The following is a 72,089-nucleotide window of genomic DNA, read 5'->3' as shown; positions in this document are numbered from 1 at the left end:
ACCATGAAACATCTCGGAAGATACCTGGCCAGTAGAAGTGTTTCAAAATGCGTGCCACAGTCTTCCTCACTCCACGGTGTCCTGCCAAACTGGAATCATGAGCCACTCTAATGATATCCTGCCTACAAACACGAGGGATGACAACTTGATGTACAACCTCCCATTCACAGTCGGCTGATGCTGTTGGGGGTCTCCACTTTCTCATAAGTAGTCCTGACTTTATATAATAACAAGTAGAAGCACCAGCTGACTCTTCCTCACTGCAAGCAGAGTTAGCTAGACCTTTCAACTCAGGGTCAGCAACCTGCAACTCAACCAACTCTTGACTAGACAAATTATCAACACTACGGGGTACTGCCTCATCTGGTGAGTGGTCCAAATTAGCAAGAAAAGTGTCAGCTAGGATAACATCATCATCATCATTATCCTCTAAGTCACCAGTAACTTTAGACAGCCCTAGTGACAGCACATGCAGAGAACACATCAATGACACCACAATCCTGGGTCGCAGTCACTGGTTCACTAGACAACTGAGGAGCTGGACACACTTGACCTGACATTGAGAGTGTCTCAACCAACCCAACCATAACGGAACCATTAACAAAACCAGACTAAATTCACTCTGCACAGAGGGACAGAGAAGTAATTATTCCCTACACCTTGTAAGATTAGTTTCATCAGAGGAATTAACATTAGAGCGTAGAACACTGGTCAGCATAAGGGACTGGCAAACACCTGTATCACGGTATATTTTAAGTGATTTCCTGTCATTATTGTCCAGAGGACTGACAAAACCATCAGAGAGGAAATTAGCACATAAACTCTTGAGAGTGTCACCCACGTTACTGCTGAAAAGAGGAGCTTCGTCACGAGAATTTAATTCAACCCTCAAAGCAGGTTCAGTTAACTCCGTTCAACAATTCTGGGAACTGTCAAGGGTGGACACTAGACCAATTGACTGAATATTGAAAGACTCCTTTTTGTTCACATCACGCTGTCTCCTGAAACATTTCTCCATAGTATGACCAAGCTTACTACAAAAAGTACATTTACTTTTCTGAATTCTAGAGGTGGAGCTGGTATTTACTTCCTGAGAAACATCATCTTTATTCTCTTTCCTGTTACCTGTACTCTGAGTAGAGGCAATGTACTTACTCTCAGCTTTTCTTTTTTCTTTAGGATATCTCTTGTGAGTGAAAATATATTCATCAGCTAAAGCTGCAGCATGAGACAAATTATCTATTCTTTTCTCATCAAGATATAGGCTTACATCTTTATTAATATACCTTTTGAAGTCCTCCATCAAAATCATCTGCTTAAATTTATCAAAATCAGAAGTTACATTCTTAGAATTTAACCACTGCTCTAACAGATCTTTGATTATTGCATACTCAACATGGGATTGTTTATCTTGCTTATAAGTTGTCCCAATTTTACTCTATGGGCTTCAGGAACAAGCTCATATTCCTTAAGAATCAAGCTCTTAACTACAGTACATCATAAATACCAGATTGATCCTGAGGCAAAGATGCATAAGTTACTTGAGCATTACCGGTGAGAACACTCTGAAGAAGTACTGGCCAATACTTTTTGGGCCAATTAAAACCTGTAGCTACCCTCTAAAACAACTGAAAATACTTTGTAAAATCAGATTCATTGAAAGGAGGGACAAGTTTAACATTTTTAGCCACATCAAAATCATCAGAGCTAGATGATCCAGTTCCACCTTGTTTCATGCGATACTCATGGTCTGCCTGAATCCTAGCAAGTTCAATTTGTGCCTGAGCCTGTGCCTGTGCCTCCTGAATACGAGCCTGAGACTCAGGCTCCTTAAACTTTTGCCTGAAACTCAGCCTCCTTAGCACGAGCCTGAAACTCAGCCTCCTTATCACGAGCTTGAAGCTCATCCTCCTTAGCACGAGCCTCCTGCAGGGCTAGATGTAACTTATCTATTTCAATCTGCGTTTGCTCATCTGGGGGAGTTACATTAAACAAGCTTTTATTAATCATGTCAACAATTTAATCTCTAGAATGATGAGATCGTACAGCAGTTCCCAATTGTTGAGCAACAAGCTTAAGTTGATTGTTTGCTCTGTTTTCTACATCACACACTGTTTGCACATTTGACAAAAAATCTTTGGCTTCATCAAGAGTAGTAATAGTAGACATCATGAATAAAGCAGTCACAAAATATCAAGCAATATCATTATGATAATATCCTAAATATCCTGGCGAGGTCGCCAAATTTGTGTTACGGAACAGAGAGAGATAGTGAACACTTCAAGTGAGAATACTAAAATCACTACTGTCCCGTAAAGTTCCAGGTTCAAAACAAAAGACTTAGGTAAAATTACAAGTTATAGTATAACGCTCAAACTAACAACTAAACATTAAGGACTCAAAAGGATAATGTAATGACAAAACAGGTTACATATATGGTTAACTGAAATAGCTTCTATTAACACGAATTTAGCAAGAGCAAATTTATTTAAGTCAGCCCTGATAAAATGAGAAAACCGGATAATGCTCAGTTAAAGCAAGATATATTATTATTACAGATACAAAATATTACTAATACTGGCTGACAGCATGGAAACAAAGTAAACACAAAAACTTTACCAGGCTTAAGAATTAACGCCTTAGGTTATACAGTACAAGAAAAATGGTAATAACACTTATACTCAAATTATACAGCATCTAGATGGCAGGAGACTTCCTGAGCACCCACAATAATAATATACTGTACAGGGGGAGACAGAGATGTGAAAAGAATGAGAAGTAGATCTAAGTGTCAACTAATGCAGAGACTGAGCTCATTACATAGGAGGCCGGCAGAGCTTGATTCAACTTGTAAGAAGGACGCGCAAATGAAGGCATAGGGATGAAGATTTAACAATCCTGCCCTGAACAACAGAAAGAACGACTTACTCTACTATAAGGGGGAGCAGGGGGGAGTGAGGTAGAACACGCAAGCCTGGTCACTATGTCACTATGGAAGCCACGTGGCGAATCGTGAAGAAACATGCAGCATACTGTACATTAGGATCATGCAAACGATGATGCAATCACGAACAAAACTATCATAAGTTCGAATTAAACATGGGATGATGAAATCATAGGCTATGTTGCACCTCCCCACAAAGAAAAAGAAACTTACAAAGGAAATTTATTACTCTAAAACAATCTGTCTAAAGTCTAGATAAGCAATCTGCAATAACATTTTCTTTCTCCTTGACATGTTGTACGTCTAATGAATACCCCTGAAAAAGTAGACTCCATCTTGTCAATCTCTGATTTTTATCTTTAAATTTACTAATGAATTTCAGCTGGTTATGATCGGTATAAATGACTATGGGGTCAAAACCAGAACACAAATAAAATGAAAAATACAGAACACCCAAAATCAAGGCCAAAAGCTCTTTCTCAATAGTTGAGTAGTTCTTTTGAGGTGGAGTGAACTTCTTATTGTAATAAGATACAGGGTGTTCAATACCCTGATCATCCCCTTGCAGCAAAACAGCCCAAGCTCCTGTATCACTTGCGTCAACAGCCATCTTAAAAGGCTTAGCAAAATTTCGAGTAGCGAGCACTGGCTGACTGAATAGGATAGCTTTAAGTTTACTGAAAAAGGATTCACAGTTATCGGTCCAGACAGATTTAACTTCCCGTTTCAGTAGGTCTGTAAGTGGTGATATAAGAATTGAAATGTTAAGAACAAATCTCCTGTAATAACCTACCATTCCCAAAAATCTTTGTAGCTCTTTCCTACTTTTAGGTCTGGGAAGATCACTTATAACCTGAACCTTAGCTCCTGGTGGTGCAACGTGTCCATCACCAATTACGTACCCAAGGTACTGAACTTTAGCTTGACCAAACTCACACTTTGATAAATTAGCTACAAGATTAGCCTGAACCAAACGCTCAAGAAATTTACTGACATGGCATAGGTGATCTTTCCAGTTGTCACTGAAGATTAATACAACATCAATTTAAACAACACACCCTGCCAAACCCTCTGTTACAACATTCATGAGCTTCTGAAAAGTGGCTGGTGCATTCTTCATACCATATGGCATTACAGAACATGCAAAAGTCTTTCCTATTGTTACAAAACATGAGATCTCCCTAGCACGATCAGTCATAGGTACTTGCCAGTATCCCTTTAACAAATCAAACTTATGTAAATAGCCTTTCCGATCTTGTCTATGCAATGTTCCACGCGAGGGAGAGGGTTAGTGTCTGTTTTGGTTATCTGATTAACACGTCTGTAGTCGATGCAAAGCCGCTGTGACCCACCTGGTTTAGGGACTAGAGTGACAGGAGAACTCCTCTCTCTCTGACAGGGCTCAATCATCTTGTGGTCCAACAGATAGCCAAGCTCCTTCTGGATGAGAGGAACTTTCACTGGGTTCACACGGTAAGGAGGCAGTTTATTTGGCTTTGCGTCTCCAACATCGACATCATGCATCAACACAGTAGTTCTTCCTGGAGTGTCACAGAACACCTGTGGGTACTCCTGCAGTAATGCCGAAAACTCCTGCCTTTCGTCGGGAGCTAGATGAAAAAGCTTAGTCTAGAGATCATTCATGATATCAAGATTCTTCCCCGAACTGTCACTCAGGCTCATACTGCATGGGAGAACTTCACTTGCAGACTCGGGTGGAACAGCTACAGTGCAAACTGGGTTATTTTCGTCCCGCCTGTGATATAACTTTAGCATGTTGATGTGACAAAGTTGCCTGTTCTTTCAACGATCTGGTGTGGCGATGACATAGTTGACATCACTGAGTTTCTTCTCCACGAAATAAGGACCACTAAACTTGGCCTGAAGAGGTTGCCCATGCACTGGTAGCAGAATCAAAACCTGATCTCCTGGCTGAAAGTGGCGTAACCTGGACTTCTTATCATACCAAGTCTTCATCTTCTCCTGAGCAGCTCCTAAATTCTTTCTCGCCAGCTGTAAAGCAGTAAAAAGCCATTCTTTGAACTTCATCACATACTCCGGCAGGTTGACGTCATCTTCCTCAGACAGCCAGCATTCCTTGAGTAGCTTAAGGGATCCTCTTACTTCATGGCCAAACAGTAGTTCAAAGGGTGAGAAGCCCAGTGATTCATTTGGAGATTCTCTTGCGGCAAATACAACGAATGGAAGACCTTTATCCTAATCTTTCTGCTGTTACAAACAGTATTTCCTGAGCATCGATTTGAGTGTTTGATGATATCTCGCCAACGCTTCCTGGGTCTGGGGATGGTAAACTGAAGACGTGATCTGGGTGATGCCCAACTCTTTCAGAGACTGCTTGAAAACATTTGACATGAAATTACTTCCCCGGTCTGACTGTACCTCCTTGGGCAGACCAAACTTGGTGAAGAACCCTAGCATTTCCTTAACCACATTCTTTGCTGAGATATTTCTAAGTGGAATGGCTTCATGATAACGAGTAGCCATATCAATCAGGGCCAAAACATAAGAAAATCCTGAAGAAGTCTTAGGAAGAGGGCCCACAATATCCACCAACACAAGGGTGAATGGCGCCTCAAAAGGAGGAATGGGAACTAGAGGTACAACCTTTTCGGTCTGATTACACTTCCCCACAACTTGACAGGTGTGACAAGACTTACAATACCAGGAAACATCTCTGAAGATACCTGGCCAGTAGAAGTGTTTCAAAATGCGTGCCACAGTCTTCCTCACTCCACGGTGTCCTGCCAAACTGGAATCATGAGCCACTCTAATGATATCCTGCCTACAAACACGAGGGATGACAACTTGATGTACAACCTCCCATTCACAGTCGGCTGATGCTGTTGGGGGGTCTCCACTTTCTCATAAGTAGTCCTGACTTTATATAATAACAAGTAGAAGCACCAGCTGACTCTTCCTCACTGCAAGCAGAGTTAGCTAGACCTTTCAACTCAGGGTCAGCAACCTGCAACTCAACCAACTCTTGACTAGACAAATTATCAACACTACGGGGTACTGCCTCATCTGGTGAGTGGTCCAAATTAGCAAGAAAAGTGTCAGCTAGGATAACATCATCATCATCATTATCCTCTAAGTCACCAGTAACTTTAGACAGCCCTAGTGACAGCACATGCAGAGAACACATCAGGGACATCACAATCCTGGGTCGCAGTCACTGGTTCACTAGACAACTGAGGAGCTGGACACACTTGACCTGACATTGGGAGTGTCTCAACCAACCCAACCATAACGGAACCATTAACAAAACCAGACTAAATTCACTCTGCACAGAGGGACAGAGAAGTAATTATTCCCTTCACCTTGTAAGATTAGTTTCATCAGAGGAATTAACATTAGAGTGTAGAACACTGGTCAGCATAAGGGACTGGCAAACACCTGTATCACGGTATATTTTAACTGATTTCCTGTCATTATTGTCCAGAGGACTGACAAAACCATCAGAGAGGAAATTAACACATGAACTCTTGAGAGTGTCACCCACGTTACTGCTGAAAAGAGGAGCTTCGTCACGAGAATTTAATTCAACCCTCAAAGCAGGTTCAGTTAACTCGGTTGAAAAATTCTGGGAACTGTCAAGGGTGGACACTAGACCAATTGACTGAATATTTAAAGACTCCTTTTTGTTCACATCACGCTTTCTCCTGAGACATTTCTCCATAGTATGACCAAACTTACTACAATAAGTACATTTACTTTTCTGAAATCTAGAGGTGGAGCTGGTATTTACTTCCTGAGAAACATCATCTTTATTCTCTTTCATGTTACCTGTACTCTGAGTAGAGGCAATGTACTTACTCTCAGCTTTTCTTGTTTCTTTAGGATATCTCTTGTGAGTGAGAATATATTCATCAGCTAAAGCTGAAGCATGAGACAAATTATCTATTCTTTTCTCATCAAGATATAGGCTTACATCTTTATTAATATACCTTTTGAAGTCCACCATCAAAATCATCTGCTTAAATTTATCAAAATCAGAATTTATATTCTTAGAATTTAACCACTGCTCTAACAGATCTTTGATTATTGCATACTCAACATGGGATTGTTTATCTTGCTTATAAGTTGTCCCAATTTTACTCTATAGGCTTCAGGAACAAGCTCATATTCCTTAAGAATCAAGCTCTTAACTACAGTACATCATAAATACCAGATTGATCCTGAGGCAAAGATGCATAAGTTACTTGAGCTTTACCGGTGAGAACACTCTGAAGAAGTACTGGCCAATAATTTTTGGGCCAATTAAAATCTGTAGCTACCCTCTAAAACAACTGAAAATACTTTGTTAAATCAGATTCATTAAAAGGAGGGACAAGTTTAACATTTTTAGCCACATCAAAACCATCAGAGCTAGATGATCCAGTTCCACCTTGTTTCATGCGATACTCATGGTCTGCCTGAATCCTAGCATGTTCAATTTGTGCCTGAGCCTGTGCCTGTGCCTCCTGAAAATGAGCCTGAGACTCAGGCTCCTTAGCACGAGCTTGAAACTCAGCCTCCTTAGCACGAGCCTGAAACTCAGCCTCTTTAGCACGAGCTTGAAACTCGGCCTCCTTAGGAGGAGCCTCCTGCAGGGCTAGCTGTAACTTATCTATTTCAATCTTCGTTTGCTCATCTGGGGGAGTTACATTAAACAAGCTTTATTAATCATGTCAACAATTTGATCTTCAGAATGATGATATCGAACAGCAATTCCCAATTGTTGCGCAACAAGATTAAGTTGATTGTTCTGTTTTCTACATCACACACGGTTTGCACATTTGACAAAAAATCTTTGGCTTGATCAAGAGTAGTATAGTACACATCATGAATAAATCAGTCACAAAATATCAAGCAATATCATTATGATAATATCCTAAATATCCTGGCGAGGTCGCCAAATTTATGTTACGGAACAGAGATAGATAATGAACACTTTAAGTGAGAATACTAAAATCACTACTGTCCCGCAAAGTTCCAAGTTCAAAACAAAAGACTTCGTTAAAATTACAAGTTAAAGTTTAATGCACAAATAACAACTAAACATTAAGGACTCACAAGGATAATGTAATGACAAAACAGGTTACATATATGGTTAATAGAAATAGCCTCTATTAACACGAATTTAACAAGAGCAAATTTATCTAAATCAGCCCTGATAAGATGAGAAAACCGGATAATGCTCAGTTAAAGCAAGACATAATATTAGTACAGATACAAAATATTACTAATACTGGCTGACATTAAAAACTTTACATGAATCAGAAAAACCTTACCAGGCCTGCGAATTAACGCCTCAGGTTATACAGTACAAGAAAAATGGTAATAACACTTATACTCAAATTATATAAGCAGCTAGATGGTTGGAGACTTCCTGAGCACTCACAAAGATAATAATATAGTATACAGGGGAGGACAGAGATGTGAACAAAATGAGGAGTAGATCTAAGTGGCAACTAATATAGAGACTGATCTCATTATATACGGGCTGGCAGAACTTGATTCAACTTGCAAGAAGGACGCACAAATTAAGGCACAGAGGACGAAGAGCCGACACTCCCGCTCTGATCAACAGAAAGAACGACTTACTCTACTATAAGTGGGAGAAGAGGGGAGTAAGGCAGAACACGCAAGCCTGGTCACTATGGAAGCCACGTGGCGAATCGTGATCAAACATGCAGCATATTGTGCATTAGAATAATACAAAGGATGATGAAATCATAGGGTATGTAACAATAACAGAGAGAGATAATGAACACTTCAAGTGAGAATACTAAAATCACTACTGTCCCACAAAGTTCCGGGTTCAAAACAAAAGACTTAGGTAAAATTACAAGTTAAAGTTTAATGCTCAAACTATCAACTACACATTCAGAACTCATAAGGATAATGGAATGGCAAAAAGGTTACATATATAGTTAACTGTAATAGCCCCTATTAACACGAAATTAGCAAGAGCAAATTTATCTAAGCCCTGATTAAATGAGAAAACCAGATAATGCTCAGTTAAAATAATATATAATATTATTACAGAGAGAAAATATTACTACTACTGTTTGACAGCATGGAAACAATGTGAATCACAAAAACTTTTTCCAGGCTTAAGAATTAACGCCTTAGGCTATACAGTACTAGAAAAATGGTAACACTTATACTCAAATTATAGAGCAGCTAGATGGCTGGAGACTTCCTGAGCACTCACAATAAGAATATACTGTACAGGGGGAGACAGAGATGTGAACAGAATAAGGAGAAGATCTAAGTGTCAACTAATGCAGAGAATGAGCTCATTATATAGGGGGCCGGCAGAGCTTGATTCCACTTGTAAGAAAGACTCGCAAATGAAGGCATATAGGACGAAGAGTTGACACTAATGCTCTGAACAACAGAAAGAACGACTTACACTACTATTAGGGGGAGAAGGGGTGAGTGAGGTAGAACACACAAGCCTGGTCATTATGGAAGCCACGTGGCGAATCGTGAACAAACATGCAGCATACTGTACATTAGGATCATACAAAGGATGATGCAATCACGAACAAAACTGTGAAATAAGTTAGAATTATACAAGGGATGATGAAATCATAGGCTATGTAACACCTCCCCACAAAGAAAAAGAAATTTACAAAGGAAATTTCTTGTTACTCTAAAACAATCCGTCTAAAGTCTAGATAAGCAATCTGCTATAACATTTTCTTTCCCCTTGACATGTTGTATGTCTAATGAATACTCCTGAAGAAGTAGACTCCATCATTTCAATCTCTGATATTTATCTTTAAACTTACTAAGGAATTTCAGTTGGTTATGATCGGTCAAAACCAGAACACAAATAAAATAATAAATGCTGTAAACACAAAATCAAGGCCAAAAGCTCTTTCTCAATAGTTGAGTAGTTCTTTTGAGGTGGATTGAACTTCTTACTGTAATAAGATACAGGGTGTTCAATACCCTGATCATCCTCTTGCAGCAAAACAGCCCCAGCTCCTGTATCACTTGCGTCAACAGCCATCTTAAAAGGCTTAGCAAAATTTGGAGTAGTGAGCACTGGCTGACTTATTAGGGTAGCTTAAAGTTTACTGAAAGAGGATTCACAGTTATCGGTCCAGAGAAATTTAACTCCCTTTTTCAGTAGGTCTGTAAGTGGTGATACAAGAATTGAAAAGTTAAGAACATTTCTCCTGTAATAACCTACCATTCCCAAAAATCTTTGTAGCTCTTTCCTACTTTTAGGTCTGGGAAGATCACTTATAACCTGAACCTTAGCTCCTGGTGGTGCAACGTGTCCATCACCAATTACGTACCCAAGGTACTGAATTTTAGCTTGACCAAACTCACTCTCTGATAAATTAGCTACAAGATTAGCCTGAACCAAACGCTCAAGAAATTTACTGACATGCCATAGGTGATCTTTCCAGTTGTCACTGAAGATTAATACATCATCAATTTAAACAACACACCCTGCCAACATTCATGAGCTTCTGAGAAGTGGCTGGTGCATTCTTCATACCATATGGCATTACTGAACATACAAAAGTCTTTCCTAGTTTAACAAAACATGAGATCTCCCTAGCACGTTCAGTCATAGGTACTTGCCAGTATCCCTTTAACAAATCAAACTTACTTATGGACCTAGCCTTTCCGATCTTGTCTATGCAATCTTCCACGCGAGGGAGAGGGTAAGTGTCTGTTTTGGTTATCTGATTAACACGTCTGTAGTCGATGCAAAGCCGCTGTGACCCATCTGGTTTAGGGACTAGAGTGACAGGAGAACTCCTCTCGCTCTGACAGGGCTGAATCATCTTGTGGTCCAACAGGTAGCCAAGCTCTTTCTGGATGAGAGGAACTTTCTCTGGGTTCACACGGTAAGGAGGCAGTTTAATTGGCTTTGCGTCTCCAACATCGACATCATTCATCAACACAGTAGTTCTTCCTGGAGTGTCATGGAACACCTGCGGGTACTCCTGCAGTAATGCCGAAAACTCCTGCCTTTCCTTGGGAGCTAGATGAGAAAGCTTAGTCTGGAGATCATTCATGATATCAGGATTCTTCCACAAACTATCACTCAGGCTCATACTGCATGGGAGAACTTCACTTGCAGACTCGGGTGGAGTAGCTACAGCGCAGACTGGGTTATTTTCGTCCCGACTGTGATATAGCTTTAGCATGTTGATGTGACAAAGTTGCCTGTTCTTTCTACGATCTGGTGTGGCGATGACATAGTTGACATCACTGAGTTTCTTCTCCACGAAATAAGGACCACTAAACTTGGCTTGAAGAGATTGCCCATGCACTGGTAGCAGAATCAAAAACTGATTTCCTGGCTGAAAGTGGCGTAACCTGGACTTCTTATCAGAAAAAGTCTTCATCTTCTCCTGAGCAGCTCCTAAATTCTTTCTCGCCAGCTGTAAAGCAGTGGACAGCCATTCTTTGAACTTCATCATATACTCCAGCAGGTTGACGTCATCTTCCTCCGACAGCCAGCATTCCTTGAGTAGCTTAAGGGGTCCTCTTACTTCATGGCCAAACAGTAGTTCAAAGGGTGAGAAGCCCAGTGATTCATTTGGAGATTCTCTTGCGGCAAATACAACGAATGGAAGACCTTTATCCTAATCTTTCTGATGTTCCAAACAGTATTTATTGAGCATCGATTTCAGTGTTTGATGATATGTCGCCAACGCTCCTTGGGTCTGGAGATGGTAAACAGAAGACGTGATCTGGGTGATGCCCAACTCTTTCAGAGACTGCTTGAAAACATTTGACATGAAATTACTTCCCCGGTCTGACTGTACCTCCTTGGGCAGACCAAACTTGGTGAAGTACCCTAGCATTTCTTTAACCACGTTCTTTGCTGAGATATTTCTAAGTGGAATGGCTTCAGGATAACGAGTAGCCATATCAATCAGGGTCAACACATAAGAAAATCCTGAAGAAGTCTTAGGAAGAGGGCCCACAATATCCACCAACACAAGGGTGAATGGCGTCTCAAAAGGAGGAATGGGAACTAGAGGTACAACCTTTTCGGTCTGATTACACTTCCCCACAACTTGACAGGTGTGACAAGACTTACAATACCAGGAAACATCTCTGAAGATACCTGGCCAGTAAAAGTGTTTCAAAATGCGTGCCACAGTCTTCCTCACTCCACGGTGTCCTGCCAAACTGGAATCATGAGCCACTCTAATGATATCCTGCCTACAAACACGAGGGATGACAACTTGATGTACAACCTCCCAGTCACAGTCGGCTGATGCTGTTGGGGGGTCTCCACTTTCTCATAAGTACTCCTGACTTTATATAATAACAAGTAGAAGCACCAGCTGACTCTTCCTCACTGCAAGCAGAGTTAGCTAGACCTTTCAACTCAGGGTCAGCAACCTGCAACTCAACCAACTCTTGACGAGACAAATTATCAACACTACGGGGTACTGCCTCACCTGGTGAGTGGTCCAAATTAGAAAGAAAAGTGTCATCTAGGATAACATCATCATCATCATTATCCTCTAAGTCACCAGTAACTTTAGACAGCCCTAGTGCCAGCACATGCAGAGAACACATCAGGGACATCACAATCCTGGGTCGCAGTCACTGGTTCACTAGAACACTGAGAAGCTGGACACACCTGACTTCCACCAATATCATTTCCAAGTAAGAAAGTTACACCTGACATTAGGAGTGTCTCAACGAACCCAACCATAACGGAACCATTAACAAAAACAGACTAAATTCACTCTGCACAGAGGGACAGAGAAGTAATTATTCCCTGCACGTTGTAAGATTACAGTATCATCAGTGGAATTAACATTAGAGCCTAGAATACTGGTCAGCATAAGGGATTGGCAAGCACCAGTATCACGATATATTTTAACTGTCATTATTGTCCAGAGGACTGACAAATCCATCAGACAGGAAATTAGCACATGAACTCTTGAGAGTGTCACCCACGTTACTGCTAAAAAGAGAAGATTCGTCACGAGAATTTAATTCAACCCTAAAAGCAGGTTCAGTTAACTCGGTTCAAGAATTCTGCGAACTGTCAAGGGTGGACACTAGACCAATTGACTGAATATTTAAAGACTTTTTGTTCACATCACGCTGTCTCCTGAAACATTTCTCCATAGTATGACCAAGCTTACTACAATAAGTACATTTACTTTTCTGAAATCTAGAGGTGGAGCTGGTATTTACTTACTGAGAAACATCATCTTTATTCTCTTTCCTGTTACCTGTACTCTGAGTAGAGGCAACGTACTTACTCTCAGCTTTCCCTTTTTCTTTAGGATATCTCTTGTGAGTGAGAATATATTCATCAGCTAAAGCTGCAGCGTGAGACAAATTATCTATTCGTTCTCATCAAGATATAGGCTTACATCTTTATTATTACACTTTTTTAAGTCCTCCATCAAAATCATCTGCTTAAATTTATCAAAATCAGGTTACATTCTTAGAATTTAACCACTGGTCTAACAGATCTTTGATTTTTGGATACTCAACATGAGATTGTTTATCTTGCTTATAAGTTGTCCTAATTTTACTCTATAGGCTTCAGGAACAAGCTCATAGGCCTTAAGAATCAAGCTCTTAACTACATCATAAATACCAGATTGATCCTGAGGCAAAGATGCATAAGTTACTTGAGCTTTACCGGTGAGAACACTCTGAAGAAGTACTGGCCAATACTTTTTGGGCCAAAAAAAATCTGTAGCTACCCTCTAAAACAACTGAAAATACTTTGTAAAATCAGATTCATTAAAAGGAGGGACAAGTTTAACATTTTCAGCCACATCAAAATCATCAGAGCTAGATGATCCAGTTCCACCTTGTTTCATGCGATACTCATGGTCTGCCTGAATCCTAGCAAGTTCAATTTGTGACTGAGCCTGTGCCTGTGCCTCCTGAATACGAGCCTGAGACTCAGGCTCCTTAGACTTTTGCCTGAAACTCAGCCTCCTTAGCACAAGCCTGAAACTCATCCTCCTTATCACGAGATTGAAGCTCATCCTCCTTAACACGAGCCTCCTGCAGGGCTAGATGTAACTTATCTATTTCAATCTGCGTTTGCTCATCTGGGGGAGTTACATTAAACAAGCTTTTATTAATCATGTCAACAATTTGATCTCTAGAATGATGAGATCGAACAGCAGTTCCCAATTGTTGAGCAACAAGCTTAAGTTGATTGTTTGTTCTGTTTTCTACATCACACACTGTTTGCACATTTGACAAAAAATCTTTGGCTTCATCAAGAGTAGTAATAGTAGACATCATGAATAAATCAGTCACAAAATATCAAGCAATATCATTATGATAATATCCTAAATATCCTGGCGAGGTCGCCAAATTTGTGTTACGGAACACTTCAAGTGAGAATACTAAAATCACTACTGTCCCGCAAAGTTCCAGGTTCAAAACAAAAGACTTAGGTAAAATTACAAGTTAAAGTTTAATGCTCAAACTAACAACTAAACATTAAGGACTCAAAAGGATAATGTAATGACAAAACAGGTTACATATATGGTTAACTGAAATAGCTTCTATTAACACGAATTTAGCAAGAGCAAATTTATCTAAGTCAGCCCTGATAAGATGAGAAAACTGAGCATTACTCAGTTAAAGCAAGATATATTATTATTACAGATACAAAATATTACTAATACTGGCTGACATTAAAAACTTTACATGAATCACAAAAACCTTACCAGGCCTGCGAATTAACGCCTCACGCTATACAGTACAAGAAAAATGGTAATAACACTTATACTCAAATTATACAGCAGCTAGATGGCTGGAGACTTCCTGAGCACTCACAAAGATAATAATATAGTATACAGGGGAGGACAGAGATGTGAACAAAATGAGGAGTAGATCTAAGTGGCAACTAATGTAGAGACTGAGCTCATTATATACGGGCCGGCAGAACTTGATTCAACTTGCAAGAAGGACGCACAAATGAAGCTACAGAGAACGAAGAGCCGACACTCCTGCTCTGATCAACAGAAAGAACGACTTACTCTACTATAAGGGGAAGAAGGGGGGAAAGAGGTAGAACACGCAAGCCTGATTACTATGGAAGCCACGTGGCGAATCGTGATCAAACATGCAGCATACTGTACATTAGAATAATACAAAGGATGATGAAATCATAGGGTATGTAACAATAAAAGAGAGAGATAATGAACACTTCAATAATGAGAATACTAAAATCAGTACTGTCCCACAAAGTTCCAGATTCAAAACAAAAGACTTAGGTAAAATTACAAGTTAAAGTTTAATGCTCAAACTAACAACTAAACATTCAGAACTCATAAGGATAGTGTAATGGCAAAAAGGTTACATATATGGTTAATTGTAATAGCCTCTATTACCACGAAATTAGCAAGAGCAACTTTATCTAAGTTAGCCCTGATAAAATGAGAAAAGCAGATAATGCTCAGTTAAACCAAGATATAATATTATTATAGATACAAAATATTACTAATACTGGCTGACAGCATGGAAACAATGTAAACACAAAAACTTTACCAGCCTGAAGAATTAACGCCTTAGGTTTTACATTACAAGAAAAATGGTAATAACACTTATACTCAAATTATCCAGCATCTAGATGGTAGGAGACTTCCTGAGCACCCACAATAATAATATACTGTACAGGGGGAGACAGAGATGTGAACAGAATGAGGAATAGATCTAAGTGTCAACTAATGCAGAGACTGAGCTCATTATATAGGAGGCCGGCAGAGCTTGATTCAACTTGTAAGAAGGACGCGCAAATGAAGGCATAGGGGATGAAGATTTAACAATCCTGCCCTGAACAACAGAAAGAACGACTTACTCAACTATAAGGGGGAGCAGGGGGGAGTTAGGTAGAAAACGCAAGCCTGGTCACTATGGAAGCAACGTGGCGAATCGTGAACAAACATGCAGCATACTGTACATTAGGATCATAAAAACGATGATGCAATCACGAACAAAACTATCATAAGTTAGAATTATACATGGGATGATGAAATCATAGGCTATGTTACACCTCCCCACGAAGAAAAAGAAACTTACAAAGGAAATTTATTACTCTAAAACAATCTGTCTAAAGTCTAGATAAGCAATCTGCAAAAACATTTTCTTTCTCCTTGACATGTTGTACGTCTAATGAATACCCCTGAAAAAGTAGACTCCATCTTGTCAATCTCTGATTTTTATCTTTAAATTTACTAAGGAATTTCAGCTGGTTATGATCGGTATAAATGACTATGGGGTCAAAACCAGAACACAAATAAAATGAAAAATACAGTAAACCCAAAATCAAGGCCAAAAGCTCTTTCTCAATAGCTGAGTAGTTCTTTTGAGGTGGAGTGAACTTCTTATTGTAATAAGATACAGGGTGTTCAATACCCTGATCATCCCCTTGCAGCAAAACAGCCCAAGCTCCTGTATCACTTGCGTCAACAGCCATCTGAAAAGGCTTAGCAAAATTTGGAGTAGCGAGCACTGGCTGACTGAATAGGATAGTTTTAAGTGTACTGAAAGAGGATTGACAGTTATCGGTCCAGACAGATTTAACTCCCCGTTTCAGTAGGTCTGTAAGTGGTGATACAAGAATTGAAATGTTAAGAACAAATCTCCTGTAATAACCTACCATTCCCAAAAATCTTTGTAGCTCTTTCCTACTTTTAGGTCTGGGAAGATCACTTATAACCTGAACCTTAGCTCCTGGTGGTGCAACGTGTCCATCACCAATTACGTACCCAAGGTACTGAACTTTAGCTTGACCAAACTCACACTTTGATAAATTAGCTACAAGATTAGCCTGAACCAAACGCTCAAGAAATTTAATGACATGGCATAGGTGATCTTTCCAGTTGTCACTGAAGATTAATACAACATCAATTTAAACAACACACCCTGCCAAACCCTCTGTTACAACATTCATGAGCTTCTGAAAAGTTGCTGGTGCATTCTTCATACCATATGGCATTACAGAACATGCAAAAGTCTTTCCTAGTGTTAAAAAACATGAGATCTCCCTAGCACGATCAGTCAGAGGTACTTGAAAGTATCCCTTTAACAAATCAAACTTATGTAAATAGCCTTTCCGATCTTGTCTATGCATCTTCCACGTGAGGGAGAGGGTTAGTGTCTGTTTTGGTTATCTGATTAACACGTCTGTAGTCGATGCAAAGCCGCTGTGACCCACCTGGTTTAGGGACTAGAGTGACAGGAGAACTCCTCTCGCTCTGACAGGGCTCAATCATCTTGTGGTCCAACAGATAGCCAAGCTCCTTCTGGATGAGAGGAACTTTCACTGGGTTCACACGGTAAGGAGGCAGTTTATTTGGCTTTGCGTCTCCAACATCAACATCATGCATCAACACAGTAGTTCTTCCTGGAGTGTCACGGAACACCTGCGGGTACTCCTGCAGTAATGCCGAAAACTCCTGCCTTTCCTCGGGAGCTAGATGAAAAAGCTTAGTTTAGAGATCATTCATGATATCAAGATTCTTCCCCAAACTGTCACTCAGGCTCATACTGCATGGGAGAACTTCACTTGCAGACTCGGGTGGAACAGCTACAGTGCAGACTGGGTTATTTTCGTCCCGCCTGTGGTATAACTTTAGCATGTTGATGTGACAAAGTTGCCTGCTCTTTCAACGATCTGGTGTGGCGATGACATAGTTGACATCACTGAGTTTCTTCTCCACGAAATAAGGACCACTAAACTTGGCCTGAAGAGGTTGCCCATGCACTGGTAGCAGAATCAAAACCTGATCTCCTGGCTGAAAGTGGCGTAACCTGGACTTCTTATCATACCAAGTCTTCATCTTCTCCTGAGCAGCTCCTAAATTCTTTCTCGCCAGCTGTAAAGCAGTAAAGAGCCATTCTTTGAACTTCATCACATACTCCAGCAGGTTGACGTCATCTTCCTCAGACAGCCAGCATTCCTTGAGTAGCTTAAGGGATCCTCTTACTTCATGGCCAAACAGTAGTTCAAAGGGTGAGAAGCCCAGTGATTCATTTGGAGATTCTCTTGCGGCAAATACAATGAATGGAAGACCTTTATCCTAATCTTTCTGCTGTTACAAACAGTATTTCCTGAGCATCGATTTGAGTGTTTGATGATATCTCGCCAACGTTTCCTGGGTCTGGGGATGGTAAACTGAAGACGTGATCTGGGTGATGCCCAACTCTTTCAGAGACTGCTTGAAAACATTTGACATGAAATTACTTCCCCGGTCTGACTGTACCTCCTTGGGCAGACCAAACTTGGTGAAGAACCCTAGCATTTCCTTAACCACATTCTTTGCTGAGATATTTCTAAGTGGAATGGCTTCATGATAACGAGTAGCCATATCAATCAGGGCCAAAACATAAGAAAATCCTGAAGAAGTCTTAGGAAGAGGGCCCACAATATCCACCAACACAAGGGTGAATGGCGCCTCAAAAGGAGGAATGGGAACTAGAGGTACAACCTTTTCAGTCTGATTACACTTCCCCACGACTTGACAGGTGTGACAAGACTTACAATACCAGGAAACATCTCGGAAGATACCTGGCCAGTAGAAGTGTTTCAAAATGCGTGCCACAGTCTTCCTCACTCCACGGTGTCCTGCCAAACTGGAATCATGAGCCACTCTAATGATATCCTGCCTACAAACACGAGGGATGACAACTTGATGTACAACCTCCCAGTCACAGTCGGCTGATGCTGTTGGGGGGTCTCCACTTTCTCATAAGCCCTCCTGACTTTATATAATAACAAGTAGAATCACCAGCTGACTCTTCCTCACTGAAAGCAGAGTTAGCTAGACCTTTCAACTCAGGGTCAGCAACCTGCAACTCAACCAACTCTTGACTAGACAAATTATCAACACTACGGGGTACTGCCTCATCTGGTGAGTGGTCCAAATTAGCAAGAAAAGTGTCAGCTAGGATAACATCATCATCATTATCCTCTAAGTCACCAGTAACTTTAGACCGCCCTAGTGACAGCACATGCAGAGAACACATCAGGGACATCACAATCCTGGGTCGCAGTCACTGGTTCACTAGACAACTGAGGAGCTGGACACACTTGACCTGACATTGGGAGTGTCTCAACCAACCCAACCATAACGGAACCATTAACAAAACCAGACTAAATTCACTCTGCACAGAGGGACAGAGAATTAATTATTCCCTACACCTTGTAAGATTAGTTTCATCAGAGGAATTAACATTAGAGCGTAGAACACTGGTCAGCATAAGGGACTGGCAAACACCTGTATCACGGTATATTTTAACTGATTTCCTGTCATTATTGTCCAGAGGACTGACAAAACCATCAGAGAGGAAATTAGCACATGAACTCTTGAGAGTGTCACCCACGTTACTGCTGAAAAGAGGAGCTTCGTCACGAGAATTTAATTCAACCCTCAAAGCAGGTTCAGTTAACTCGGTTCAAGAATTCTGGGAACTGTCAAGGGTGGACACTAGACCAATTGACTGAATATTTAAAGATTCCTTTTTGTTCACATCACGCTGTCTCCTGAAACATTTCTAAATTGTATGACCAAGCTTACTACAATAAGTACATTTACTTTTCTGAATTCTAGAGGTGGAGCTGGTATTTACTTCCTGAGAAATATCATCTTTATTCTCTTTCCTGTTACCTGTACTCTGAGTAGAGGCAATGTACTTACTCTCAGCTTTTCTTTTTTCTTTAGGATATCTCTTGTGAGTGAGAATATATTCATCAGCTAAAGCTGCAGCATGAGACAAATTATCTATTCTTTTCTCATCAAGATATAGGCTTACATCTTTATTAATATACCTTTTGAAGTCCTCCATCAAAATCATCTGCTTAAATTTATCAAAATCAGAAGTTACATTCTTAGAATTTAACCACTGCTCTAACAGATCTTTGATTATTGCATACTCAACATGGGATTGTTTATCTTACTTATAAGTTGTCCCAATTTTACTCTATAGGCTTCAGGAACAAGCTCATATTCCTTAAGAATCAAGCTCTTAACTACATCATAAATACCAGATTGATCCTGAGGCAAAGATGCATAAGTTACTTGAGCTTTACCGGTGATAACACTGAAGAAGTACTGGCCAATAATTTTTGGGCCAATTAAAACCTGTAGCTACCCTCTAAAACAACTGAAAATACTTTGTTAAATCAGATTCATTAACAGGAGGGACAAGTTTAACATTTTAGCCACATCAAAATCATTAGGTGATCCAGTTCCACCTTGTTTCATGCGATACTCATGGTCTGCCTGAATCCTAGCAAGTTCAATTTCTGCCTGAGCCTGTGCCTGTGCCTCCTGAATATGAGCCTGAGACTCAGGCTCCTTAGCACGAGCTTGAACTCAGCCTCCTTAGGAGGAGCCTCCTGCAGGGCTAGATGTAACTTATCTATTTCAATCTGCGTTTGCTCATCTGGGGGAGTTACATTAAACAAGCTTTATTAATCATGTCAAGAATTTGATCTTCAGAATGATGAGATCGAACAGCAATTCCCAATTGTTGAGCAACAAGCTTAAGTTGATTGTTCTGTTTTCTAAATCACACACTGTTTGCACATTTGACAAAAAAATTTTGGCTTGATCAAGAGTTGTATAGTACACATCATGAATAAATCAGTCACAAAATATGAAGCAATATCCTTATGATAATATCCTAAATATCCTGGCGAGGTCGCCAAATTTATGTTACGGAACAGAGATAGATAATGAACACTTCAAGTGAGAATACTAAAATCACTACTGTCCCGCAAAGTTCCAGGTTCAAAACAAAAGACTTAGGTAAAATTACAAGTTAAAGTTTAATGCACAAAATAACAACTAAACATTAAGGACTCAAAAGGATAATGTAATGACAAAACAGGTTACATATATGGTTAACTGAAATAGCCTCTATTAACACGAATTTAACAAGAGCAAATTTATCTAAATCAGCCCTGATAAGATGAGAAAACCGGATAATGCTCAGTTAAAGCAAGATATATTATTATTACAGATACAAAATATTACTAATACTGGCTGACATTTAAAACTTTACAAGAATCAGAAAAACCTTACCAGGCCTGCGAATTCACGGCTCACGCTATACAGTACAAGAAAAATGGTAATAACACTTATACTCAAATTATACAGCAGCTAGATGGCTGGAGACTTCCTGAGCACTCACAAAGATAATGATATAGTATACAGGGGAGGACAGAGATGTGAACAAAATGAGGAGTAGATCTAAGTGGCAACTAATGTAGAGACTGAGCTCATTATATACGGGCCGGCAGAACTTGATTCAACTTGCAAGAAGGACGCACAAATGAAGCTACAGAGAATGAAGAGCCGACACTCCTGCTCTGATCAACAGAAAGAACGACTTACTGTACTATAAGGGGGAGAAGGGGGGAAAGAGGTAGAACACGCAAGCCTGGTCACTATGGAAGCCACGTGGCGAATCGTGATGAAACATGCAGCATACCGTACATTAGAATAATACAAAGGATGATGAAATCATAGGGTATGTAACAATATAAGAGAGAGATAATGAACACTTCAATAATGAGAATACTAAAATCAGTACTGTCCCACAAAGTTCCAGATTCAAAACAAAAGACTTAGGTAAAATTACAAGTTAAAGTTTAATGCTCAAAGTAACAACTAAACATTCAGAACTCATAAGGATAGTGTAATGGCAAAAAGGTTACATATATGGTTAACTGCAATAGCCTCTATTACCACGAAATTGGCAAGAGCAACTTTATCTAAGTCAGCCCTGATAAAATGAGAAAAGCAGATAATGCTCAGTTAAAGCAAGATATAATATTATTACAGATACAAAATATTACTAATACTGGCTGACAGAATGGAAACAATGTAAACACAAAAACTTTACCAGGCTTAAGAATTAACGCCTTAGGTTATACAGTACAAGAAAAATGGTAATAAAACTTATACTCAAATTATACAGCATCTAGATGGCAGGAGACTTCCTGAGCACCCACAATAATAATATACTGTACAGGGGGTGACAGAGATGTGAACAGAATGAGGAGTAGATCTAAGTGTCAACTAATGCAGAGACTGAGCTCATTATATAGGAGGCCGGCAGAGCTTGATTCAACTTGTAAGAAGGACGCGCAAATGAAGGCATAGGGGATGAAGATTTAACAATCCTGCCCTGAACAACAGAAAGAACGACTTACTCTACTATAAGGGGGAGCAGGGGGGAGTGAGGTAGAACACGCAAGCCTGGTGTCTATGAAGCCACGTGGCGAATCGTGAACAAACATGCAGCATACTGTACATTAGGATCATACAAACGGTGATGCAATCACGAACAAAACTATCATAAGTTCGAATTATACAAGGGATGATGAAATCATAGGCTATGTTACACCTCCCCACAAAGAAAAAGAAACAAAGGAAATTTATTACTCTAAAACAATCTGTCTAAAGTCTAGATAAGCAATCTGCAATAACATTTTCTTTCTCCTTGACATGTTGTATGTCTAATGAATACCCCTGAAAAAGTAGACTCCATCTTGTCAATCTCTGATTTTTATCTTTAAATTTACTAAGGAATTTCAGCTGGTTATGATCGGTATAAATGACTATGGGGTTATAACCAGAACACAAATAAAATGAAAAATACAGTAAACCCAAAATCAAGGCCAAAAGCTCTTTCTCAATAGTTGAGTAGTTCTTTTGAGGTGGAGTGAACTTCTTATTGTAATAAGATAAAGGGTGTTCAAAACCCTGATCATCCCCTTGCAGCAAAACAGCCCAAGCTCCTGTATCACCTGCGTCAACAGCCATCTTAAAAGGCTTAGCAAAATTTGGAGTAGCGAGCACTGGCTGACTGAATAGGATAGCTTTAAGTTTACTGAAAGAGGATTCACAGTTATCGGTCCAGACAGATTTAACTCCCCGTTTCAGTAGGTCTGTAAGTGATGATACAAGAATTGAAATGTTAAGATCAAATCTCCTGTAATAACCTACCATTCCCAAAAATCTTTGTAGCTCTTTCCTACTTTTAGGTCTGGGAAGATCACTTATAACCTGAACCTTAGCTCCTGGTGGTGCAACGTGTCCATCACCAATCACGTACCCAAGATACTGAACTTTAGCTTGACCAAACTCACACTTTGATAAATTAGCTACAAGATTAGCCTGAACCAGACGCTGAAGAAATTTACTGACATGGCATAGGTGATCTTTCCAGTTGTCACTGAATTTAATACATTATTAATATAAACAACACACCCTGCCAAACCCTCTGTTGCAACATTCATGAGCTTCTGAAAAGTGGCTGGTGCATTCTTCATATCATATGGCATTACAGAATATGCAAAAGTTTTTCCTAGTGTTACAAAACATGAGATCTCCCTAACACGTTCAGTGATAGGTACTTGCCAGTATCCCTTTAACAAATCAAACTTACTTATGTACCTAGCCTTTCCGATCTTGTCTATGCAATCTTCCACGCGAGGGAGAGGGTAAGTGTCTGTTTTGGTTATCTGATTAACACATCTGTAGTCGATGCAAAGCTGCTGTGACCCACCTGGCTTAGGGACTAGAGTGACAGGAGAACTCCACTCGCTCTGACAGGGCTCAATCATCTTGTGGTCCAACAGGTAGCCAAGCTCCTTCTGGACTAGAGGAACTTTCACTGAGTTCACACGGTAAGGAGGCAGTTTAATTGACTTTGCGTCTCCAACATCGACATCATGCATCAACCAACACAGTGGTTCTTCCTGGAGTGGCACGGAACACTTGCGGGTACTCCTGCAGTAATGCTGAAAACTCCTGCCTTTCCTCGGGCGCTAGATGAGAAAGCTTAGTCTGGAGATCATTCATGATATCAGGATTCTTCCCCAAACTATCACTCAGGCTCATACTGCATGGGAGAACTTCACTTACAGACTCGGGTGGAACAGCAACAGTGCAGACTGGGTTATTTTCGTCCCGCCTGTGATCTAATTTTAGCATGTTGATGTGACAAAGTTGCTTGTTCTTTCTATGATCTGGTGTGGCGATGACATAGTTTGTCGTGCCCTCCACTCTCTACTTACCCTTGGTATGTTTCGTACTCAGTGTCGCCAAGTATGGTGAATGGCTGCCACTAATGAGTATTGGTAGCGTGTGACAGTAGCAGCGGAGAGTGTGGAGACAAGCCCAGAAGGGACCTGTAACCTCGTAGGTTAGGGCAGCAAGATATTAAATACCCCTTTCTGCCCCAGACTCCCTCCTTGACTTCCCCAAAATTAACAGTTCCACACTAAGGTTACAAAACACAGAAACAATTTTTTCTTTACTTTTTAACAATATGCTACAAAGTGTTACACTACTTCAGAACAAATTACACATAACATTAACTTACTATCCCCAGTTTCATCTCGACACAAGGGAAATATCAATCACTTATTTACGAATTGACAGCAAGTAAGTACTTGACTTGATAGCCATATAAGGCTTCAGTCTACTTATCAAAGACTAGATAACCATCCATGAGTGACAGAGGTTCACTTAAACGTTATAGTTCTTACTCTAAGTTAACTCTACTACTTAATTAATATTCGCCGCGACCTGGAACAACGCGTCAAATAATATTGCGGGTTTTCCCGAGTAGAGACTGCCGGTGCTTTACTTTACTCTAACGGCACTTATATACCTTGCGTTACTTTCCCGCAAGACTATTCTTCATTACTTCTACTCACCAGTACCGCGAAGCCCATGGTCGTGGCTGTTCTGGCCGTCTGTCCCAGCGGAACACAAGACAATCCTGTCTGACTGCCAAACCTTCTCTAGCCCCATCTCTCTCATGAGCGTGCTTATAAACACCTCTCATACACACTGAGTCACTAATACACCATACTTCATCCCCGTATACATCCAGCATACACCCTTGCTCTTACGCACTGGCACACCATTATGAGTGAAGATTCACAGATGGCCACCACCCCCGGGACCCCCCAGGGTACCTTGAGTACTGATACATTAGCCTCTGACCCTTGGATCCTCGAGAGCTATGATTAATGTGCATCTTGGGTGTTTTTCCCACCTAGCCACCCTCCTTACGTAGTCACCCTTCTTTTCTCATCACTCCTTTGTTTACTTCGTTTATTCTTGTACATCATCTTCCCCTTCCTCCACATTTCTCTCCAGCCCTCGCTGTCCCCCAGCTTCCTGTACTCTTTTCCACTCCTGCTGGGCACGTGCCAAAACCTCAGCACCATGCTTACGTCGTAGTGTTCTATATGCTGCTTTCAGGTACTTCTGGCGTTCACGACTCATTCTCCTATCGTCCCTCACTCCATATTCGTCTGCCCCACATCCGTCTTCTTCCCTACTCCTTTCTCCGCCTTCCTCCTCTCCCCCTCTACTCCCACTTGACCCAGGCCTCGGTCTGAAGGGGCAGTGTGAGTAAGAGGTGGAGATGACGTCAGTAGCAGCGGTATCTGGGTGGGCGGCAAGTACCTGATCGTTGCAAGCCCGACACCCCTCCCCCCTTGTTCTCGCCATATACTCCGCAGGGACATCAGGGGAGTTCCCGGGGTATGCATCCCCAGGTGGCGAGAAGAAAGAGAGGTCGATCCAAGATCGGGAACGCTCGAATGACGGTCCAAGTCAGCGACAGCAGTGCCTGTTAATCCAACACTTATATGCTAAATAAGAAGCAAGGAACATGGCAATAACACCCGACAGAGCATAAACATAAATAGCTAGGGCAGCTGGCTGAGTTGGTTTAGGTAGGGGTTTGAGAAGAAGAAGTTTAGATTGGAAGTGTAACAACTCATCTAGGTACACAGGTGTGAAGGAGTCATTCTGGGGGAAAATCTCAGGGATTGCTTGTATGGCATCTAGTTCAACATGAGAGAGAGACATATTAAAATGCAATGTATGGGGACGTAGAGACAGTTTAGTATCCTTGGTGAGGGTGGCATAAGCTGGAAGTGTGAGTGTTTCACTATGAGCACTGCAACCGTCACCCAGGACCAAATGTCCTATACCTTTAACAATCTGTATTGTCTTACTTATCTCATTAACAGCACAATTAAGAGTAAATTGCATAGGCTTATTAGTAGAAAAGCACCACTTATCGTTATTCTTAACAAATACAGGAACAAAGTTTTTAATGACTCTCTTCCAACAAAGCTGAGGTGCAAAGTCCTTGTTGAAGAATGTAGCACTCTCACATGTGCTAGTGCTTGACCTCAACACTGGACTCTGCGGCTCGCACACCAGCAACTGCTGATGAGTGCGGCACTGAGTGAAATCGTCCATAAGCATATAATGTAAGCGATTTTCACTCAGTGCAATGAATTTGGCAGAGGGGACAGTCTGTACATAGACATCTGTGTCAGGGACTTTATAAGGCAAGGAAGTGATCCGGAAGACATCAAAAGTGTCTGCCGGGTCACCCTGAACCGGAATTAGTAAGTAGAAGCATACTGAAGAGGGAGTCTTGCGAGGTACTACCTTAACGAGATCCCTATATAACGTAAGGTATTCGGGTCGAGCAGGGAAAAGCAGTCCTGGTCTCATCAAAGAAATATTATTTAAAAGATCCAGCAATAAGGTATTTGGCACGATGTCCACACTCAGACGAGCTTGCATCATATTCTGTAGGCCTAACTTAATCCTCACATGATCGGCAATGATATCCGACAAAGCTAACTGAAGATTAAGAAAAGCCTCAAATATGCGAGCTTCGCCTTCTAACTCTAGAGTTTTTATGGAGAAGAGCCGAATTACATCATGTGAAATATTAGCTGCCCGCTGCAATTTAGTAATTGCAGCATGCATATGTGACATGTCTCTTATGGTCGTATTTAGTATTTGGGAGTGAACATTTAACACTCGACGCTCATTCTCGGACATCTGTTCAATTTGACCCAATCTAATATGAATTTCGTCCACCTGATTCTGGGTAGCAGTACCAAATAAAGCATTAGCAATATTGCCAACAAGATCAATTGCGCCTCTAGTTCTACGACCTGACAGTGGTTTATCCGACAACAAATAATTAACAGAATTCTTTAAGTCATCAAATCTAATTCTAAACTCATGTTGAAATGATATCAAAGTCTCCCTTAACGACGACACAAGGGTGGATGAGTTGTCCATGTGATCTATATTCCACTGGACAGAGTCAACCAGATCCTGTGCCTCAGTAAGTGGTCGGTATAACTCATCCTGTATTAACAAGACAGGGACAACATAATGATTTCCAGTTGATATAAGTTTGGAGACTGGAGAATAGATGAGGCCTGTTGGAACAGGTTTCTCAACGTGGGGGTCAATGTGCCTAGTCTTTCCTGATACTACGACTGCAAGCAGCATAATCTGGAACAAAAATAAAATAGCATGACTAGTAATTTATTCTTTACTTGTCTTCCTGTCAGTGTGTTCTATTGGCCTATCCATAACTAGAGGTAAATCGTCTACTGTTGTGCGTGATCTTAGGCTGTATCTAGGGGCCGACGCAGGGCTGAGGCTGCTAGCCGGGGAGAAACGATCTGGCGCCGGGCCGACCGCTTTACACGGGGACTCCCCTTCTCCACTCGCCTCGCGACTGCTCGCTCCGTTTTCTATCTCGCCTCCATCATCACTCTCACTTTCTCTTCTGCTTTCATTATCACTTTCATTCCCACTCTACTGAACTGTGTGGGTAGCACCCATAGAGCTTTGATTTACTGGCGTGTTGGATGATTGTGTCGCACCGCGGCTAGATACCGGAATGGCTGTAAAATCATCTGAGCCGTCCTCGCCATCACCATCATCAGCATCATCTGTTTCATGTACTGGGTATGCCCTACGTACATTCTTATTATCCTTAGTGGTGAGGCAAGATTCGGGGATTACTCGCACACGATCAACATGAAGGGTGGAGACAGCTCCATCCTTCACACGTCGTACTTTAATTACAACATCGCTGACATGCTCCGTGACCCTATATGGTCCTGCATAGAGAGGTTGTAACTTCTTAGCAACTCCCCGTTTAGGAATCGTGCGTACGTACACTCTGTCTCCTACCTTGATCGGTTTTACTACAGCCTTTTTAGCCCTGTACTTCTCATTCTCGGTACTAGCCCGGTCCAAGTACAATTAACATCTTTGAAATACTTTAGTGGCCATGGCTGCTAGCATATGTTTCGCATCATCTACATTGTAATGAGGTTGAGTCTCATGTGTTGTTTCATAGGGTACTTGTGGGTCTCTCAGGTACAACAGGAAATAGGGCGAGTCCCTGATCGACCTATTGTACCCTGAATTATAAGCCATGCATGGAGTCAAAGGCTTTTCGTCTCATTAACTCTCCTCCTCTTACTGACTCCCTTCAACCTCTGTCTCTTCGCCGCACTGTTGCATCTTTATCTCTTTTCTATCGCTACTTTAATGGTCACTGCTCCTCTGAACTGTCTGCTTGCATTCCTCCACCTCTACGACGGGCGCGTAGCACCCGTCTGGCAGCAAACTCTCATCCCTTTTCTGTCCAACTCTCTAATGCAAGAGTTAACCGTTACTCCCAGTCTTTCATTTATGCAACAGGTCAGCTCTGGAACTGTCTCCCTCTGTCTGTATTTCCTCCTGCCTATGATCTCCAGTCTTTCAAACGTAGTGTGTCCAGGCATCTCAAAATGATCGGATCTTGAATTTGGCTCTCTATTGTATTTTGTTTTTCTCTTGGAGGGAACTGTTACTGCGGGCTCATGGCCTTTGGTTCCTTCTTCCTCGCATAAAAAAAAAAAAAAAAAAAAAAAAAAAAAAAAAATGTATCATTCGGTGCCAATGGTTTGCATTACTGTCAATCATCGTACATAAGATTTGAATGACAGTTCCTTTCACTCGTTCTACTAATCCATTCGCAGAAGGGTGATACGGAGTCGTAGTGACGTGCTTCAGCTTCAATATTTCCGCAATGCCGCGCAAGGTAGCGTTCACGAACTCTGTTCCTTGGTCCGTAACCAATTGTTGAGGAGTTCCGTGAACGCAAACTACTCGTTCTACAAACACACGAGCTACCTCTTCCGCCGTCTTTGTTTTCAGTGGCTCGGCAATAAGAAATCTGGTTAATGTATCTACTACCGTAAGAACGTATTTATGTCCAGCCTCAGACATGTTCAACGGTCCTATAATATCCATATGGACCCGGTATCAAGGTGCCGGCACATCTGGGTACCTCATAAGTGGAGCCAGGGCGTCCCCCGACCTTTTAGGGGTAATGCACTGTGTGCAGTGCCGACACAAGTTAGTGATATCATTGACCATAGTTGGCCAATATGCAAATCTTTTGGCGCGCGCAATAGTTACCTTAGCCCCACCATGTCCTGACAGTGGCAAATGATGGGCTAAGTGTAGGGCTGCTGGCACACTTTGTTCAGGTACAACCGCCTGTAATACATCATTGTCCTCGTACGCACGAGGCTCGGTCCTATACAACAGACCATCCTGGCGGAGAGAGAACTGTTCAACTGGGGCAGCCAGTTTGGGGACCTGAGGGACTTCTCCGCAAAGATACCGCTTCAATGATCCCCAAACCGGATGCGCATCTTGCTGCTTCCGCAGTTCGTCAAGATTCCAGCTAACAGTGTCTGTATCAGTCACGCCCCTCGTAACAGCTATAAGTTCTATATCTTCGTCTTGCTCTCTGCGAAGACGTGACAAGGCGTCAGCCACTCGGTTCTGGTGTCCTGGCAGGTAGGATACCTCTAAGTCGTATTCGGCAACCTGTATCTGCCATCTAGCTATTCTGCCGGAAGGCTCCTTCACATTAAAGAGCCACGTGAGGTGTCGGTGATCCGTCTGCACAATCACTTTGTATCCCAAGACAAGAGGCCGATTTATCCGCAATCCGTACACAATACTTAAGGCTTCTTGCTCGATAGCGGCATAATTAAGCTCAGCTTTATTTAATGCTCTACTAAAATATGTCAGCGGTCTAAGGTGTCCATCCTCATCTTCCTGTTGTAATACCCCACCTATCGCAGTACCACTTGCGTCAGTTGTCAGATAGAATGGTTTATCAAAGGAGGGAAACTTGAGTACGATGTCGTCAGTAAGCTTACTTTTCAGACTTCTAAAAGCTTGATCAGCCTCATCGTTCCACTCGATTTTTTTACCGTTTTTCACTTCCTTCTTTCCACGAGTTAGTTTTGTGAGAGGCAGAGCAATCTTAGCATAATCGCTTATAAACCTACGGTAATAATTAACTAGCCCTAAGAAAGATTGGAGTTCCTTCAGTGTCTTAGGAACAGCAATTTCCCTTATGGCTCGGACTTTATCCGGTTGGGGCCGCAAGCCTTCTGCAGAAATTATGTGTCCGAGGTAAGACACTTCATCCTTGAAAAAACTGCACTTCTCTAACTTAAGAGTAAGTTGAGCTTCCTTAAGTCTGGCAAGGACCTCATCTAGGTTCTGTACATGTGAATCAAAATCTTCACCATAGACAATTATGTCATCCAGGTAAATATGACTGATACGCCCTGTCAGTCCTATCAGGACTTCGTTAACGATCCTTTGGAACGCAGCAGGGGCATCTTTTAAGCCAAAAGGTAGACTATTATATTCCCAATGACCGTCTGGTGAGGAAAATGCGGTCAGCGGTCGTGACGCCTCATCCAGAGGGATCTGATGGTATCCTTGCCTCAAATCCAAGCTACTGAATACAGTATTTTCTCCTAACTGGGAAAGAATTTGTGCAATGTTTGGCAATGGGAAGGGGTCTGATGTTATCTGCTTATTCAAATGACGAAAATCGAGACAAATTCGTAGTCCACCATCCTTCTTGGCCACCGGGACCAAGGGTAAACAATATGGTGATCTAGAAGGACGTATTATATTTTGCTCCCTTAGTTCATTCAGCTGTTGCCTAAGAGTTTCGTAATACTTAACCGGTACCTTATAAGGACGACGGTTTACAACCGGTCCTGTAGCACAGATGTGATGGAGGAAATAAGGTGTAATATTCAGTGGTTCATCAGGCAAGGCAAACACTTGAGGATGCTTTCGCACTAGACGTTTGAGAGCATCATTCTCCTTAGTCTCTGGTGGACATAACTCATCTACTTTTAGAAAGAGCTTAGTTAATCTCTCTTCTCCCTGTGTCACACCAGTTATTTGCCCTTGCTCATCCTCCTGATCCTCGTCCCACATTATCTCCTCAAACGGTTCTATTGTCCCCACCCTGTACCTGCCAGATATACTGACCCGGTCAGGGGTGGCGTTAGTGTAGGCAACATAAACCCTGGACTTTCCTCCCGCCTCGCCTGGGACCATCTGTACAATCCCTGGCCACAGCATAGCAGCGAAAGTACTACCAGGATTAGGTGAGAATAACCCAAAGGACCACCCTGAAATTTCAGTCTCTATCGGGATCATTCCACTTGTGAACGGATCAATCACGACTGTCTCACTTGTCATACATCGCCCAGAGATATACTCCTGGTCATCTGATAAGCCGGTTTCAACTACATGCAAGGAGGAAGCACCATCTATGCGAAGATCCTCCTCTCCCGACTGTAATTCTACCTTCTCCCCATCGATCTCTATGCACAACGGTTCTGGTGAAATATATATATTCCGAGCGAAAATAAAGTCGGAACCTAGAATCACTGAAATAGTACATGGTAAGTTCCTCACCACTACTAATTCACTCTCGTAGGTGTGACCAGCCAACCCTATAGGCAGGCTAACCACTCCTACCACCTCAAGCTCATTACCACTTGCGGATACTAACCTTCGTCCTTTATACGGTCTGAGCTCAGGCTTGGTCTCACCCAAATTCTCATAGGTTCCTTGATTAATGAGCGATCGACATGCTCCGGTATCCAAGAGCATGGGGCAATCCCTCATTTCACCACACGCTCCCATAATCATCACCAGATCCGCTCGATTCCCCAAGATCATGATTTTTAGTCGGTCTTTTTTTTTTCCCTTAGGACGCGACGAACATTGGTCAGTACAATGAGTTCTATTTTTACAGTGATCACACCATGGTCTTTGACCTGGGTTTTCGACTTTAGCAAAACAGTGTTTCGCCAAGTGCCCTTGTCTGCCACAACGGAAGCAACGGAACTTCTTTCGTTCTTCTGGTGTTAACGTATGGTACTGGCCTCTCGAGAGTGGGTTAGGCGTGCGACAGGTACGTGCTCGATGGCCCACCTCACCGCACCTATTACAGTTTGTTGGGGCATCCCCCGTGGATTTCCCAGTGCCTGTTTTTTCCTTTGGAGCCTTAGCCTCTTTTGACTCTACACTTACATGTGCAACTACATCCCTTCTCTTTTCTTTTGCTACATTTACATCTGCCAACGGCGAGTTACTTCGTTGTGCCCACTCAATAGCTTTACTCACAACTTTATCAAGGGCATCGACAGGGCCTGTAAACTCTTGCTGGTCAAGTGTTGCTCTATATTGGTCAGGGAATACGTCGAGAAAGTTGTCCAAAGCATGGTACAAGGAACAGTCATAGTACCGAGGCTGCAGAGCTCCAATGCGTTTAGCTACACTAGACAATCACAGCCAGTATTCAACCAACCGTTCGCCAGGATTACAATGCGCATGTTTTAACGCATGAAATGTAGGTTGGAGAGTTTGTTCTGGGGACAGCAGCGTTGTGAGAATGTTTTTAAACCGGTCCCACTCATCATTGGCCCTGACAATAAGGTCCTCAATGCTGTCATGTACCCCACCTAGAGTGTACTCCTGGACCACATCAAAGCGACTGGCAACAGTCCACCTCGGTTCCGTAGTCTTACTCTCTATATCCTGCAGCCATTTGCTAAGGTCTGTTTCTAAGATGACTCCAGGATATTCAGGTAATGTGACGGTTCTACTTGCAGCAAAGCTCTTTAACCCTTTAACGCGGTAGACAGCATCCTTAGCATTATCGGCAATAGCCTGCGATAGTTGGTCTGACAGGGTAGCGATCCCTGCTGTAGGATCAGCCATTTCGAACAGTACTTCGTCTGAGTCTGTGTCTGAATCAAAGTAATGAGCAAAGGAAATTTCGTCCGGACCACTGTAAGAACTAGAGTCGCTACTGAATTCCATACACGAGTGTAAGAACCTAGGTGTGGAACCGCTTAACTCAAAAGTTTAATTAAGCCTTAAATATCCCATTAAACTGCCACCATTGTCGTGCCCTCCACTCTCTACTTACCCTTGGTATGTTTCGTACTCAGTCTCGCCAAGTATGGTGAATGGCTGCCACTAATGAGTATTGGTAGCGTGTGACAGTAGCAGCGGAGAGTGTGGAGACAAGCCCAGAAGGGACCTGTAACCTCGTAGGTTAGGGCAGCAAGATATTAAATACCCCTTTCTGCCCCAGACTCCCTCCTTGACTTCCCAAAAATTAACAGTTCCACACTAAGGTTACAAAACACAGAAACAATTTTTACTTTACTTTTTAACAATCTGCTACAAAGTGTTACACTACTTCAGAACAAATTACACAGTTATAACATTAACTTACTATCCCGAGTTGCATCTCGACACAAGGGAAATATCAATCACTTTTATTTTCCCTTGACAGCAAGGGAAGTACTTGACTTGATAGCCATATAAGGCTTCAGTCTACTTATCAAAGACTAGACAACCATCTATGAGTGACAGAGGTTCACTTAAATGTTATAGTTCTTACTCTAAGTTAACTCTACTACTTAATTAATATTCGCCACGACCTGGAACAACACGTCAAATAATATTGCTGGTTTTCCCGAGTAGAGACTGCCGGTACTTTACTCTAACGGCACTTATATACCTTGCGTTACTTTCCCGCAAGACTATTCTTCATTACTTCTACTCACCAGTACCGCGAAGCCCATGGTCGTGGCTGTTCTGGCCGTCTGTCCCAGCTGAACACAAGACAATCCTGTCTGACTGCCAAACCTTCTCTAGCCCCATCTCTCTCATGAGCGTGCTTATAAACACCTCTCATACACACTGAGTCACTAATACACCATACTCCATCCCCGTATACATCCAGCATACACCCTTGCTCTTACGCACTGGCACACCATTGTGAGTGAAGATTCACAGATGGCCACCACCCCCGGGATCCCCCAGGGTACCTCGAGTACTGATACATTAGCCTCTGACCCTTGGATCCTCGAGAGCTATGATTAATGTGCATCTTGGGTGTTTTTCCCACCTAGCCACCCTCCTTACGTAGTCACCCTCCTTTTCTCATCGCTCCTTTGTTTACTTCGTTTATTCTTGTACTTCATCTTCCCCTTCCTCCGCAATTCTCTCCAGCCCTCGCTGTCCCCCAGCTTCCTGTACTCTTTTCCAGTCCTGCTGGGCACGTGCCAAAACCTCAGCACCATGCTTACGTCGTAGCGTTCTATATGCTGCTTTCAGGTACTTCTGGCATTCACGACTCATTCTCCTATCATCCCTTGCTCCATATTCGTCTGCCCCACATCCATCTTCTTCCCTACTCCTTTCTCCGCCTTCCTCCTCTCCCCCTCTACTCCCACTTGACCCAGGCCTCGGTCTGAAGGGGCCGTGTGAGTAAGAGGTGGAGATGACGTCAGGAGCAGCGGTATCTGGGTGGGCGGCAAGTACCTGATCGTTGCAAGCCCGACAAGTTGACATCACTGAGTTTCTTCTCCACCAAATAAGGACCACTAAACTTGGCTTGAAGAGGTTGCCCATGGACAGGTAGCAGAATCAAAACCTGATCTCCTGGCTGAAAGTGGCGTAACCTGGACTTCTTATCATACCAAGTCTTCATCTCCTGAGCAGCTCCTAAATTCTCTCTCGCCAGCTGTAAAGCAGTGGACAGCCGTTCTTTGAACTTCATCACGTACTCCAGCAGGTTGATGTCATCTTCCTCCGACAGCCAGCATTCCTTGAGTAGCTTAACGGGTCCTCTTACCTAATGGCCAAACAGTAGTTCAAAGGGTGAGAAGCCCAGTGATTCATTTGGAGATTCTCTTGCGGCAAATACAACGAATGGAAGACCTTTATCCCAGTCTTTCTGATGTTCCAAACAGTATTTCCTGAGCATCGATTTGAGTGTTTGATGATATCTCTCCAACGCTCCTTGGGTCTTTTTTTTTTTTTTTTTTTTAATGTGTCCGACTCTGGCCAAAGGCTCAGGGCCTATTTCTTGGGGGCAGTTGCCTATCCCAAGGCCCAGTAGTCCTCCTACACCTCCACATGTCACCACTTCGGCACTAACACCCACCGTCCATATTGAATACCTGCTAGGGCTGTCTCATACTGGACTGGTGTATTGGTATTAGCGGGGGTACTTTTACATGTCGGCGGGTCATTTGGTAGATCAGGAAAGTCTGCTTTTAGGAAATTCAAATCCTTAAACTGTTCCCTGCCCCAGCCGAGATTCGATCCTGGGTCCATTAGGACTGCAAGCCGCGTCTCTACCGATTCAGCCACCGCTGAAGACGTGATCTGGGTGATGCCCAACTCTTTCAGAGACTGCTTGAAAACATTTGACATGAAATTACTTCCCTGGTCTGACTGTACCTCCTTGGGCAGACCAAACTTGGTGAAGAACCCTAGCATTTCCTTAACCCCTACACCGCGGGCATGTTTACCAATGTTTTGCGTGTGCCGCAGGGTTATTCGGGCTCCGACAGACTCTCAAAAAATATTTGCCAAAAATCAGCTATTAGTCCTAGAATATTAAAATTAGATATGCTTATGGCTCATACCTTCAGCTTTCTCCTGGAATGATTGTTGAGCCTTCGTCTGTTACCGTAGGACTTGCGGAGACCTCTGAAGTTGGGTAACGAAGTCTCCACTTTACACTTCCCGACAACCCGTAATATGATTACCACAACCAGATATTAACACTATAAACACTATTCTACACTTTTCAAGTAGTTTGGGATCCATACTCCAAAAAAAAACCCACTGTGAAAGCAATGAAAATTACGAGCGCGTCTGACTGTTGCACTTGCACTAGTTCGCTCTTGGTACTCTGTCATTTATTATTCATAAAACCCCTCACACTTTATATTTCTATTACTATATAACACTTATATATATCTACAGTCTTTATCCATAAGTTTCCTTCAGTAGTATTAGTTTACTGTCACTGTAGGGATTCAATTTCTTTCGGTAAAATACGTAGCATTCACTTTCTCGTCCTGTATACTAGCATTGAGAGTGAATGTCACTTTCACCTTCACCCTCATAACTCATAGTATTCAGACATGCTAGAGTGAAACTTTCACTTTCATTACTCCTAGGGTATATACTCGTATTCTTATAATACTACTCATTTACATTTCTATTTACGTTCTCTATTTTATTTACGTTATTTACATTTCTATTTTATTTACACTGTGTTATGCACTGTCACTTGAAGTAACTTATAAAACTATTTTCCACTGTTCACGTATATTTACATTCATTCCTTTCACTTGCTGTTTACACATTATTTACACATTATTTACAATTCCAGTTGCACTGTTTTACTCAATAGAAAGATCGTAGTCACTCTTTTATCAATTGTCAGCCCTTTACCTCTTTCCACACGAGGTTTAGTAGGGGGTAAAGGTCACAGGGCCCTTTGCATGGGGGTGAAAATTCCCTGAAGCTAGCAAGAGTGAACTGACGTACCTCCACGTTGGAAGATAAGAGTGAACTGATAAGGGTGGGCCGGGGTGGTGGCCTACCTAGGGAAATTCATGACTACCAACGTTAGCCTCTTGACACAGCTATATATAGCAGTAAAATGATTGGCAGGAAATCTAGACAATACATTATGAATTAGGTAGTTCCAGGTGAATGTAAATATCACTTAGGCTTCTCCCTTCCCTCCTTATATGTATATTTATTACAGAAATAGATTATTTGGCATATTTCAAGGGGAAATAAACAGCAAAAATTAGCAAACGAGTGCATGTGAGGTATTGTCAGGTGATATTTAGCCAATTCCAGGTGTATGGCACTCTCACTTACCTTATTTCTTTCTTGTATATATTATTTGGTATAAGAATAGGGCATAGGGCTTATGTCAATGGATGAAATCAGTGAAAAATTCAAGGGAAGATTTACTTAGCATAGCACGGCCGGGCAGGTGAGAGGATAGGGTAATGGAGGGGGGGTAGAGAGGGGAGTCAAGAACTGGGAGAAATGGCTAAGTTGTTAACAATGGATGGGAGTACAGATGAGATTAGGAGTGTTGACTAGTGTTGGACATTGGCAGTACTGATAGATGATACAAGCCCCCACATGGAAGCCCGGGTGAATTCAAAATAAAACAGAATCACAAAAGCGACGCCCCGCAGTATGATCCCTTGCTCCCAGGCATCACGAAAGCGACGCCCTGCGGTTAAGGGGTTAACCACGTTCTTTGCTGAGATATTTCTAAGTGGAATGGCTTCAGGATAACGAGTAGCCATATCAATCAGGGTCAACACAAAAGAAAATCCTGAAGAAATCTTAGGAAGAGGGCCCACAATATCCACCAACACACGGGTGAATGGCGCCTCAAAAGGAGGAATGGGAACTAGAGGTGCAACCTTTTCGGTCTGATTACACTTCCCCACAACTTGACAGGTGTGACAAGACTTACAATACCAGGAAACATCTCTGAAGATACCTGGCCAGTAGAAGTGTTTCAAAATGCGTGCCACAGTCTTCCTCACTCCACGGTGTCCTGCCAAACTGGAATCATGAGCCACTCTAATGATATCCTGCCTACAAACACGAGGGATGACAACTTGATGTACAACCTCCCATTCACAGTCGGCTGATGCTGTTGGGGGTCTCCACTTTCTCATAAGTACTCCTGACTTTATATAATAACAAGTAGAAGCACCAGCTGACTCTTCCTCACTGCAAGCAGAGTTAGCTAGACCTTTCAACTCAGGGTCAGCAACCTGCAACTCAACCAACTCTTGACTAGACAAATTATCAACACTACGGGGTACTGCCTCATCTGGTGAGTGGTCCAAATTAGCAAGAAAAGTGTCAGCTAGGATAACATCATCATCATCATTATCCTCTAAGTCACCAGTAACTTTAGACAGCCCTAGTGACAGCACATGCAGAGAACACATCAGGGACATCACAATCCTGGGTCGCAGTCACTGGTTCACTAGACAACTGAGGAGCTGGACACACTTGACCTGACATTGGGAGTGTCTCAACCAACCCAACCATAACGGAACCATTAACAAAACCAGACTAAATTCACTCTGCACAGAGGGACAGAGAAGTAATTATTCCCTACACCTTGTAAGATTGCAGTTTCATCAGAGGAATTAACATTAGAGCGTAGAACACTGGTCAGCATAAGGGACTGGCAAACACCTGTATCACGGTATATTTTAACTGATTTCCTGTCATTATTGTCCAGAGGACTGACAAAACCATCAGAGAGGAAATTAGCACATGAACTCTTGAGAGTGTCACCCACGTTACTGCTGAAAAGAGGAGCTTCGTCACGAGAATTTAATTCAACCCTCAAAGCAGGTTCAGTTAACTCGGTTCAAGAATTCTGGGAACTGTCAAGGGTGGACACTAGACCAATTGACTGAATATTTAAAGACTCCTTTTTGTTCACATCACGCTGTCTCCTGAAACATTTCTCCATAGTATGACCAAGCTTACTACAATAAGTACATTTACTTTTCTGAATTCTAGAGGTGGAGCTGGTATTTACTTCCTGAGAAACATCATCTTTATTCTCTTTCCTGTTACCTGTACTCTGAGTAGAGGCAATGTACTTACTCTCAGCTTTTCTTTTTCTTTAGGATATCTCTTGTGAGTGAGAATATATTCATCAGCTAAAGCTGCAGCATGAGACAAATTATCTATTCTTTTCTCATCAAGATATAGGCTTACATCTTTATTAATATACCTTTTGAAGTCCTCCATCAAAATCATCTGCTTAAATTTATCAAAATCAGAAGTTACATTCTTAGAATTTAACCACTGCTCTAACAGATCTTTGATTATTGCATACTCAACATGGGATTGTTTATCTTGCTTATAAGTTGTCCCAATTTTACTCTATAGGCTTCAGGAACAAGCTCATAGGCCTTAAGAATCAAGCTCTTAACTACATCATAAATACCAGATTGATCCTGAGGCAAAGATGCATAAGTTACTTGAGCTTTACCGGTGAGAACACTCTGAAGAAGTACTGGCCAATACTTTTTGGGCCAATTAAAACCTGTAGCTACCCTCTAAAACAACTGAAAATACTTTGTTAAATCAGATTCATTAAAAGGAGGGACAAGTTTAACATTTTTAGCCACATCAAAATCATCAGAGCTAGATGATCCAGTTCCACCTTGTTTCATGCGATACTCATGGTCTGCCTGAATCCTAGCAAGTTCAATTTGTGCCTGAGCCTGTGCCTGTGCCTCCTGAATACGAGCCTGAGACTCAGGCTCCTTAGACTTTTGCCTGAAACTCAGCCTCCTTAGCACGAGCCTGAAACTCAGCCTCCTTATCACGAGCTTGAAACTCATCCTCCTTAGCACGAGCCTCCTGCAGGGCTAGATGTAACTTATCTATTTCAATCTGCGTTTGCTCATCTGGGGGAGTTACATTAAACAAGCTTTTATTAATCATGTCAACAATTTGATCTCTAGAATGATGAGATCGAACAGCAGTTCCCAATTGTTGAGCAACAAGCTTAAGTTGATTGTTTGTTCTGTTTTCTACATCACACACTGTTTGCACATTTGACAAAAAATCTTTGGCTTCATCAAGAGTAGTAATAGTAGACATCATGAATAAATCAGTCACAAAATATCAAGCAATATCATTATGATAATATCCTAAATATCCTGGCGAGGTCGCCAAATTTGTGTTACGGAACAGAGAGAGATAGTGAACACTTCAAGTGAGAATACTAAAATCACTACTGTCCCGCAAAGTTCCAGGTTCAAAACAAAAGACTTAGGTAAAATTACAAGTTAAAGTTTAATGCTCAAACTAACAACTAAACATTAAGGACTCAAAAGGATAATGTAATGACAAAACAGGTTACATATATGGTTAACTGAAATAGCTTCTATTAACACGAATTTAGCAAGAGCAAATTTATCTAAGTCAGCCCTGATAAGATGAGAAAACCGGATAATGCTCAGTTAAAGCAAGATATATTATTATTACAGATACAAAATATTACTAATACTGGCTGACATTAAAAACTTTACATGAATCACAAAAACCTTACCAGGCCTGCGAATTAACGCCTCACGCTATACAGTACAAGAAAAATGGTAATAACACTTATACTCAAATTATACAGCAGCTAGATGGCTGGAGACTTCCTGAGCACTCACAAAGATAATAATATAGTATACAGGGGAGGACAGAGATGTGAACAAAATGAGGAGTAGATCTAAGTGGCAACTAATGTAGAGACTGAGCTCATTATATACGGGCCGGCAGAACTTGATTCAACTTGCAAGAAGGACGCACAAATGAAGCTACAGAGAACGAAGAGCCGACACTCCTGCTCTGATCAACAGAAAGAACGACTTACTCTACTATAAGGGGGAGAAGGGGGGAAAGAGGTAGAACACGCAAGCCTGGTCACTATGGAAGCCACGTGGCGAATCGTGATCAAACATGCAGCATACTGTACATTAGAATAATACAAGGGATGATGAAATCATAGGGTATGTAACAATAAAAGAGAGAGATAATGAACACTTCAATTGAGAATACTAAAATCAGTACTGTCCCACAAAGTTCCAGATTCAAAACAAAAGACTTAGGTAAAATTACAAGTTAAAGTTTAATGCTCAAACTAACAACTAAACATTCAGAACTCATAAGGATAGTGTAATGGCAAAAAGGTTACATATATGGTTAACTGCAATAGCCTCTATTACCACGAAATTAGCAAGAGCAACTTTATCTAAGTCAGCCCTGATAAAATGAGAAAAGCAGATAATGCTCAGTTAAAGCAAGATATAATATTATTACAGATACAAAATATTACTAATACTGGCTGACAGCATGGAAACAATGTAAACACAAAAACTTTACCAGGCTTAAGAATTAACGCCTTAGGTTATACAGTACAAGAAAAATGGTAATAACACTTATACTCAAATTATACAGCATCTAGATGGCAGGAGACTTCCTGAGCACCCACAATAATAATATACTGTACAGGGGGAGACAGAGATGTGAACAGAATGAGGAGTAGATCTAAGTGTCAACTAATGCAGAGACTGAGCTCATTATATAGGAGGCCGGCAGAGCTTGATTCAACTTGTAAGAAGGACGCGCAAATGAAGGCATAGGGGATGAAGATTTAACAATCCTGCCCTGAACAACAGAAAGAACGACTTACTCTACTATAAGGGGGAGCAGGGGGAGTGAGGTAGAACACGCAAGCCTGGTCACTATGGAAGCCACGTGGCGAATCGTGAACAAACATGCAGCATACTGTACATTAGGATCATACAAACGATGATGCAATCACGAACAAAACTATCATAAGTTCGAATTATACAAGGGATGATGAAATCATAGGCTATGTTACACCTCCCCACAAAGAAAAAGAAACTTACAAAGGAAATTTATTACTCTAAAACAATCTGTCTAAAGTCTAGATAAGCAATCTGCAATAACATTTTCTTTCTCCTTGACATGTTGTATGTCTAATGAATACCCCTGAAAAAGTAGACTCCATCTTGTCAATCTCTGATTTTTATCTTTAAATTTACTAAGGAATTTCAGCTGGTTATGATCGGTATAAATGACTATGGGGTCAAAACCAGAACACAAATAAAATGAAAAATACAGTAAACCCAAAATCAAGGCCAAAAGCTCTTTCTCAATAGTTGAGTAGTTCTTTTGAGGTGGAGTGAACTTCTTATTGTAATAAGATACAGGGTGTTCAATACCCTGATCATCCCCTTGCAGCAAAACAGCCCAAGCTCCTGTATCACTTGCGTCAACAGCCATCTTAAAAGGCTTAGCAAAATTTGGAGTAGCGAGCACTGGCTGACTGAATAGGATAGCTTTAAGTTTACTGAAAGAGGATTCACAGTTATCGGTCCAGACAGATTTAACTCCCCGTTTCAGTAGGTCTGTAAGTGGTGATACAAGAATTGAAATGTTAAGAACAAATCTCCTGTAATAACCTACCATTCCCAAAAATCTTTGTAGCTCTTTCCTACTTTTAGGTCTGGGAAGATCACTTATAACCTGAACCTTAGCTCCTGGTGGTGCAACGTGTCCATCACCAATTACGTACCCAAGGTACTGAACTTTAGCTTGACCAAACTCACACTTTGATAAATTAGCTACAAGATTAGCCTGAACCAAACGCTCAAGAAATTTACTGACATGGCATAGGTGATCTTTCCAGTTGTCACTGAAGATTAATACAACATCAATTTAAACAACACACCCTGCCAAACCCTCTGTTACAACATTCATGAGCTTCTGAAAAGTGGCTGGTGCATTCTTCATACCATATGGCATTACAGAACATGCAAAAGTCTTTCCTAGTGTTACAAAACATGAGATCTCCCTAGCACGATCAGTCATAGGTACTTGCCAGTATCCCTTTAACAAATCAAACTTATGTAAATAGCCTTTCCGATCTTGTCTATGCAATCTTCCACGCGAGGGAGAGGGTTAGTGTCTGTTTTGGTTATCTGATTAACACGTCTGTAGTCGATGCAAAGCCGCTGTGACCCACCTGGTTTAGGGACTAGAGTGACAGGAGAACTCCTCTCGCTCTGACAGGGCTCAATCATCTTGTGGTCCAACAGATAGCCAAGCTCCTTCTGGATGAGAGGAACTTTCACTGGGTTCACACGGTAAGGAGGCAGTTTATTTGGCTTTGCGTCTCCAACATCGACATCATGCATCAACACAGTAGTTCTTCCTGGAGTGTCACGGAACACCTGCGGGTACTCCTGCAGTAATGCCGAAAACTCCTGCCTTTCCTCGGGAGCTAGATGAGAAAGCTTAGTCTAGAGATCATTCATGATATCAAGATTCTTCCCCAAACTGTCACTCAGGCTCATACTGCATGGGAGAACTTCACTTGCAGACTCGGGTGGAACAGCTACAGTGCAGACTGGGTTATTTTCGTCCCGCCTGTGATATAACTTTAGCATGTTGATGTGACAAAGTTGCCTGTTCTTTCAACGATCTGGTGTGGCGATGACATAGTTGACATCACTGAGTTTCTTCTCCACGAAATAAGGACCACTAAACTTGGCCTGAAGAGGTTGCCCATGCACTGGTAGCAGAATCAAAACCTGATCTCCTGGCTGAAAGTGGCGTAACCTGGACTTCTTATCATACCAAGTCTCCATCTTCTCCTGAGCAGCTCCTAAATTCTTTCTCGCCAGCTGTAAAGCAGTAAAGAGCCATTCTTTGAACTTCATCACATACTCCAGCAGGTTGACGTCATCTTCCTCAGACAGCCAGCATTCCTTGAGTAGCTTAAGGGATCCTCTTACTTCATGGCCAAACAGTAGTTCAAAGGGTGAGAAGCCCAGTGATTCATTTGGAGATTCTCTTGCGGCAAATACAACGAATGGAAGACCTTTATCCTAATCTTTCTGCTGTTACAAACAGTATTTCCTGAGCATCGATTTGAGTGTTTGATGATATCTCGCCAACGCTTCCTGGGTCTGGGGATGGTAAACTGAAGACGTGATCTGGGTGATGCCCAACTCTTTCAGAGACTGCTTGAAAACATTTGACATGAAATTACTTCCCCGGTCTGACCGTACCTCCTTGGGCAGACCAAACTTGGTGAAGAACCCTAGCATTTCCTTAACCACATTCTTTGCTGAGATATTTCTAAGTGGAATGGCTTCATGATAATGAGTAGCCATATCAATCAGGGCCAAAACATAAGAAAATCCTGAAGAAGTCTTAGGAAGAGGGCCCACAATATCCACCAACACACGGGTGAATGGCGCCTCAAAAGGAGGAATGGGAACTAGAGGTACAATCTTTTCGGTCTGATGACACTTCCCCACAACTTGACAGGTGTGACAAGACTTACAATACCAGGAAACATCTCTGAAGATACCTGGCCAGTAAAAGTGTTTCAAAATGCGGGCCACAGTCTTCCTCACTCCACGGTGTCCTGCCAAACTGGAATCATGAGCCACTCTAATGATATCCTGCCTACAAACACGAGGGATGACAACTTGATGTACAACCTCCCATTCACAGTCGGCTGATGCTGTTGGGGGTCTCCACTTTCTCATAAGTACTCCTGACTTTATATAATAACAAGTAGAAGCACCAGCTGACTCTTCCTCACTGCAAGCAGAGTTAGCTAGACCTTTCAACTCAGGGTCAGCAACCTGCAACTCAACCAACTCTTGACTAGACAAATTATCAACACTACGGGGTACTGCCTCATCTGGTGAGTGGTCCAAATTAGCAAGAAAAGTGTCAGCTAGGATAACATCATCATCATCATTATCCTCTAAGTCACCAGTAACTTTAGACAGCCCTAGTGACAGCACATGCAGAGAACACATCAGGGACATCACAATCCTGGGTCGCAGTCACTGGTTCACTAGACAACTGAGGAGCTGGACACACTTGACCTGACATTGGGAGTGTCTCAACCAACCCAACCATAACGGAACCATTAACAAAACCAGACTAAATTCACTCTGCACAGAGGGACAGAGAAGTAATTATTCCCTACACCTTGTAAGATTAGTTTCATCAGAGGAATTAACATTAGAGCGTAGAACACTGGTCAGCATAAGGGACTGGCAAACACCTGTATCACGGTATATTTTAACTGATTTCCTGTCATTATTGTCCAGAGGACTGACAAAACCATCAGAGAGGAAATTAGCACATGAACTCTTGAGAGTGTCACCCACGTTACTGCTGAAAAGAGGAGCTTCGTCACGAGAATTTAATTCAACCCTCAAAGCAGGTTCAGTTAACTCGGTTCAAGAATTCTGGGAACTGTCAAGGGTGGACACTAGACCAATTGACTGAATATTTAAAGACTCCTTTTTGTTCACATCACGTTGTCTCCTGAAACATTTCTCCATAGTATGACCAAGCTTGCTACAAAAAGTACATTTACTTTTTTGAAATCTAGAGGTGGAGCTGGTATTTACTTCCTGAGAAACATCATCTTTATTCTCTTTCCTGTTACCTGTACTCTGAGTAGAAGCAATGTACTTACTCTCAGCTTTTCTTTTTTCTTTAGGATATCTCTTGTGAGTGAGAAGATATTCATCAGCTAAAGCTGCAGCATGAGACAAATTATCTATTCTTTTCTCATCAAGATATAGGCTTACATCTTTATTAATACAGCTTTTGAAGTCCTCCATCAAAATCATCTGCTTAAATTTATCAAAATCAGAAGTTACATTCTTAGAATTTAACCACTGCTCTAACAGATCTTTGATTATTGCATACTCAACATGGGATTGTTTATCTTGCTTATAAGTTGTCCCAATTTTACTCTATAGGCTTCAGGAACAAACTCATAGGCCTTAAGAATCAAGCTCTTAACTACATCATAAATACCAGATTGATCCTGAGGCAAAGATGCATAAGTTACTTGAGCTTTACTGGTGAGATCACTGAAGAAGTACTGGCCAATAATTTTTGGGCCAATTAAAACCTGTAGCTACCCTCTAAAACAACTGAAAATACTTTGTTAAATCAGATTCATTAAAAGGAGGGACAAGTTTAACATTTTTAGCCACATCAAAATCATCAGAGCTAGATGATCCAGGTCCACCTTGTTTCATGCGATACTCATGGTCTGCCTGAATCCTAGCAAGTTCAATTTGTGCTTGAGCCTGTGCCTGTGCCTCCTGAATATGAGCCTGAGACTCAGGCTCCTTAGCACGAGCTTGAAACTCAGCCTCCTTAGCACGGGCCTGAAACTCAGCCTCCTTATCATGAGCTTGAAACTCAGCCTCCTTAGGAGGAGCCTCCTGCAGGGCTAGATGTAACTTATCTATTTCAATCTGCGTTTGCTCATCTGGGGGAGTTACATTAAACAAGCTTTATTAATCATGTCAAGAATTTGATCTTCAGAATGATGAGATCGAACAGCAGTTCCCAATTGTTGAGCAACAAGCTTAAGTTGATTGTTTGTTCTGTTTTCTACATCACACACTGTTTGCACATTTGACAAAAAATCTTTGGCTTCATCAAGAGTAGTAATAGTAGACATCATGAATAAATCAGTCACAAAATATCAAGCAATATCATTATGATAATATCCTAAATATCCTGGCGAGGTCGCCAAATTTGTGTTACGGAACAGAGAGAGATAGTGAACACTTCAAGTGAGAATACTAAAATCACTACTGTCCCGCAAAGTTCCAGGTTCAAAACAAAAGACTTAGGTAAAATTACAAGTTAAAGTTTAATGCTCAAACTAACAACTAAACATTAAGGACTCAAAAGGATAATGTAATGACAAAACAGGTTACATATATGGTTAACTGAAATAGCTTCTATTAACACGAATTTAGCAAGAGCAAATTTATCTAAGTCAGCCCTGATAAGATGAGAAACCGGATAATGCTCAGTTCAAGCAAGATATAATATTATTACAGATACAAAATATTACTAATACTGGCTGACATTAAAAACTTTACATGAATCACAAAAACCTTACCAGGCCTGCGAATTAACGCCTCAGGCTATACAGTACAAGAAAAATGGTAATAACACATACTCAAATTATATAAGCAGCTAGATGGTTGGAAACTTCCTGAGCACTCACAAAGATAATAATATAGTATACAGGGGAGGACAGAGATGTGAACAAAATGAGGAGTAGATCTAAGTGGCAACTAATATAGAGACTGATCTCATTATATACGGGCCGGCAGAACTTGATTCAACTTGCAAGAAGGACGCACAAATTAAGGCACAGAGGACGAAGAGCCGACACTCCTGCTCTGATCAACAGAAAGAACGACTTACTCTACTATAAGGGGGAGAAGAGGGGAGTAAGGTAGAACACGCAAGCCTGGTCACTATGGAAGCCACGTGGCGAATCGTGATCAAACATGCAGCATATTGTGCATTAGAATAATACAAAGGATGATGAAATCATAGGGTATGTAACAATAACAGAGAGAGATAATGAACACTTCAAGTGAGAATACTAAAATCACTACTGTCCCACAAAGTTCCGGGTTCAAAACAAAAGACTTAGGTAAAATTACAAGTTAAAGTTTAATGCTCAAACTATCAACTAAACATTCAGAACTCATAAGGATATCTTAATGGAAAATACTTTACATATATAGTTAACTGTAATAGCCTCCTATTAACACGAAATTAGCAAGAGCAAATTTATCTAAGTCAGCCCTGATTAAATGAGAAAACCAGATAATGCTCAGTTAAAGTAATATATAATATTATTACAGATACAAAATATTACTAATACTGGTTGACAGCATGGAAACAATGTGAATCACAAAAACTTTTTCCAGGCTTACGAATTAACGCCTTAGGCTATACAGTACAAGAAAAATGGTAACACTTACTGTATACTCAAATTATAGAGCAGCTAGATGGCTGGAGACTTCCTGAGCACTCACAATAAGAATATACTGTACAGGGGGAGACAGAGATGTGAACAGAATAAGGAGTAGATCTAAGTGTCAACTAATGCAGAGACTGAGCTCATTATATAGGGGGCCGGCAGAGCTTGATTCAACTTGTAAGAAAGACGCGCAAATGAAGGAATAGAGGACGAAGAGTTGACACTCCTGCTCTGAACAACAGAAAGAACGACTTACACTACTATTAGGGGGAGAAGGGGTGAGTGAGGTAGAACACAGAAGCCTGGTCATTATGGAAGCCACGTGGCGAATCGTGAACAAACATGCAGCATACTGTACATTAGGATCATACAAAGGATGATGCAATCACGAACAAAACTGTGAAATAGGTTAGAATTATACAAGGGATGATGAAATCATAGGCTATGTAACACCTCCCCACAAAGAAAAAGAAATTTACAAAGGAAATTTATTACTCTAAAACAATCTGTCTAAAGTCTAGATAAGCAATCTGCAATAACATTTTCTTTCTCCCTTGACATGTTGTATGTCTAATGAATACTCCTGAAGAAGTAGACTCCATCTTGTCAATCTGTTATTTTTTTATTTAATTTTTCTAAGGAATTTAAGTGGGTTATGATCGGCATAAATGACTATGGGGTCAAAACCAGAACACAAATAAAATAATAAACGCTGTAAACACAAAATCAAGGCCAAAAGCTCTTTCTCAATAGTTGAGTAGTTCTTTTGAGGTGGATTGAACTTCTTACTGTAATAAGATACAGGGTGTTCAATACCCTGATCATCCTCTTGCAGCAAAACAGCCCCCGCTCCTGTATCACTTGCGTCAACAGCCATCTTAAAAGGATTAGCAATATTTGGATTAGTGAGCACTGGCTGAACTTCGCGTAGCTTAAAGTTTACTGAAAGAGGATTCGCAGTTATCGGTCCAGACAAATTTAACTCCCTTTTTCAGTAGGTCTGTAAGTGGTGATACAATAATTGAAAAGTTAAGAACATTTCTCCTGTAATAACCTACCATTCCCAATAATCTTTGTAGCTCTTTCCTACTTTTAGGTCTGGGAAGATCACTTATAACCTGAACCTTAGGTCCTGGTGGTGCAACGTGTCCATCACCAATTACGTACCCAAGGTACTGAACTTTAGCTTGACCAAACTCACTCTCTGATAAATTAGCTACAAGATTAGCCTGAACCAAACGCTCGAGAAATTTACTGACATGGCATAGGTGATCTTTCTAGTTGTCACTGAAGATTAATAGATCATCAATTTAAACAACACACCCTGCCAACATTCATGAGCTTCTGAGAAGTGGCTGGTGCATTCTTCATACCATATGGCATTACTGAACATACAACAGTCTTTCCTAGTGTTACAAAACACGAGATCTCCCTAGCATGTTCAGTCATAGGTACATGCCAGTATCCCTTTACTAACTCAAACTTACTTATGGACCTAGCCTTTCCGATCATGTCTATGCAATCTTCCACGCGAGGGAGAGGGTAAGTGTCGGTTTTGGTTATCTGATTAACACGTCTGTAGTCGATGCAAAGCCGCTGCGACCCACCTGGTTTAGGGACTAGAGTGACAGGAGAACTCCTCTCGCTCTGACAGGGCTCAATCATCTTGTGGTCCAACAGATAGCCAAGCTCCTTCTGGATGAGAGGAACTTTCACTGGGTTCACACGGTAAGGAGGCAGTTTATTTGGCTTTGCGTCTCCAACATCGACATCATTCATCAACAGAGTAGTTCTTCCTGGAGTGTCACGGAACACCTGCGGGTACTCCTGCAGTAATGCCGAAAACTCCTGCCTTTCCTCGGGAGCTAGATGAGAAAGCTTAGTCTAGAGATCATTCATGATATCAAGATTCTTCCCCAAACTGTCACTCAGGCTCATACTGCATGGGAGAACTTCACTTGCAGACTCGGGTGGAACAGCTACAGTGCAGACTGGGTTATTTTCGTCCCGCCTGTGATATAACTTTAGCATGTTGATGTGACAAAGTTGCCTGTTCTTTCAACGATCTGGTGTGGCGATGACATAGTTGACATCACTGAGTTTCTTCTCCACGAAATAAGGACCACTAAACTTGGCCTGAAGAGGTTGCCCATGCACTGGTAGCAGAATCAAAACCTGATCTCCTGGCTGAAAGTGGCGTAACCTGGACTTCTTATCATACCAAGTCTTCATCTTCTCCTGAGCAGCTCCTAAATTCTTTCTCGCCAGCTGTAAAGCAGTAAAGAGCCATTCTTTGAACTTCATCACATACTCCAGCAGGTTGACGTCATCTTCCTCAGACAGCCAGCATTCCTTGAGTAGCTTAAGGGATCCTCTTACTTCATGGCCAAACAGTAGTTCAAAGGGTGAGAAGCCCAGTGATTCATTTGGAGATTCTCTTGCGGCAAATACAACGAATGGAAGACCTTTATCCTAATCTTTCTGCTGTTACAAACAGTATTTCCTGAGCATCGATTTGAGTGTTTGATGATATCTCGCCAACGCTTCCTGGGTCTGGGGATGGTAAACTGAAGACGTGATCTGGGTGATGCCCAACTCTTTCAGAGACTGCTTGAAAACATTTGACATGAAATTACTTCCCCGGTCTGACTGTACCTCCTTGGGCAGACCAAACTTGGTGAAGAACCCTAGCATTTCCTTAACCACATTATTTGCTGAGATATTTCTAAGTGGAATGGCTTCATGATAATGAGTAGCCATATCAATCAGGGCCAAAACATAAGATAATCCTGAAGAAGTCTTAGGAAGAGGGCCCACAATATCCACCAACACACGGGTGAATGGCGTCTCAAAAGGAGGAATGGGAACTAGAGGTACAATCTTTTCGGTCTGATGACACTTCCCCACAACTTGACAGGTGTGACAAGACTTACAATACCAGGAAACATCTCTAAAGATACCTGGCCAGTAAAAGTGTTTCAAAATGCGGTCCACAGTCTTCCTCACTCCACGGTGTCCTGCCAAACTGGAATCATGAGCCACTCTAATGATATCCTGCCTACAAACACGAGGGATGACAACTTGATGTACAACCTCCCATTCACAGTCGGCTGATGCTGTTGGGGGGTCTCCACTTTCTCATAAGTACTCCTGACTTTATATAATAACAAGTAGAAGCACCAGCTGACTCTTCCTCACTGCAAGCAGAGTTAGCTAGACCTTTCAACTCAGGGTCAGCAACCTGCAACTCAACCAACTCTTGACTAGACAAATTATCAACACTACGGGGTACTGCCTCATCTGGTGAGTGGTCCAAATTAGCAAGAAAAGTGTCAGCTAGGATAACATCATCATCATCATTATCCTCTAAGTCACCAGTAACTTTAGACAGCCCTAGTGACAGCACATGCAGAGAACACATCAGGGACATCACAATCCTGGGTCGCAGTCACTGGTTCACTAGACAACTGAGGAGCTGGACACACTTGACTTCCACCAATATCATTTCCAAGTAAGAAAGTTACACTTGACATTGGGAGTGTCTCAACCAACCCAACCATAACGGAACCATTAACAAAACCAGACTAAATTCACTCTGCACAGAGGGACAGAGAAGTAATTATTCCCTACACCTTGTAAGATTAGTTTCATCAGAGGAATTAACATTAGAGCGTAGAACACTGGTCAGCATAAGGGACTGGCAAACACCTGTATCACGGTATATTTTAACTGATTTCCTGTCATTATTGTCCAGAGGACTGACAAAACCATCAGAGAGGAAATTAGCACATGAACTCTTGAGAGTGTCACCCACGTTACTGCTGAAAAGAGGAGCTTCGTCACGAGAATTTAATTCAACCCTCAAAGCAGGTTCAGTTAACTCGGTTCAAGAATTCTGGGAACTGTCAAGGGTGGACACTAGACCAATTGACTGAATATTTAAAGACTCCTTTTTGTTCACATCACGCTGTCTCCTGAAACATTTCTCCATAGTATGACCAAGCTTACTACAATAAGTACATTTACTTTTCTGAATTCTAGAGGTGGAGCTGGTATTTACTTCCTGAGAAACATCATCTTTATTCTCTTTCCTGTTACCTGTACTCTGAGTAGAGGCAACGTACTTACTCTCAGCTTTCCCTTTTTCTTTAGGATATCTCTTGTGAGTGAGAATATATTCATCAGCTAAAGCTGCAGCATGAGACAAATTATCTATTCTTTTCTCATCAAGATATAGGCTTACATCTTTATTAATATACCTTTTGAAGTCCTCCATCAAAATCATCTGCTTAAATTTATCAAAATCAGAAGTTACATTCTTAGAATTTAACCACTGCTCTAACAGATCTTTGATTATTGCATACTCAACATGGGATTGTTTATCTTGCTTATAAGTTGTCCCAATTTTACTCTATAGGCTTCAGGAACAAGCTCATATTCCTTAAGAATCAAGCTCTTAACTACATCATAAATACCAGATTGATCCTGAGGCAAAGATGCATAAGTTACTTGAGCTTTACCGGTGAGAACACTCTGAAGAAGTACTGGCCAATACTTTTTGGGCCAATTAAAACCTGTAGCTACCCTCTAAAACAACTGAAAATACTTTGTTAAATCAGATTCATTAAAAGGAGGGACAAGTTTAACATTTTTAGCCACATCAAAATCATCAGAGCTAGATGATCCAGTTCCACCTTGTTTCATGCGATACTCATGGTCTGCCTGAATCCTAGCAAGTTCAATTTGTGCCTGAGCCTGTGCCTGTGCCTCCTGAATACGAGCCTGAGACTCAGGCTCCTTAGCACTTTTGCCTGAAACTCAGCCTCCTTAGCACGAGCCTGAAACTCAGCCTCCTTATCACGAGCTTGAAACTCATCCTCCTTAGCACGAGCCTCCTGCAGGGCTAGATGTAACTTATCTATTTCAATCTGCGTTTGCTCATCTGGGGGAGTTACATTAAACAAGCTTTATTAATCATGTCAACAATTTGATCTCTAGAATGATGAGATCGAACAGCAGTTCCCAATTGTTGAGCAACAAGCTTAAGTTGATTGTTTGTTCTGTTTTCTACATCACACACTGTTTGCACATTTGACAAAAAATCTTTGGCTTCATCAAGAGTAGTAATAGTAGACATCATGAATAAATCAGTCACAAAATATCAAGCAATATCATTATGATAATATCCTAAATATCCTGGTGAGGTCGCCAAATTTGTGTTACGGAACAGAGAGAGATAGTGAACACTTCAAGTGAGAATACTAAAATCACTACTGTCCCGCAAAGTTCCAGGTTCAAAACAAAAGACTTAGGTAAAATTACAAGTTAAAGTTTAATGCTCAAACTAACAACTAAACATTAAGGACTCAAAAGGATAATGTAATGACAAAACAGGTTACATATATGGTTAACTGAAATAGCTTCTATTAACACGAATTTAGCAAGAGCAAATTTATCTAAGTCAGCCCTGATAAGATGAGAAAACCGGATAATGCTCAGTTAAAGCAAGATATATTATTATTACAGATACAAAATATTACTAATACTGGCTGACATTAAAAACTTTACATGAATCACAAAAACCTTACCAGGCCTGCGAATTAACGCCTCACGCTATACAGTACAAGAAAAATGGTAATAACACTTATACTCAAATTATACAGCAGCTAGATGGCTGGAGACTTCCTGAGCACTCACAAAGATAATAATATAGTATACAGGGGAGGACAGAGATGTGAACAAAATGAGGAGTAGATCTAAGTGGCAACTAATGTAGAGACTGAGCTCATTATATACGGGCCGGCAGAACTTGATTCAACTTGCAAGAAGGACGCACAAATGAAGCTACAGAGAACGAAGAGCCGACACTCCTGCTCTGATCAACAGAAAGAACGACTTACTCTACTATAAGGGGGAGAAGGGGTGAGTGAGGTAGAACACGCAAGCCTGGTCACTATGGAAGCCACGTGGCGAATCGTGATCAAACATGCAGCATACTGTACATTAGAATAATACAAAGGATGATGAAATCATAGGGTATGTAACAATAAAAGAGAGAGATAATGAACACTTCAATTGAGAATACTAAAATCAGTACTGTCCCACAAAGTTCCAGATTCAAAACAAAAGACTTAGGTAAAATTACAAGTTAAAGTTTAATGCTCAAACTAACAACTAAACATTCAGAACTCATAAGGATAGTGTAATGGCAAAAAGGTTACATATATGGTTAACTGCAATAGCCTCTATTACCACGAAATTAGCAAGAGCAACTTTATCTAAGTCAGCCCTGATAAAATGAGAAAAGCAGATAATGCTCAGTTAAAGCAAGATATAATATTATTACAGATACAAAATATTACTAATACTGGCTGACAGCATGGAAACAATGTAAACACAAAAACTTTACCAGGCTTAAGAATTAACGCCTTAGGTTATACAGTACAAGAAAAATGGTAATAACACTTATACTCAAATTATACAGCATCTAGATGGCAGGAGACTTCCTGAGCACCCACAATAATAATATACTGTACAGGGGGAGACAGAGATGTGAACAGAATGAGGAGTAGATCTAAGTGTCAACTAATGCAGAGACTGAGCTCATTATATAGGAGGCCGGCAGAGCTTGATTCAACTTGTAAGAAGGACGCGCAAATGAAGGCATAGGGGATGAAGATTTAACAATCCTGCCCTGAACAACAGAAAGAACGACTTACTCTACTATAAGGGGGAGCAGGGGGGAGTGAGGTAGAACACGCAAGCCTGGTCACTATGGAAGCCACGTGGCGAATCGTGAACAAACATGCAGCATACTGTACATTAGGATCATACAAACGATGATGCAATCACGAACAAAACTATCAAATAAGTTCGAATTATACAAGGGATGATGAAATCATAGGCTATGTTACACCTCCCCACAAAGAAAAAGAAACTTACAAAGGAAATTTATTACTCTAAAACAATCTGTCTAAAGTCTAGATAAGCAATCTGCAATAACATTTTCTTTCTCCTTGACATGTTGTATGTCTAATGAATACCCCTGAAAAAGTAGACTCCATCTTGTCAATCTCTGATTTTTATCTTTAAATTTACTAAGGAATTTCAGCTGGTTATGATCGGTATAAATGACTATGGGGTCAAAACCAGAACACAAATAAAATGAAAAATACAGTAAACCCAAAATCAAGGCCAAAAGCTCTTTCTCAATAGTTGAGTAGTTCTTTTGAGGTGGAGTGAACTTCTTATTGTAATAAGATACAGGGTGTTCAATACCCTGATCATCCCCTTGCAGCAAAACAGCCCAAGCTCCTGTATCACTTGCGTCAACAGCCATCTTAAAAGGCTTAGCAAAATTTGGAGTAGCGAGCACTGGCTGACTGAATAGGATAGCTTTAAGTTTACTGAAAGAGGATTCACAGTTATCGGTCCAGACAGATTTAACTCCCCGTTTCAGTAGGTCTGTAAGTGGTGATACAAGAATTGAAATGTTAAGAACAAATCTCCTGTAATAACCTACCATTCCCAAAAATCTTTGTAGCTCTTTCCTACTTTTAGGTCTGGGAAGATCACTTATAACCTGAACCTTAGCTCCTGGTGGTGCAACGTGTCCATCACCAATTACGTACCCAAGGTACTGAACTTTAGCTTGACCAAACTCACACTTTGATAAATTAGCTACAAGATTAGCCTGAACCAAACGCTCAAGAAATTTACTGACATGGCATAGGTGATCTTTCCAGTTGTCACTGAAGATTAATACAACATCAATTTAAACAACACACCCTGCCAAACCCTCTGTTACAACATTCATGAGCTTCTGAAAAGTGGCTGGTGCATTCTTCATACCATATGGCATTACAGAACATGCAAAAGTCTTTCCTAGTGTTACAAAACATGAGATCTCCCTAGCACGATCAGTCATAGGTACTTGCCAGTATCCCTTTAACAAATCAAACTTATGTAAATAGCCTTTCCGATCTTGTCTATGCAATCTTCCACGCGAGGGAGAGGGTTAGTGTCTGTTTTGGTTATCTGATTAACACGTCTGTAGTCGATGCAAAGCCGCTGTGACCCACCTGGTTTAGGGACTAGAGTGACAGGAGAACTCCTCTCGCTCTGACAGGGCTCAATCATCTTGTGGTCCAACAGATAGCCAAGCTCCTTCTGGATGAGAGGAACTTTCACTGGGTTCACACGGTAAGGAGGCAGTTTATTTGGCTTTGCGTCTCCAACATCGACATCATGCATCAACACAGTAGTTCTTCCTGGAGTGTCACGGAACACCTGCGGGTACTCCTGCAGTAATGCCGAAAACTCCTGCCTTTCCTCGGGAGCTAGATGAGAAAGCTTAGTCTAGAGATCATTCATGATATCAAGATTCTTCCCCAAACTGTCACTCAGGCTCATACTGCATGGGAGAACTTCACTTGCAGACTCGGGTGGAACAGCTACAGTGCAGACTGGGTTATTTTCGTCCCGCCTGTGATATAACTTTAGCATGTTGATGTGACAAAGTTGCCTGTTCTTTCAACGATCTGGTGTGGCGATGACATAGTTGACATCACTGAGTTTCTTCTCCACGAAATAAGGACCACTAAACTTGGCCTGAAGAGGTTGCCCATGCACTGGTAGCAGAATCAAAACCTGATCTCCTGGCTGAAAGTGGCGTAACCTGGACTTCTTATCATACCAAGTCTTCATCTTCTCCTGAGCAGCTCCTAAATTCTTTCTCGCCAGCTGTAAAGCAGTAAAGAGCCATTCTTTGAACTTCATCACATACTCCAGCAGGTTGACGTCATCTTCCTCAGACAGCCAGCATTCCTTGAGTAGCTTAAGGGATCCTCTTACTTCATGGCCAAACAGTAGTTCAAAGGGTGAGAAGCCCAGTGATTCATTTGGAGATTCTCTTGCGGCAAATACAACGAATGGAAGACCTTTATCCTAATCTTTCTGCTGTTACAAACAGTATTTCCTGAGCATCGATTTGAGTGTTTGATGATATCTCGCCAACGCTTCCTGGGTCTGGGGATGGTAAACTGAAGACGTGATCTGGGTGATGCCCAACTCTTTCAGAGACTGCTTGAAAACATTTGACATGAAATTACTTCCCCGGTCTGACTGTACCTCCTTGGGCAGACCAAACTTGGTGAAGAACCCTAGCATTTCCTTAACCACATTCTTTGCTGAGATATTTCTAAGTGGAATGGCTTCATGATAACGAGTAGCCATATCAATCAGGGCCAAAACATAAGAAAATCCTGAAGAAGTCTTAGGAAGAGGGCCCACAATATCCACCAACACACGGGTGAATGGCGCCTCAAAAGGAGGAATGGGAACTAGAGGTACAATCTTTTCGGTCTGATGACACTTCCCCACAACTTGACAGGTGTGACAAGACTTACAATACCAGGAAACATCTCTGAAGATACCTGGCCAGTAAAAGTGTTTCAAAATGCGTGCCACAGTCTTCCTCACTCCACGGTGTCCTGCCAAACTGGAATCATGAGCCACTCTAATGATATCCTGCCTACAAACACGAGGGATGACAACTTGATGTACAACCTCCCATTCACAGTCGGCTGATGCTGTTGGGGGGTCTCCACTTTCTCATAAGTACTCCTGACTTTATATAATAACAAGTAGAAGCACCAGCTGACTCTTCCTCACTGCAAGCAGAGTTAGCTAGACCTTTCAACTCAGGGTCAGCAACCTGCAACTCAACCAACTCTTGACTAGACAAATTATCAACACTACGGGGTACTGCCTCATCTGGTGAGTGGTCCAAATTAGCAAGAAAAGTGTCAGCTAGGGTAACATCATCATCATCATTATCCTCTAAGTCACCAGTAACTTTAGACAGCCCTAGTGACAGCACATGCAGAGAACACATCAGGGACATCACAATCCTGGGTCGCAGTCACTGGTTCACTAGACAACTGAGGAGCTGGACACACTTGACCTGACATTGGGAGTGTCTCAACCAACCCAACCATAACGGAACCATTAACAAAACCAGACTAAATTCACTCTGCACAGAGGGACAGAGAAGTAATTATTCCCTACACCTTGTAAGATTAGTTTCATCAGAGGAATTAACATTAGAGCGTAGAACACTGGTCAGCATAAGGGACTGGCAAACACCTGTATCACGGTATATTTTAACTGATTTCCTGTCATTATTGTCCAGAGGACTGACAAAACCATCAGAGAGGAAATTAGCACATGAACTCTTGAGAGTGTCACCCACGTTACTGCTGAAAAGAGGAGCTTCGTCACGAGAATTTAATTCAACCCTCAAAGCAGGTTCAGTTAACTCGGTTCAAGAATTCTGGGAACTGTCAAGGGTGGACACTAGACCAATTGACTGAATATTTAAAGACTCCTTTTTGTTCACATCACGTTGTCTCCTGAAACATTTCTCCATAGTATGACCAAGCTTGCTACAAAAAGTACATTTACTTTTTTGAAATCTAGAGGTGGAGCTGGTATTTACTTCCTGAGAAACATCATCTTTATTCTCTTTCCTGTTACCTGTACTCTGAGTAGAAGCAATGTACTTACTCTCAGCTTTTCTTTTTTCTTTAGGATATCTCTTGTGAGTGAGAAGATATTCATCAGCTAAAGCTGCAGCATGAGACAAATTATCTATTCTTTTCTCATCAAGATATAGGCTTACATCTTTATTAATACAGCTTTTGAAGTCCTCCATCAAAATCATCTGCTTAAATTTATCAAAATCAGAAGTTACATTCTTAGAATTTAACCACTGCTCTAACAGATCTTTGATTATTGCATACTCAACATGGGATTGTTTATCTTGCTTATAAGTTGTCCCAATTTTACTCTATAGGCTTCAGGAACAAACTCATAGGCCTTAAGAATCAAGCTCTTAACTACATCATAAATACCAGATTGATCCTGAGGCAAAGATGCATAAGTTACTTGAGCTTTACTGGTGAGATCACTGAAGAAGTACTGGCCAATAATTTTTGGGCCAATTAAAACCTGTAGCTACCCTCTAAAACAACTGAAAATACTTTGTTAAATCAGATTCATTAAAAGGAGGGACAAGTTTAACATTTTTAGCCACATCAAAATCATCAGAGCTAGATGATCCAGGTCCACCTTGTTTCATGCGATACTCATGGTCTGCCTGAATCCTAGCAAGTTCAATTTGTGCTTGAGCCTGTGCCTGTGCCTCCTGAATATGAGCCTGAGACTCAGGCTCCTTAGCACGAGCTTGAAACTCAGCCTCCTTAGCACGGGCCTGAAACTCAGCCTCCTTATCATGAGCTTGAAACTCAGCCTCCTTAGGAGGAGCCTCCTGCAGGGCTAGATGTAACTTATCTATTTCAATCTGCGTTTGCTCATCTGGGGGAGTTACATTAAACAAGCTTTATTAATCATGTCAAGAATTTGATCTTCAGAATGATGAGATCGAACAGCAGTTCCCAATTGTTGAGCAACAAGCTTAAGTTGATTGTTTGTTCTGTTTTCTACATCACACACTGTTTGCACATTTGACAAAAAATCTTTGGCTTCATCAAGAGTAGTAATAGTAGACATCATGAATAAATCAGTCACAAAATATGAAGCAATATCCTTATGATAATATCCTAAATATCCTGGCGAGGTCGCCAAATTTATGTTACGGAACAGAGATAGATAATGAACACTTCAAGTGAGAATACTAAAATCACTACTGTCCCGCAAAGTTCCAGGTTCAAAACAAAAGACTTAGGTAAAATTACAAGTTAAAGTTTAATGCACAAAATAACAACTAAACATTAAGGACTCAAAAGGATAATGTAATGACAAAACAGGTTACATATATGGTTAACTGAAATAGCCTCTATTAACACGAATTTAACAAGAGCAAATTTATCTAAATCAGCCCTGATAAGATGAGAAAACCGGATAATGCTCAGTTAAAGCAAGATATAATATTATTACAGATACAAAATATTACTAATACTGGCTGACATTAAAAACTTTACATGAATCACAAAAACCTTACCAGGCCTGCGAATTAACGCCTCAGGCTATACAGTACAAGAAAAATGGTAATAACACATACTCAAATTATATAAGCAGCTAGATGGTTGGAGACTTCCTGAGCACTCACAAAGATAATAATATAGTATACAGGGGAGGACAGAGATGTGAACAAAATGAGGAGTAGATCTAAGTGGCAACTAATATAGAGACTGATCTCATTATATACGGGCCGGCAGAACTTGATTCAACTTGCAAGAAGGACGCACAAATTAAGGCACAGAGGACGAAGAGCCGACACTCCTGCTCTGATCAACAGAAAGAACGACTTACTCTACTATAAGGGGGAGAAGAGGGGAGTAAGGTATAACACGCAAGCCTGGTCACTATGGAAGCCTCGTGGCGAATCGTGATCAAACATGCAGCATATTGTGCATTAGAATAATACAAAGGATGATGAAATCATAGGGTATGTAACAATAACAGAGAGAGATAATGAACACTTCAAGTGAGAATACTAAAATCACTACTGTCCCACAAAGTTCCGGGTTCAAAACAAAAGACTTAGGTAAAATTACAAGTTAAAGTTTAATGCTCAAACTATCAACTAAACATTCAGAACTCATAAGGATAACGGAATGGCAAAAACTTTACATATATAGTTAACTGTAATAGCCCCTATTAACACGAAATTAGCAAGAGCAAATTTATCTAAGCCCTGATTAAATGAGAAAACCAGATAATGCTCAGTTAAAGTAATATATAATATTATTACAGAGAGAAAATATTACTAATACTGGTTGACAGCATGGAAACAATGTGAATCACAAAAACTTTTTCCAGGCTTACGAATTAACGCCTTAGGCTATACAGTACAAGAAAAATGGTAACACTTACTGTATACTCAAATTATAGAGCAGCTAGATGGCTGGAGACTTCCTGAGCACTCACAATAAGAATATACTGTACAGGGGGAGACAGAGATGTGAACAGAATAAGGAGTAGATCTAAGTGTCAACTAATGCAGAGACTGAGCTCATTATATAGGGGGCCGGCAGAGCTTGATTCAACTTGTAAGAAAGACGCGCAAATGAAGGAATAGAGGACGAAGAGTTGACACTCCTGCTCTGAACAACAGAAAGAACGACTTACACTACTATTAGGGGGAGAAGGGGTGAGTGAGGTAGAACACAGAAGCCTGGTCATTATGGAAGCCACGTGGCGAATCGTGAACAAACATGCAGCATACTGTACATTAGGATCATACAAAGGATGATGCAATCACGAACAAAACTGTGAAATAGGTTAGAATTATACAAGGGATGATGAAATCATAGGCTATGTAACACCTCCCCACAAAAGAAAAAGAAATTTACAAAGGAAATTTCTTATTACTCTAAAACAATCCGTCTAAAGTCTAGATAAGCAATCTGGAATAACATTTTCTTTCCCCTTGACATGTTGTATGTCTAATGAATACTCCTGAAGAAGTAGACTCCATCTTGTCAATCTCTGATTTTTATCTTTAAACTTACTAAGGAATTTCAGTGGGTTATGATCGGTATAAATGACTATGGGGTCAAAACCAGAACACAAATAAAATAATAAACGCTGTAAACACAAAATCAAGGCCAAAAGCTCTTTCTCAATAGTTGAGTAGTTCTTTTGAGGTGGATTGAACTTCTTACTGTAATACGATACAGGGTGTTCAATACCCTGATCATCCTCTTGCAGCAAAACAGCCCCAGCTCCTGTATCACTTGCGTCAACAGCCATCTTAAAAGGCTTAGCAAAATTTGGAGTAGTGAGCACTGGCTGACATTAGCGTAGCTTAAAGTTTACTGAAAGAGGATTCGCAGTTATCGGTCCAGACAAATTTAACTCCCTTTTTCAGTAGGTCTGTAAGTGGTGATACAATAATTGAAAAGTTAAGAACATTTCTCCTGTAATAACCTACCATTCCCAATAATCTTTGTAGCTCTTTCCTACTTTTAGGTCTGGGAAGATCACTTATAACCTGAACCTTAGGTCCTGGTGGTGCAACGTGTCCATCACCAATTACGTACCCAAGGTACTGAACTTTAGCTTGACCAAACTCACTCTCTGATAAATTAGCTACAAGATTAGCCTGAACCAAACGCTCAAAAAATTTACTGACATGGCATAGGTGATCTTTCCAGTTGTCACTGAAGATTAATAGATCATCAATTTAAACAACACACCCTGCCAACATTCATGAGCTTCTGAGAAGTGGCTGGTGCATTCTTCATACCATATGGCATTACTGATCATACAACAGTCTTTCCTAGTGTTACAAAACACGAGATCTCCCTAGCACGTTCAGTCATAGGTACATGCCAGTATCCCTTTACTAACTCAAACTTACTTATGGACCTAGCCTTTCCGATCATGTCTATGCAATCTTCCACGCGAGGGAGAGGGTAAGTGTCTGTTTTGGTTATCTGATTAACACGTCTGTAGTCGATGCAAAGCCGCTGCGACCCACCTGGTTTAGGGACTAGAGTGACAGGAGAACTCCTCTCGCTCTGACAGGGCTCAATCACCTTGTGGTCCCACAGGTAGCCAAGCTCCTTCTGGATGAGAGGAACTTTCACTGGGTTCACACGGTAAGGAGGCAGTTTAATTGGCTTTGCGTCTCCAACATCGACATCATTCATCAACAGAGTAGTTCTTCCTGGAGTGTCACGGAACACCTGCGGGTACTCCTGCAGTAATGCCGAAAACTCCTGCCTTTCCTCGGGAGCTAGATGAGAAAGCTTAGTCTGTAGATCATTCATGATATCAGGATTCTTCCCCAAACTATCACTCAGGCTCATACTGCATGGGAGAACTTCACTTGCAGACTCGGGTGGAACAGCTACAGTGCAGACTGGGTTATTTTCGTCCCGCCTGTGATATAACTTTAGCATGTTGATGTGACAAAGTTGCCTGTTCTTTCAACGATCTGGTGTGGCGATGACATAGTTGACATCACTGAGTTTCTTCTCCACGAAATAAGGACCACTAAACTTGGCCTGAAGAGGTTGCCCATGCACTGGTAGCAGAATCAAAACCTGATCTCCTGGCTGAAAGTGGCGTAACCTGGACTTCTTATCATACCAAGTCTTCATCTTCTCCTGAGCAGCTCCTAAATTCTTTCTCGCCAGCTGTAAAGCAGTAAAGAGCCATTCTTTGAACTTCATCACATACTCCAGCAGGTTGACGTCATCTTCCTCAGACAGCCAGCATTCCTTGAGTAGCTTAAGGGATCCTCTTACTTCATGGCCAAACAGTAGTTCAAAGGGTGAGAAGCCCAGTGATTCATTTGGAGATTCTCTTGCGGCAAATACAACGAATGGAAGACCTTTATCCTAATCTTTCTGATGTTCCAAACAGTATTTCCTGAGCATCGATTTGAGTGTTTGATGATATCTCGCCAACGCTCCTTGGGTCTGGGGATGGTAAGCTGAAGACGTGATCTGGGTGATGCCCAACTCTTTCAGAGACTGCTTGAAAACATTTGACATGAAATTACTTCCCCGGTCTGACTGTACCTCCTTGGGCAGACCAAACTTGGTGAGGAACCATAGCATTTCTTTAACCATGTTCTTTGCTGAGATATTTCTAAGTGGAATGGCTTCAGGATAACGAATAGCCATATCAATCAGGGTCAAAACATAAGAAAATCCTGAAGAAGTCTTAGGAAGAGGGCCCACAATATCCACCAACACACGGTGAATGGCGTCTCAAAAGGAGGAATGGGAACTAGAGGTACAACCTTTTCGGTCTGATTACACTTCCCCACAACTTGACAGGTGTGACAAGACTTACAATACCAGGAAACATCTCTGAAGATACCTGGTCAGTAAAAGTGTTTCAAAATGCGTGCCACAGTCTTCCTCACTCCACGGTGTCCTGCCAAACTGGAATCATGAGCCACTCTAATGATATCCTGCCTACAAACACGAGGGATGACAACTTGATGTACAACCTCCCATTCACAGTCGGCTGATGCTGTTGGGGGGTCTCCACTTTCTCATAAGTACTCCTGACTTTATATAATAACAAGTAGAAGCACCAGCTGACTCTTCCTCACTGCAAGCAGAGTTAGCTAGACCTTTCAACTCAGGGTCAGCAACCTGCAACTCAACCAACTCTTGACTAGACAAATTATCAACACTACTGGGTACTGCCTCATCTGGTGAGTGGTCCAAATTAGCAAGAAAAGTGTCAGCTAGGATAACATCATCATCATCATTATCCTCTAAGTCACCAGTAACTTTAGACAGCCCTAGTGACAGCACATGCAGAGAACACATCAGGGACATCACAATCCTGGGTCGCAGTCACTGGTTCACTAGACAACTGAGAAGCTGGACACACCTGACTTCCACCAATATCATTTCCAAGTAAGAAAGTTACACTTGACATTAGGAGTGTCTCAACCAACCCAACCATAACGGAACCATTAATAAAACCAGACTAAATTCACTCTGCACAGACAGACAGAGAAGTAATTATTCCCTACATCTTGTAAGATTACAGTTTCATCAGAGGAATTAACATTAGAGCCTAGAATACTGGTCAGCATAAGGGATTGGCAAGCACCAGTATCACGATATATTTTAACTGTCATTATTGTCCAGAGGACTGACAAATCCATCAGACAGGAAATTAGCACATGAACTCTTGAGAGTGTCACCCACGTTACTGCTAAAAAGAGAAGATTCGTCACGAGAATTTAATTCAACCCTAAAAGCAGGTTCAGTTAACTCGGTTCAAGAATTCTGCGAACTGTCAAGGGTGGACACTAGACCAATTGACTGAATATTTAAAGACTTTTTGTTCACATCACGCTGTCTCCTGAAACATTTCTCCATAGTATGACCAAGCTTACTACAATAAGTACATTTACTTTTCTGAAATCTAGAGGTGGAGCTGGTATTTACTTACTGAGAAACATCATCTTTATTCTCTTTCCTGTTACCTGTACTCTGAGTAGAGGCAACGTACTTACTCTCAGCTTTCCCTTTTTCTTTAGGATATCTCTTGTGAGTGAGAATATATTCATCAGCTAAAGCTGCAGCATGAGACAAATTATCTATTCTTTTCTCATCAAGATATAGGCTTACATCTTTATTAATACACCTTTTGAAGTCCTCCATCAAAATCATCTGCTTAAATTTATCAAAATCAGGTTACATTCTTAGAATTTAACCACTGCTCTAACAGATCTTTGATTTCTGCATACTCAACATGGGATTGTTTATCTTGCTTATAAGTTGTCCTAATTTTACTCTATAGGCTTCAGGAACAAGCTCATAGGCCTTAAGAATCAAGCTCTTAACTACATCATAAATACCAGATTGATCCTGAGGCAAAGATGCATAAGTTACTTGAGCTTTACCGGTGAGAACACTCTGAAGAAGTACTGGCCAATACTTTTTGGGCCAATTAAAACCTGTAGCTACCCTCTAAAACAACTGAAAATACTTTGTTAAATCAGATTCATTAAAAGGAGGGACAAGTTTAACATTTTTAGCCACATCAAAATCATCAGAGCTAGATGATCCAGTTCCACCTTGTTTCATGCGATACTCATGGTCTGCCTGAATCCTAGCAAGTTCAATTTGTGCCTGAGCCTGTGCCTGTGCCTCCTGAATACGAGCCTGAGACTCAGGCTCCTTAGACTTTTGCCTGAAACTCAGCCTCCTTAGCACGAGCCTGAAACTCAGCCTCCTTAGCACGAGCTTGAAACTCATCCTCCTTAGCACGAGCCTCCTGCAGGGCTAGATGTAACTTATCTATTTCAATCTGCGTTTGCTCATCTGGGGGAGTTACATTAAACAAGCTTTTATTAATCATGTCAACAATTTGATCTCTAGAATGATGAGATCGAACAGCAGTTCCCAATTGTTGAGCAACAAGCTTAAGTTGATTGTTTGTTCTGTTTTCTACATCACACACTGTTTGCACATTTGACAAAAAATCTTTGGCTTCATCAAGAGTAGTAATAGTAGACATCATGAATAAATCAGTCACAAAATATCAAGCAATATCATTATGATAATATCCTAAATATCCTGGCGAGGTCGCCAAATTTGTGTTACGGAACAGAGAGAGATAGTGAACACTTCAAGTGAGAATACTAAAATCACTACTGTCCCGCAAAGTTCCAGGTTCAAAACAAAAGACTTAGGTAAAATTACAAGTTAAAGTTTAATGCTCAAACTAACAACTAAACATTAAGGACTCAAAAGGATAATGTAATGACAAAACAGGTTACATATATGGTTAACTGAAATAGCTTCTATTAACACGAATTTAGCAAGAGCAAATTTATCTAAGTCAGCCCTGATAAGATGAGAAAACCGGATAATGCTCAGTTAAAGCAAGATATATTATTATTACAGATACAAAATATTACTAATACTGGCTGACATTAAAAACTTTACATGAATCACAAAAACCTTACCAGGCCTGCGAATTAACGCCTCACGCTATACAGTACAAGAAAAATGGTAATAACACTTATACTCAAATTATACAGCAGCTAGATGGCTGGAGACTTCCTGAGCACTCACAAAGATAATAATATAGTATACAGGGGAGGACAGAGATGTGAACAAAATGAGGAGTAGATCTAAGTGGCAACTAATGTAGAGACTGAGCTCATTATATACGGGCCGGCAGAACTTGATTCAACTTGCAAGAAGGACGCACAAATGAAGCTACAGAGAATGAAGAGCCGACACTCCTGCTCTGATCAACAGAAAGAACGACTTACTCTACTATAAGGGGGAGAAGGGGTGAGTGAGGTAGAACACGCAAGCCTGGTCACTATGGAAGCCACGTGGCGAATCGTGATCAAACATGCAGCATACTGTACATTAGAATAATACAAAGGATGATGAAATCATAGGGTATGTAACAATAAAAGAGAGAGATAATGAACACTTCAATTGAGAATACTAAAATCAGTACTGTCCCACAAAGTTCCAGATTCAAAACAAAAGACTTAGGTAAAATTACAAGTTAAAGTTTAATGCTCAAACTAACAACTAAACATTCAGAACTCATAAGGATAGTGTAATGGCAAAAAGGTTACATATATGGTTAACTGCAATAGCCTCTATTACCACGAAATTAGCAAGAGCAACTTTATCTAAGTCAGCCCTGATAAAATGAGAAAAGCAGATAATGCTCAGTTAAAGCAAGATATAATATTATTACAGATACAAAATATTACTAATACTGGCTGACAGCATGGAAACAATGTAAACACAAAAACTTTACCAGGCTTAAGAATTAACGCCTTAGGTTATACAGTACAAGAAAAATGGTAATAACACTTATACTCAAATTATACAGCATCTAGATGGCAGGAGACTTCCTGAGCACCCACAATAATAATATACTGTACAGGGGGAGACAGAGATGTGAACAGAATGAGGAGTAGATCTAAGTGTCAACTAATGCAGAGACTGAGCTCATTATATAGGAGGCCGGCAGAGCTTGATTCAACTTGTAAGAAGGACGCGCAAATGAAGGCATAGGGGATGAAGATTTAACAATCCTGCCCTGAACAACAGAAAGAACGACTTACTCTACTATAAGGGGGAGCAGGGGGGAGTGAGGTAGAACACGCAAGCCTGGTCACTATGGAAGCCACGTGGCGAATCGTGAACAAACATGCAGCATACTGTACATTAGGATCATACAAACGATGATGCAATCACGAACAAAACTATCATAAGTTCGAATTATACAAGGGATGATGAAATCATAGGCTATGTTACACCTCCCCACAAAGAAAAAGAAACTTACAAAGGAAATTTATTACTCTAAAACAATCTGTCTAAAGTCTAGATAAGCAATCTGCAATAACATTTTCTTTCTCCTTGACATGTTGTATGTCTAATGAATACCCCTGAAAAAGTAGACTCCATCTTGTCAATCTCTGATTTTTATCTTTAAATTTACTAAGGAATTTCAGCTGGTTATGATCGGTATAAATGACTATGGGGTCAAAACCAGAACACAAATAAAATGAAAAATACAGTAAACCCAAAATCAAGGCCAAAAGCTCTTTCTCAATAGTTGAGTAGTTCTTTTGAGGTGGAGTGAACTTCTTATTGTAATAAGATACAGGGTGTTCAATACCCTGATCATCCCCTTGCAGCAAAACAGCCCAAGCTCCTGTATCACTTGCGTCAACAGCCATCTTAAAAGCTTTAACAAAATTTGGAGTAGCGAGCACTGGCTGACTGAATAGGATAGCTTTAAGTTTACTGAAAGAGGATTCACAGTTATCGGTCCAGACAAATTTAACTCCCCGTTTCAGTAGGTCTGTAAGTGGTGATACAAGAATTGAAATGTTAAGAACAAATCTCCTGTAATAACCTACCATTCCCAAAAATCTTTGTAGCTCTTTCCTACTTTTAGGTCTGGGAAGATCACTTATAACCTGAACCTTAGCTCCTGGTGGTGCAACGTGTCCATCACCAATTACGTACCCAAGGTACTGAACTTTAGCTTGACCAAACTCACAATTTGATAAATTAGCTACAAGATTAGCCTAAACCAAACGCTGAAGAAATTTACTGACATGGCATAGGTGATCTTTCCAGTTGTCACTGAAGATTAATACAACATCAATTTAAACAACACACCCTGCCAAACCCTCTGTTACAACATTCATGAGCTTCTGAAAAGTGGCTGGTGCATTCTTCATACCATATGGCATTACAGAACATGCAAAAGTCTTTCCTAGTGTTACAAAACATGAGATCTCCCTAGCACGATCAGTCATAGGTACTTGCCAGTATCCCTTTAACAAATCAAACTTACGTAAATAGCCTTTCCGATCTTGTCTATGCAATTTTCCACGCGAGGGAGAGGGTTAGTTTCTGTTTTCGTTATCTGATTAACACGTCTGTAGTCGATGCAAAGCCACTGTGACCCACCTGGTTTAGGGACTAGAGTGACAGGAGAACTCCTCTCGCTCTGACAGGGCTGAATCATCTTGTGGTCCAACAGATAGCCAAGCTCCTTCTGGATGAGAGGAACTTTCACTGGGTTCACACGGTAAGGAGGCAGTTTATTTGGCTTTGCGTCTCCAACATCGACATCATGCATCAACACAGTAGTTCTTCCTGGAGTGTCACGGAACACCTGCGGGTACTCCTGCAGTAATGCCGAAAACTCCTGCCTTTCCTCGGGAGCTAGATGAGAAAGCTTAGTCTAGAGATCATTCATGATATCAAGATTCTTCCCCAAACTGTCACTCAGGCTCATACTGCATGGGAGAACTTCACTTGCAGACTCGGGTGGAACAGCTACAGTGCAGACTGGGTTATTTTCGTCCCGCCTGTGATATAACTTTAGCATGTTGATGTGACAAAGTTGCCTGTTCTTTCAACGATCTGGTGTGGCGATGACATAGTTGACATCACTGAGTTTCTTCTCCACGAAATAAGGACCACTAAACTTGGCCTGAAGAGGTTGCCCATGCACTGGTAGCAGAATCAAAACCTGATCTCCTGGCTGAAAGTGGCGTAACCTGGACTTCTTATCATACCAAGTCTTCATCTTCTCCTGAGCAGCTCCTAAATTCTTTCTCGCCAGCTGTAAAGCAGTAAAGAGCCATTCTTTGAACTTCATCACATACTCCAGCAGGTTGACGTCATCTTCCTCAGACAGCCAGCATTCCTTGAGTAGCTTAAGGGATCCTCTTACTTCATGGCCAAACAGTAGTTCAAAGGGTGAGAAGCCCAGTGATTCATTTGGAGATTCTCTTGCGGCAAATACAACGAATGGAAGACCTTTATCCTAATCTTTCTGCTGTTACAAACAGTATTTCCTGAGCATCGATTTGAGTGTTTGATGATATCTCGCCAACGCTTCCTGGGTCTGGGGATGGTAAACTGAAGACGTGATCTGGGTGATGCCCAACTCTTTCAGAGACTGCTTGAAAACATTTGACATGAAATTACTTCCCCGGTCTGACTGTACCTCCTTGGGCAGACCAAACTTGGTGAAGAACCCTAGCATTTCCTTAACCACATTCTTTGCTGAGATATTTCTAAGTGGAATGGCTTCATGATAACGAGTAGCCATATCAATCAGGGCCAAAACATAAGAAAATCCTGAAGAAGTCTTAGGAAGAGGGCCCACAATATCCACCAACACACGGGTGAATGGCGCCTCAAAAGGAGGAATGGGAACTAGAGGTACAATCTTTTCGGTCTGATGACACTTCCCCACAACTTGACAGGTGTGACAAGACTTACAATACCAGGAAACATCTCTGAAGATACCTGGCCAGTAAAAGTGTTTCAAAATGCGTGCCACAGTCTTCCTCACTCCACGGTGTCCTGCCAAACTGGAATCATGAGCCACTCTAATGATATCCTGCCTACAAACACGAGGGATGACAACTTGATGTACAACCTCCCATTCACAGTCGGCTGATGCTGTTGGGGGGTCTCCACTTTCTCATAAGTACTCCTGACTTTATATAATAACAAGTAGAAGCACCAGCTGACTCTTCCTCACTGCAAGCAGAGTTAGCTAGACCTTTCAACTCAGGGTCAGCAACCTGCAACTCAACCAACTCTTGACTAGACAAATTATCAACACTACGGGGTACTGCCTCATCTGGTGAGTGGTCCAAATTAGCAAGAAAAGTGTCAGCTAGGATAACATCATCATCATCATTATCCTCTAAGTCACCAGTAACTTTAGACAGCCCTAGTGACAGCACATGCAGAGAACACATCAGGGACATCACAATCCTGGGTCGCAGTCACTGGTTCACTAGACAACTGAGGAGCTGGACACACTTGACCTGACATTGGGAGTGTCTCAACCAACCCAACCATAACGGAACCATTAACAAAACCAGACTAAATTCACTCTGCACAGAGGGACAGAGAAGTAATTATTCCCTACACCTTGTAAGATTAGTTTCATCAGAGGAATTAACATTAGAGCGTAGAACACTGGTCAGCATAAGGGACTGGCAAACACCTGTATCACGGTATATTTTAACTGATTTCCTGTCATTATTGTCCAGAGGACTGACAAAACCATCAGAGAGGAAATTAGCACATGAACTCTTGAGAGTGTCACCCACGTTACTGCTGAAAAGAGGAGCTTCGTCACGAGAATTTAATTCAACCCTCAAAGCAGGTTCAGTTAACTCGGTTCAAGAATTCTGGGAACTGTCAAGGGTGGACACTAGACCAATTGACTGAATATTTAAAGACTCCTTTTTGTTCACATCACGTTGTCTCCTGAAACATTTCTCCATAGTATGACCAAGCTTGCTACAAAAAGTACATTTACTTTTTTGAAATCTAGAGGTGGAGCTGGTATTTACTTCCTGAGAAACATCATCTTTATTCTCTTTCCTGTTACCTGTACTCTGAGTAGAAGCAATGTACTTACTCTCAGCTTTTCTTTTTTCTTTAGGATATCTCTTGTGAGTGAGAAGATATTCATCAGCTCCCCGCTGAGGGGGGTCACCTTGACGTGGTGGCGGGGCTTGAAGCGTGGCTGGCAGTGCCACCTACTTTGGAGGCATGCCTACCTTTGTAGGGTTCGGCATTTGTCAGTGTCGTGGACCAAGCACCCCCTACATCACTGGTAGAGGAGGCCTACTGGTGATGTCAGTCCCTGCCCATTTGCCATCTAGGGCAGGACTGTTGCCTCCCCACGTGTTTGCCGTGCGTGGCGTCCCGTAATGCTGGGAGACGGGAGTCCTGGAGGTTGAGTGATGCTGCATGGTGCGCCCTGCAGCTAGCAATACACCTCTTTGGTCCCTTATTCTGGCTAGACGGGTGGCCTGGTTGGGCCCGACCAGGTCAATCGGCTGGTCACTGGCTAGCCATCCAGGCTAGTCAATTAGTGGCTTTAGGGTCAAGCGGGCACTGGGGGACCTGGTGGCTCCTATCGTCCTGGAGTCACCCTTGTCAGGGTCCCTTGGTGGTTACCTGCGTATACTTTCCCACTACCTCTGGGGTCGCCAGTGGTGTTTTCCCTGGCATATGGCCTCCCCTTGTTGGGCTCCATGGTGGGTGGAGGGGTGGGGGAATGAAGGTAGTTTTCTTATTATGGCTGCTAAAATTTCATCTGTTGACGACCCTGGTTCTGTCCCTGACCACCCTTTACAATCTCCCTCCTGTGCGCCTCTTGTGACTCTGGCTGGTGAGACCCATATTGCCACCCTGGATCCATACCTACCTGGTTCCAGTGGTTTACGGTCAGCGGCCACTACAAAGAAGAGCCGGACACAGACAACAACATATAGTGGACATGCCCGTGAGGTCCTGCCGGGTGTCTCTGAGAGGGTTGACTTCGCAAGGTACTACACCATTCGTACTTTGGATGGTCAACCTATTGCGAATTTGGATATTTTTACTGTTCATCGGCGAATCATGTCAATCTGTGGGAGGGAGCCGTAGATTTCACCTCAGGGGGATGGTAGCCTACTAGTGGAGGTTACATCCCCTGAAGAGGGTTCCCGGCTGGCTGCCCAGTGTAAGGACCCGGATGCGCTGTTTTCTTGTGTCCCTCATGCTTTTTTCAATCAGTGTCGAGGTGTTGTTTTCTCCAAAGACTTACTTCGCTACAGTGAAGAGAAGCTACTTGAAGAACT

This window comes from Coenobita brevimanus, chromosome 77 (assembly GCF_032717465.1).
Source record: "Coenobita brevimanus isolate Jiangsu-jjx chromosome 77, ASM3271746v2, whole genome shotgun sequence".
Lineage (NCBI taxonomy): Eukaryota > Metazoa > Arthropoda > Malacostraca > Decapoda > Coenobitidae > Coenobita > Coenobita brevimanus.
The sequence above is the reverse complement of the archived record's forward strand: the minus strand, read 5'-3'. Positions refer to the sequence as shown.